The sequence below is a fragment of the Phyllopteryx taeniolatus genome, chromosome 15, assembly GCF_024500385.1.
Source record: "Phyllopteryx taeniolatus isolate TA_2022b chromosome 15, UOR_Ptae_1.2, whole genome shotgun sequence".
Lineage (NCBI taxonomy): Eukaryota > Metazoa > Chordata > Actinopteri > Syngnathiformes > Syngnathidae > Phyllopteryx > Phyllopteryx taeniolatus.
Genome location: NC_084516.1, coordinates 15,473,236 through 15,545,135, shown reverse-complemented (window position 1 = coordinate 15,545,135; position 71,900 = coordinate 15,473,236). Strand labels below are relative to the sequence as shown.

General features: G+C 42.0%; 3 protein-coding genes and 1 long non-coding RNA gene across 9 annotated transcripts in view; 2 read left to right on the top strand and 2 right to left on the bottom strand.

Annotated features, from left to right (window-relative positions):
• shc3 (SHC (Src homology 2 domain containing) transforming protein 3) overlaps nt 1-12,601 on the top strand; it is a 25,428-nt gene extending 12,827 nt beyond the window's left edge. The window contains exons 6-15 of one of the 2 annotated variants that reach the window (XM_061800308.1): nt 300-363; nt 1,904-2,023; nt 3,865-3,918; nt 3,987-4,038; nt 4,118-4,247; nt 4,351-4,504; nt 4,582-4,675; nt 7,879-8,064; nt 8,487-8,818; nt 9,058-12,601. In XM_061800308.1, the coding sequence (XP_061656292.1) occupies nt 300-363; nt 1,904-2,023; nt 3,865-3,918; nt 3,987-4,038; nt 4,118-4,247; nt 4,351-4,504; nt 4,582-4,675; nt 7,879-8,064; nt 8,487-8,818; nt 9,058-9,186 (1,315 nt within the window). In that variant the 3' untranslated portion in view covers nt 9,187-12,601. The remainder of the gene's footprint in view (nt 1-299; nt 364-1,903; nt 2,024-3,864; nt 3,919-3,986; nt 4,039-4,117; nt 4,248-4,350; nt 4,505-4,581; nt 4,676-7,878; nt 8,065-8,486; nt 8,819-9,057) is intronic. The other variant, XM_061800307.1, reaches the window with a different exon arrangement.
• A 2,343-nt stretch (nt 12,602-14,944) lies between these two features.
• On the bottom strand, nt 14,945-16,918 carry LOC133490347 (sphingosine 1-phosphate receptor 3). 2 transcript variants are annotated; one of them, XM_061800310.1, is made up of 2 exons: nt 16,731-16,918; nt 14,945-16,578 (listed from the first exon to the last, which is right to left on the bottom strand). In XM_061800310.1, the coding sequence occupies exons 1-2, from the start codon at nt 16,786-16,788 to the stop codon at nt 15,386-15,388; spliced, it is 1,251 nt and encodes a 416-aa protein (XP_061656294.1). In that variant the 5' UTR covers nt 16,789-16,918; the 3' UTR covers nt 14,945-15,385. The 2 variants fall into 2 exon arrangements, with proteins under 2 accessions (XP_061656294.1, XP_061656293.1); XM_061800309.1 differs by having other exon boundaries at nt 14,945-16,580; nt 16,735-16,918.
• A 17,651-nt stretch (nt 16,919-34,569) lies between these two features.
• Nucleotides 34,570-60,487, bottom strand: LOC133464998 (zinc finger and BTB domain-containing protein 7C). Of its 4 annotated transcripts, XM_061747277.1 has the most exons (5): nt 60,347-60,477; nt 56,895-57,188; nt 39,798-40,458; nt 38,062-38,732; nt 34,570-36,069 (listed from the first exon to the last, which is right to left on the bottom strand). In XM_061747277.1, exons 2-5 carry the CDS (start codon nt 57,002-57,004, stop codon nt 35,568-35,570), a joined length of 1,944 nt encoding a protein of 647 aa, XP_061603261.1. In that variant the 5' UTR covers nt 57,005-57,188; nt 60,347-60,477; the 3' UTR covers nt 34,570-35,567. The 4 variants fall into 4 exon arrangements, with proteins under 4 accessions (XP_061603261.1, XP_061603263.1, XP_061603264.1 ...); XM_061747279.1 differs by lacking the exon at nt 56,895-57,188 and having other exon boundaries at nt 60,347-60,487; XM_061747280.1 differs by lacking the exons at nt 56,895-57,188; nt 60,347-60,477 and adding an exon at nt 55,137-55,225.
• A 1,350-nt stretch (nt 60,488-61,837) lies between these two features.
• LOC133489821 (uncharacterized) lies at nt 61,838-68,170 on the top strand. Its single transcript, XR_009792005.1, has 4 exons — nt 61,838-61,897; nt 62,028-62,149; nt 67,416-67,470; nt 67,608-68,170. It is a non-coding gene; the product is annotated as an uncharacterized LOC133489821 (long non-coding RNA).
• Nucleotides 68,171-71,900: the final 3,730 nt, after the last annotated feature.

Genomic DNA, 71,900 nt, shown 5'->3' with positions numbered 1-71,900 from the left:
TGAACGACGAGCTGACAGCAACTCGCTTTGTGTCGTGTTCACTGTTCTGCTTCACTTGCGTTGTCAGCCGGCAAGGCTGCACACTTGTCGTCTCTCTTGTTTCTAGAACGTTGTATCAACTGCTTGCAAACATTTAAATTATACTCTCTGTCCCTATAACCACTTAGTGGCTTTTAACAACATTGTTGCCATTGTTTTCCAGAGTCTACATTTTGATAATCATTATGATTATTATTAATAGTATTATTAGCGTTCACATATTGATACCATTGTCTTCTGTTGTCTGTCCATTTCTCCAGGGAGGCCATCAGCTTTGTTTGTGAGGCTGTTCCGGGGACCAAAGCAGCTCTGCGGAAGCGAAAGGTACGTAGGCGGGCGGAAGGACAGCAAGGGCGGGCTCAGCAGTGAGGAGGAGGCCTTGGGGGGGATGAGGAGAGCGATGAAGAACACTGTAGACAGCGGAAGGCAAGACATGTGACAGTGTGGAAGGCAAGAAGGGAGGCAGTGAAGAAGAGGCAGAAGGCAGGAACGAAATGGGGAGAGAGGCATGAAGTGAGTGTGGAAGGCAGAAAGCGAGACAGGCGAAAAGGGAGATTTGTGGAAGGCAAGAAGGGTGCCAGTGAGGAAGAGGAGAGGGGAAAGAAAGAAGTGAAACTGGAAGCTTACTGGAAGGCAGTAAGAAAGGCAAAGAGTAAGACCCCGTGGAAGGTAAGACTGGAGGCTGTGAGAATCGGAGGTAGTCCTCTGTGCATATAGATGTTGGCAAAAAAATACCATCATAAGATATTCATTTAGAGTCTATTTATAGCATCATGGCCCCCGCTCACCATCTTCCTCTTATCCTTCCTGGCTGGAGAACGACGGATAACACTTCCTGATAACGAGATCAGAGAAATGATGAGCGACACACAGCAGCGTGTCCGTGCGTGCGCCTGTGCGTGCGTGTGAGTGTGGGGGCATGGCACGCGTCATCCCACGCTGCATTCATTGCACACGGCTGCTCAGTGACTCATACAGCACACACTATCTGCGCCGGCTGTGAAGCGAAGCATCAGCCTGCACTCTGTAGTGATCATTCAAATGTCAGCGTGTACAAAAAATGCACACTGGTTGCTCTCTCTCATGTTATTTATCATGAGTTCATATTATTTGGGTTGTGGACGAGAAGAAAAACAAATGAGGTCATCCGCTATCAGAATTGTCTGGATTGCTTTTGGCTAATTGTATCTATTCATCCATATAAATAAACAACACTTCATAGTTGCCCATTTTTAGCCGCAGCGTGTGTGTCTGCCTTTGAAAGTGTTTTTTAGATGAGTGCTCTAATGGTTGCACTGATTCCCTAACCAGTGTGCTTTGGCACATTTGTGTTGAGAGATCATCGTTGTTCCGTGGCAAATTGTGCAATTGCACTTAATTAGTTTGAAATAGATTTCAATACTACTAATAATGTCTCTTTGTTCAACGGTCTATGCCAGCAGTGTGTTGAGACAGAACAATTAAATGCTATTCCACTTGATGACAGACAGTACATAATTAACCCGTGTATTCAGGTTTTCTGATATTTTTGTTTGGCGGTGCGCTGTGAGATTTTTGTTTTTCTTTTCCTTTTTTTTTGTGTGTTCTGTTCGGCTGTTAGGTCAAGCGGAAACGAGGATCTGTATCCCTCTTATGTCGGAACAGTTTTACTGTGCCACAGTGGAGTTTTTAAGCTGTCACTGTGGTTCTTTGTATTCTGATGGCTATTTATTGAAAATTTCCGTCTGACAGAACATGTGAGATTTTATTTATTTTTTTCTCATGTATAATGTGTGCATTGGTGCAATAAAGGTTGGGGAACACTGCTCTAGTGGCATTTAACACACTATGAATGTGCTCTAATTGAATCCTTATTGTATGTCAGCCACCATCCAAAGCTCTGTCCAACATCCTGGGGAAGAGCAATCTGCAGTTTGCCGGCATGTCCATCAACCTAAACATCTCCACCAGTAGCCTCAACCTTATGACGCCGGACTGCAAACAGGTAAGGTGGCAAACAACAACTGCATTGGATGACATGATTATGCCTCTTAAATCGCTTTTCCATTGACAAAAGCAGGTACTATTTCTACTTCTAGTACCTTGTCAATTGGGGTTCTAAGCGCACTGAGCCACATTACTGATGTCAACCATTGCTGGTCTCTCCTTGGTCAACCAGATTTGAGTATAATGTACTCAAAATAAGATTTTATTTTTTTAAATTAATTAAAGGGTTATGGCAATGCAGAGTAAAACAGCACACTATAGAGATTACACCAAAAAAAAAAAAAACAATACAATTAGTTAATGAATAAAATGACTTTAGTGAAATTACAAAAATGAACATGCATGCCAAAATTTACCTTAGCCTCTTAGCTCTGTGCACAGCAGTATTATACTCCAGAGTTTCCACTTTTCTGCAGCGCCCCATTTTCTTGCTGCCTTCATTCTTCTGATAGTATGAATCATCTTATCGTGGCGATGTAAATATGGGAGTTACTTGTTCCTGCGAGGTGTTCAATGCAGCTTGTTTTTCGCAGTTGCTTCCACCATCACCCAATTTGCTTGTTTGAACAGGAAAAAAATGAGAAAACTGAAAGGGTATTGGGCTTTTTAGTTAAGATGCTAAATGGTGCAGTCTTGTAGTGTGGAGACCTCTGCCAAGTTCTAACAGGCTTAACAACGACCTCGTGACTCATCTGATTGGAAATTGATGACATGCCGAACGACATGGTTCCACTGCGGTCCTGTAGGTGGCAGTAATGCACCTTGAAAAGTGGGTGAGCAACTGCCACACCGTGAGCTTTTTTTCAACACAGTGCCATCTGCTGGATCTGGTGGCAACACGTTCCCAAATACAAGCGGTAAACTGCAACAGTAAAAAGTGGACAGGAAAAAAAAATCCTCAATCTGCACCAAAATTCAATGGGTTCTTCTCCCAATGTTTCATAGAAAACAGTTTTTTAAAAACTAACAAAGCAACAGCATGCTTTTGTGCATTGCAGAGGTAGTAAAAGCGTCCCGGCGACCACCCAACTTTCGATACAGCACGACATTGTCTCTGGACGTTCCTCCTTTTGAAAATTATACTCTTGAGTCATAAAAGCTATTATGCGGCTTTGTCATCTCTAGACGTCTCAACCAGCTTCTTTCATCTTACTGCCAACAGATGGTGCCAAAGTGAAGAAGGAAAAAAAAAAAAACAAGAAACCTGGCTAGTCTTTTGACGGCCTTACCCTTACCAATATGGCCGGCTGCCTTGTATACATGTGACTTCATAGACCTTTTAAGTATGACGTCACACGTGCCTCCGGGGGGCAAAAGCTCAAGTATTGTCTTGGCCAAGGCAAAGTGGAAAAAACATTTTAAATGGCTGAAATGATGATTTTTAGCCTTCTTTTTTTTTTTTTTATTGTTGTAGTTTGTATGTATGAAGTGACAGTTGATGTTATGCGAGGTGAGTTCCTTCGAAAAGAGACTTAACGCCGGCCGTAATTTACATTTCAACCAGTATAGACATAGACAACATGATCATTAAGGGACCGCAACACCTTCAGGCTTGCGAGCTTCTCTGTAGAGCTATTTATGATATTCACCCGATTTACCTCCTCACCCACAGGTTCTGCTGGATTCTTTTTTTTTTTCCTGTTTTTTAAAGGCGGAAAAAAACCAAATCAAAATTCATCCAATCCTTTTGTGGAACCCCAAACACATGTTTTTGTCATCATTTTCAGTTCAGGTCAGCTGTAGTCCCTCGTGTTCTGCCCCCCCAGAAGTACCCTGGTGCCTTTTGTTTACAAACATTATCAAAAGCGTCTATATCAACTGTCTTGTTTTACTATGCAGATCATAGCCAACCATCACATGCAGTCCATCTCCTTCGCATCCGGTGGAGACCCTGTAAGTATTTCATACATTAATATGCATTATATTCTTACAATAGACCTCACAATTATTGCGTGTTTCAGGACACCACTGACTTTGTGGCCTATGTGGCAAAGGATCCTGTTAACAGAAGAGGTATTTTGACTTTTGAGGCTTTTAACACTTGCCGACAATGCTAAATTCATAACATTTTTGTTTGTATGTCTCTCGTCAGCCTGCCACATCCTGGAGTGCTCGGACGCGGTGGCCCAGGACGTCATCAGCACCATTGGCCAGGCCTTCGACCTTCGCTTCCAGCAGTACCTGCAGTGTCCTTCTAGCAAGCCTTCCTCCACGCACGACAGGTGAGTGCTTTAATTGTGTGTTCATGTGTGTACCACGCTTGAACTAAGAGATCATTTAATTGAGCACAATACGGATTGATACTAGTGTGCACTTGGCGTGCAGGGTGTTCAACGTGGAGGAGTTGCCGTGGACGGAGGAGGAGGAAGAGTCCACGGAGCATCCGTACTACAACAACATCCCTGGGAAGGTGCCGCCACCTGGAGGCTTCATCGACACGCGGCTGTCCAATCAGAATGCGCCCTCAGATGGAAGCCAGGTGCATTGTGTACCACGATACCACAGTTATGGGCCAACAGTTGCATGCATACTAAAATGCAGATGGTCTGTCTTTAGAGGAGCTCAAACTCTGTGGATCAGAACTATTACCAAGGGCGACATTGTGGAGAAAACTGGACAGAGGAGAGAAAGTCCATTTTCATACAACAAGGTAAGAAAATCTTATTTTTCCACATTTTATTTTTCTGCTCATTTTTACCCCACATGTTCTAACTCAAAAGAACTAAATGTGCAGCTTGTTCAGGATGAGTGTGCTTGTATCTTCGTCACTTTTTCACGTTTAATACAGAACATTCAGTATCCACGTAAGCTGAGTGATCCACTCGCGTTGTCACGGTTTGTTTGGGTCGGGCGGCGGTTGCTGTCTGGGCTACCTGCTTTCGGACAGTCGGGTTCAGTCAGCGTGGTATTCTCAAGAGTCAGTCTTGCATTTCTTTTTGTATTCACTTTATTTACAGCTCAGCACACAGAGTGAACATGGCATCCTTTTATCTACTTGTATAGAGTATTCCACGGATATGAATGGAATATTAGATACGCCAGCGCACTGAAGCAGCCCGGCTAAGTGATGTGCCTACGTGGCAGCCACATTGGTGGGGGCAACGCTCCCATCAAAGGCAATGCATGTACATTATAGATAAATCATAACTTACTAATTTCACCTGTTATCTATAAATAGAACATAATTTGATGTTGACAAACATCAAAGTATGCACTATACAGAACTTGGAAAAATGCCCAAAAATATTCTTACCTATGAAAGGTTATTTCAAATTCCCTTGTTGTGATCGTATGGCCTTGTGTGCAACCGTACGCGGCACAATGTGCAGGCATTTGTGTTATTTTGGTTTCATGCCATCCACAAACATGAAATGCGCTGACACTTTGCGCCTAGCGTAGCTCAAAGGGGTGTGTCTTAGCTATCTACATTCTTCTTCATCTCTTATTTCTTCTCCGTCTCTTTTCAACGTACTGCCCCTTAGTGTTCAGACACATAAGGTGCGGGTTAACCGGGGCCTTTAGAACAAGATGACGCACTTGTGTTCCTAAAACTCAGTTAATACGGTAGGTGACAACATGAATGTTACTTGCAGCACGGTGTTGTATTTATTTTAATTCTTTGCACTTTACTGCATTCCTTGATAAGTTGTTGTACTACCATATATTTTGAATAGTATTTCTTTGACCACATTTTATGTTTGATTAATCTTTTATTCATTTTAATGTGTTCTATACAAAATAGGGATTTAATGAAGAAATGGAAAAAAGACTGAAAGATTTCCAGTTTCATATTATTTAAAGGAGAAATACGGTATACTTTACAGTAAAACAAAAAATCAATTAAAACTACCCTCCCTTTCAGGATTGGAACAAGAACATGTTTACAGAGTGATACTCATCTATCATTTTATAGGTAGAGCTCAAAGTGTGTGTATGTATAATAAGTGTCTTTACATTAGCATCTGCTTGGTAAAACTTATTTGTGTAAGTATGTGTATTCATATTTTATTACTTGCTCATATTGTAGACACAGACTCTGTAAGTTTAATTTACGGTTCCATGGTTATGGTTGTATTTTTAATTTGTATATATTTTTTTTTGCATCCATTTTTGCGCTTTGCCATAACTGGTACTATTCTGTGGTGGCAACCCATGTTGTACCTGAATGAGTTCAATCAACCCGTTCACATTTTGGGCGAACGTGAATTGAACTTAGTTCGTTTCTGCTTAAGGAACATGATTGAGAAGGTGCTCATTCTGGTCTCTGTGAATGTTTTTCGAACGAAAGTTCATCTTCATTCCAAGTCCCAGGTTTTGGTGGGGACTTCCGGGACAAATCACGTCTGACCACACTATATACGAGCCTTCCTATGTCAAAGGATAAACGCCGTATTTGGCAACCGATTCAGTGCGGCCACGGCCGCCATTTACGGCAGGCACGTCACAGCTGCGTGAGAACGCAAGATGCGTTCAGGGACACTGTGTAAATTGGAGTGAATGTGTTCTTTGGTGGTTCTTTTGTAATACTACGGAGCCCCAGACATGACATGAGGGAGGGGGGGGGGGGCGACTATTTCGTGCGCACGAAGTACTACTTTTTGCGCACGAAACAGTTATTCTATACGTACGAAGTAGTTGTTTGTGCTCACGAAATAGTTACAGGGTGTGCACAATGTCCATACTGGACAGGAGGGTAAAGAAATTGAGCGCACCATATTTCGAAGTTGAAAGTCGAGGCAGGGTTGCAGTTCCGACAAACACACAAAGAGTAGTCTACTACTCGCTGGAACAAAGTAGCAAACGTAGGCCCAATCAAATAACTGCCCAACTGTAGAATAGTAAGATATTGACTAGACCGGAGACAAATTCCTTGTGTGTTTTTTGGACATACTTGGCAAATATAGATGATTGTGATTCTGATTCTGAAAATAAACGTACCGTGAAGTCATCGCATGTGTCTCACAGTTTCGGGTGCGTCGTTTGTAACAAGTCCGTAAAAGTGCGCTCAATTCGGTTACCCTCCAGTCCAGTACGGAGTCACGGCTTCTTCCTGCGCACGCAGTAACGAACAATTACTTCGTAGAAGTAGTTTTTGTACGCACAAATTAGTATTTTTTTTTGTATGTCTGGGGCTCCGTATAATACAGTACATAATTGTAAAAATGTATTACTAGGGAAATTATTATTTGTGTCAGAATGCTTTAGTTAAAACTCTGTACGATCACGCTGTGATAATATGGACTTTGTTTTGTAATATGAGAATAGATCAAATATTTCGTTATATAGTCAGCCAGAGCTGCAAGTAATGCAAAGTTAATGTCCTTTCACCATCGTTTCTGTCACACTGCGTTGCGTGTTTTTGTTCTACACATTAAGGACAAAAGCCCGGTTTTTGTTTTAATTCTTCAAGCAACAGTTTTTTCCTTATGTTTTTGAGATTGTAGGGTGAAAGCTGCAGCTGGCTACGAGTGTGGACTGAATGGGTGGCAACAAAGGGAAAACGAGTTGCCAGTATTTTGAGGGTAAAAGCCCGTCAGCTACAGATTGAGGGGGGGGGGGGGGGGGGGGGGGAACTAAAAAAATAACTATGCACTAGTTCATTTTTGAAATGGTGAATTTAGTTCACATTTTTGAATTATGAACTATAATCTGAAGTAGTTCATTTTTGGAACGGTGAACTAGTTTGCCTAGAAAATGAACTTTCTCAACACTGGTTGGCCGCTGGCAACATCAAAAGACAAAACACAAACTTCAAGTAGGAGGTTCCAATTGGAAGATGCCCAGTGGGCCACTTCGTGGTCATCTCAGCCATGCCTTTCTACACTTACCATTGCTATGGCTGTTTCTCTCCAGGGTCCTTGGATATAAGCAGTGAGAGCAAAGGTCCGGCGACAAAAGCAGGCGAGATGCCCACGTACATGAACACCCAGCAGATCGACGAGCAGGTGCTGGCGGCGCTGCAGGCTGAGGCGGAGCAAATGACTAAGGGCATGGCGGCCGCGGCCAGGGAAAACCCTCAGACAGATCTGTTTGACATGAGTAAGTCCTTCATGGTGCTTGAAAGGCTCGTGTTATGGGAAAGGGACTCTTGTATTGCTTTGTTTACACAATTACACAACCAAATATGTTTTTGTGAGGTGCTTATGTCATTGTCTGGAAGCATGCCACTGGCAGCCGGGCTGGGCGAAGATCCGCCATTTTGTTCATGTTCGAGTCACTCGAACGCCGACGTATGTGAAACTTGCTCATACCTCAAATTTTGGCAACACAAAGCAAAAAAATGGATGAAGCGACAGCTTGTAACAAAACAAACACATTTATAATTCTAACTAATCATAATTTGCGGCACTCGTAAGTCAAGGTACCACTGTGTTACTATTATTGCAAGTAGATTTTCCATAATATACACGCTTTAAGACACCTGAACATTGTTTTAATTGTTGGAAAAATGTATGAATGAGTGTCCTTTAATGAATATGGAGCAGAACCCTTCGAGGACGCCATCCAGTCGCAGCCACAAGCGCCTTCACAAATATCAGCCCTGCACAAGGCCACGTCAGTGGACAACTCCAGTCCGCTTCTGGCACGCTCCATCGCCTTCCGGGCACAGGAGGAGCTGGAAGGCCAGGCGTGGTACCGCGGCAAGATGAGCCGGCGCGATGCGGAAAAGCTGCTGAACGACGACGGTGACTTCCTGGTGCGCAAGAGCGCCACCAACCCGGGCTCGTACGTGCTGACCGGCATGCACAACGGGATGGCCAAGCACCTGTTGTTGGTGGACCCCGAGGGCACGGTAAGGCTCCCGCAACAACAACAACAACAAGACCCATCCACCCATTTTCGATAGCGCTTGTCTTCATTAGGTTTGCAGGTAAGCTGGTGCCTATACCAGCTGACTTTGGGCAAGAGGTGTTGGGTACACCCTGGACTGGTCACCAGCCAATCACAGGGCAGACATGCGAACCACTTGCTGCCGTGCAGCCTTCCCCCAAAAACTAAACTCTCTCTTTTTTTTTTTTTCCCCCCCCCAAGGTTCGGACGAAAGATCACGTGTTCGACAGCATTAGCCACATGATCGGCCACCACCGTGACAACAACCTGCCGATCGTGTCAGCCGGGAGTGAACTGTGTCTGCTGCAGCCGGTCGTATGGAAGCAGTGACCCGCCGCCCGCCCGCACGCCGCGCCCCACGAGGGAACTGGAAGCTCCGAACTTTCCTACCTGCCATCTCACAAACTTGAAGCGTGAGGGAAGCTGCTGGAAAAAAAACCAAGTCGATACCGCCTGGGGAAAAAAGTAACATTTATAATAGAACTGTTATTTTATCGTGATGACTGAAATGCTATATTTTTGTGAAGACTTGTAGGACACACATGATATCTTGATTTGATGTTTCAAACGATAATACGTTCTTGTAGTTTCGACAAATCAAGCCTCGACGAGGTGTGGACCAGAGTATTTTAGAGTATGAAAGCTACAAATATTCCTTTTTGTCTGTCAAGCACAATTTCTACATTTCTACTGCTATACAAAAAAATGCCAGAGCCCCAAACACAAAAGTTGTTTATGAAGGAGGAAAAATGTCGCTTTGTCGTAGTCGGAATGCTCGCGCGCATCCTTTATCGTGCTCTCCGTGGCTTAAAGATTGTTATTTTCAAATTGTTACCTTGCGACAAAGGAGGAATGGCCACGTTGAAAAGACAAACAGATGTTTTTAAAAAGAGAAAACAGTTGTAATATTACCAGCCTTTGTAAAATCATTCCATTTTCAGAAAAATAAGTCTGTGTTTTGACTATAAAAAAAGTTACATTACAAACTAAACGCTTATTCTTTTATTCTTTTTCTTGAATATTACAAAGTCAATGGTATGACTTTATTAATGCAATATTATGTATTTCAAAATATTCACCCCTTTCCTCATAAAAATCCTATTCTTGCTATATTATAATTACATTTTACAGTTTATTCTTCTTAAATGACAATTTGATTTGTAAGGAACTGTATTTTATTTAGGTAATATTACAATTTTGTTTTAAGCTAAAAAAAATTCTCCTAAAATTCGGACCTTATTTTTTTTAAAATTGTTCTTATTTCTACTGTATCCTGGCTCCGTGACTTTTGACTCAGAATATTGTTTTTTTTTCTTTTCAGTGAGTTTTAAAGGGGGAAAAAGTTGAAATGTTAGAAAAATGAAGGCTTAATACGGCCAGAAAAAAAAATCGAAATGTTATGACTATAAAGAGAAGTCCTAATGTTACAAAAATGAGCCCAGCAACTATTAGCTTTACATATTTATTCTTAAGACTTCTTTAAAATTATGAGAATGTAGACATAACATTATGACTTTATTCTTGCAATATTATGACTTAGAAATATTATTTGTGTGTGTGGGGTGGGGTGGGGGGGGGGGGGGGGGGGGGGGCAAAATTACATGATTTTCTCAATCTTATGACTATTCTTGAAAAATGTGTATTGTTTTTCACAGACTGCAAATTTATTCTCTTGACAACCATTTTTTTTGTGAAGTAATTACCGGTAACATAATTTTACACACTTAGTTTCTTTTACAAATGATTTTCGAGTAAGACTTTATTTCTTTAATATTAAACCAATATAGTCATGTTACTTTACGCTTGCAGTCATGACATAAAGTTATGTTGTTTCTTGTAAAATTGATTTATTGTTCCCGTAATATGATATAACATAAACATGTTAAAAAATTGAGAATATACTGTGTGTATGTATGTGTGTGTGTGTGTGTGTATATATATATATATATATATATATATATATATATATATATATTTACATGCACACAGTATGATGACTATTCTTGAAACATTCTCACTTATTTTTCCCCTCATAATATTATGCCTTTAGTCTCGTGAAATTACAACTTTATTCTAATAATATGGACAACTTTTTAGTGAGGGAATTAGTTATTTTTCTCGTAAAATTTCTCCTTAAGGCTAACAAAATTCCATTTTTGGGGGACTTTGTCACAATATTTCCACTTTATTCTCAGACTTCAGAAATCAATACGTCGATGCCCTTAATCCAGCGGCGAGTCTTGTGTGTGCTAACACTGTAAAATAATCCCACTTTGATTTGCACGATTTGAGTTCTTTAGTAGGTGTCAGTGATTGTTTCGGGGGGGGGGGGGGGGGGCTTTGATCACATTGTTTTGAACCCAACTTAGTTATTACGAGTACCACGTGTGAATAGCACAATCACAGCGATGAATGAGACGTCATTTGCTTTGTCACCAAAGAGACAGAAGAAGAAGAAGCAGGCCCTCCTCTAGGTGTCAGCACAGACTTTCTACTAGAATTTAGCCTCATTTCCTCACGATAGTAGCAAAAACATGATTATTTCTCACTCCGTTGTTGATAGCAAATGGACGGGGGTGCGTTCGAGTGCAGTTGAACCAAAATCGGCATGCCTTTCAATGGGTTTTGATGAGACTAATGCAATGTAATGCCTGTAGTTTTGCTGCAAGGGGGAGTGTACAGTACGGGTTTGCCACATAACACATCCATTCAACAGAATTGACTGATGTTGGAAAACCTTCAGGATACAATCTGCAGCAAGTTTAGCGGAGGAATTTTGGGTTGGGGTAGAGTTAAAGTTGGGCACTTTGCTTTTTTCATAATTGTTTTAATATGTTGTCATTTTTAATTTGAATTTGTCAGTAGTATGCTAAACAAGTTGGTTTAATTGAAAAAGAAAAGACAAACATACTGGTAGATCTCCATAAATTAGTATATGGTCAGTAATAACAAATATACACTGGATATAAAATGTTAACACACTCCTGTTCAAACGCTAGGTTTTTGTGATATAAAAAACGAGACCAAGATAATTTAAAAACTTCCACCATTAACGTGACCTAAAATATATTTTCGTGAGGGGAGGTAAAAATACACAAATGCAGTAAATATGAATAAACAACTGGTGTAATGTGGCGTCAGAAGTGTGCGCACCCTCTTATAACTGGGATGCGGCTGTGTTCAGAAATTCTCCCAAACGTGGGAAAATATGTTATGGTCTGGTAAAAACCAGGGTTGAATATTTGTTACCACAATTTTAAAACGCATGTTTGGCACAAACACGAACCTGCTGATCACCAAAAGAACACCATAGCTGCAGTGAAGCATGTTGGACGAAGCACCATGCTTAGGGGAGTTTTTATTGTTTTATTTTTTAAAGATGAACCTGCGGCCTTCGTCAAGGTGGAGGGAATGATTTACAGTTCCAAATACCAGTCAGTGTTAGCACACTGTCGTGAAAAGCCTACTAGAACAGCAGACATTTCTTTGGGCTTAATCGGAGGCACTTGAAATGGTGGCAGGTATGTGCTGAGTCCATTTTAACATGAGTTTGAATGCGGTTCATTCTGAACCCAGCCATGTTGGAGTAATAAGAGGGTCTGCAACCACATGAATTATTTGCCCTTTCCCTCTCAAAAAAGACACGTTATAGGCCACATGAAGAGTGGAAAAAGTTTGGAAATACTTCTTGGTCTCTTTAAAAAAAAACAAAAAAACCTGTCATTTGAACAGGGGTGTGTTGACTTTTCTTGTTGTTATTATTATTATTATTATTATTGTCATTATTATATACAAGTAGTGTGAATTCAATTTATTTTGCCCCACACTATACGACTTGAATCACACAAGTGGTCGCTATTTTTGGTACAGTAAATGGAGAAAGTGAGAGAAACATGGTCATAAAAACAAAAAGTCTAGATGTTTACAGATTTAATCTTTTGGTTGTACTGGTTTGACATTATTCTGTATGACTGTTGGCAATAAAACCGTGAATGTGTAGAACCTCTGCTTTCTACTCCAGTATATGTAAAAAAGAAAAAGAATACTCAAGCTAGCCATCCAGATTGTGTTCAGTTTGAAAATATGTATTTCCTTTTCATTAATTATTTTTTTAACAGATTTTTGTTTCTATTTTTATTTTTTTAAGAATTCCTGTGCCATTTAATTTACCCTTTTATTATATTTAAAATTATGCTATTCACAGTTTTCGTATACAATAAGTGTAATCTCTCCTGTATTTTCATTTACTTTAAATTTTAGATTTTCACATACTTTCTATTTTTTTATTTTATTTTCTTCACATTTGGATTTTCATCCATTCTCATTTCATTTCGATTTTTTCTTTTATTTATCCTATTTAAATGAATTATTTTGAATTTGGTGATTCCGTTTTATTTGAAACATTGTTTTGTTCTACACTAATTGTTTTATTCATTTTATTGTCCCATTTTAATGTCGTTGCACGTTTATTAACGCGTAAATATTGCATTGTACTTTCTTAAAGTTGTGATATTTTATTTTCATTGTGTCTGTTTTTGTTTTTGTTTTGCTAAGTGCATTAAAACTCTAAATCGGGAATTTTATTTATTTTTTTTGACAGAAAAAGTCTGCATGAGCACATTGTAAGTGAGGTGAAGTTGATTTTTGTTTTTTAACATGTTTTGTTCCTCAGAGAAGATTTGGGCGGGCCATCATCACAGGGACGATTTGTGGCCTCTGCTGGCCACATGCACGTTAAAAAAAATAAATCACATGCCCCTAACAAAGTGTAGCTTTATGCTTTTTGAGTTATTACTCAAAAAGTTTTTTTATTTAAAATTGTAATTAAAAAAAACATTTTGTGTGCTTTATTATTATTATTTTTTAAAAGTTCTCACCAGAAATGTGCAGTATTGAAGACTATTTAGTTACTTTAACAACCAGCAGGTGGGACCCTCGCACCAATAGTCATGGTTTCCCAAAGTGCATTCAAGCATGAGCCTGTTGAGATGTACAAAATCTTCATTAGTGCATAACGAGTATAATAAATAAACTGTGATTGCCTCAAACAATCAGGACAATAACGCTACATCAGGACTACGATTAGGAAACCCTACTGACAGTGGTTCGGTTCTTTTAGTTCTTTAGCATCTACACTGTACTACTTAACGCTCGGTTGCCATTTAGTACCAGGATCCGTTTTTTGTCTTCTTCTACTTTTAAATGACCCATCCACGGGACACTAATCTTCGCCGCAGTCCCGAAACAACCTGTGAAACGGAAATGTCGAGACAGAGCCAAAGACGACATCATCCGGCAACAAGTTCATCTGTCGGTGGACACTGCAGTTTGCCCAATTCAGTCCACATACAGTTGAAGCGTGATTGGGATGCGAGAAGATCTGATTCCGTGCATTAACCCCTTCATTCGTTGACTCGACACGACAGGGTACATTTCGTCTTTGCCTTTGCACTTCAGTCGCTTATAATAAATGATACTCATATCTTTCGTTTGAAATCATTCAGATCTGAGGCCTGATTCTGATCCTCAGTTATCCAATTTTGGCAATGATACGCTTTATCAATGACACACAACATCAGGTATGAACTTGATTGTGTGCCGGGGGATTTCATGTTTGTTCTTTCTCCTCCTGCTCAAACTGCAGCTGATTCCCAATCAAAGTCTGTATCCGATGTGTACGTTTACGCTACAGTCACTCCCGACTCGTGTCTGATTTTTATATTAACATTATACTGTATGTTCCGGCCCTGATTTGGATCTGACCGTCATCAGATTCTATGGGTTTTATTCTTCCCACGTTTTAATGATTTGCAATGACAAAGTGCAGTCGATGTTTTTACACTTAAGTCACACCAGATTCATGTCCGGGTGATCCAGACCTGCTTCTTATCTGAGGTTATCTGATTGTTTTTTTTTTTTCTTTTTCTTTCCACTCTTTGATGACTTGCAATAATAGGCTATATCTGATATCTTTACACTGCAGTCACTTTCAATTCATAACTGATTTTTATCTTCCGCCCCCTCCGAGTATGATTCGGAAAGGTTTCACGGTGATTGGGTTCCAAATGCTTTACGTGCGCTTTTCCCCTTACTTTTCCAAGACTCGCAATGACCCGCAATTGATCGCTATACCTGATCAATCCCCTTTCCGCTGCAGTCATATTGACGTTTCATACCTGGTTTTAGCCACAAAGACTAAGGCCAGATTTGGATCCTATGTTATCCGATGTTCTTTCTGATCTGATTGCATGCATACCCCCCCCACCTACTTTTTGATGACTTGCAATGACAGGTTAGATCTATATCAGTCCATTTACACAGCAGCCACTTTTCTGGAACTCAATCTGAATGCGCCAGAACCAGTTCTGGACTTAGAAAAGGGCCAGTTCCCAATGGTCCCAGTTCTTATCTCAATTTGGACAGGTTGTGACTCACAGTAGTGTCGTCTTTGAAGGAATTGTATGTTGTAGTCGCTTGATGTGAGTCAAATCTGGGCCCGGCGCTGCGAGGACCGCCCTGGTCTTGCCTCTCATTCGGTCCCGTCGCTCTGTAGGAAGTTCTCAGCATCGGCACCGCTCCGCCCCGCAACCACTGACACCTTCCCGAGTCCAGAGTCGGCCTCGACATCGGGCCCCGCCTGCCTGCTGCCCTGCTGGTTGTGGTTGTTCTGGCTGCTCCAAGACTTGCTCCGGCTGCGACTGGCCTCCAGACACTGCCTGTTGCCGCTGCCCGCTGCCGACGCTTTGCCCCGGTAGCAAAGACAGCAAGCCAAGCCCAGGAAGGCGCGCCTCATCTCGCGGCTGGCCAGCGTGTATATGACAGGGTTCATGGCCGAGTTGAGCACGGCCAACCCGATGAACCAGTCGGCCTTGTAAAGGACGGGGCAGCAGCGGCGCTGCTCGCACGCCACGTCCACCAGGAGCAGCACGAAGATGGGCGTCCAGCAGGCGATGAAGATGCCCACCACGATGATGACGGTGCGCAGCAGTGACATGGCGTGCTCCGAGTTGCTGTTCTTGCTCACCTTGCGGCTGCTGGACTTGACCAGGACGTAGATGCGGGCGTACAGCACCGACATGGCCAGGAGCAGCGCCATGAAGACTGTGATGCAGAAGGCCACGTACTTCTTGGAGTACAACGGCAGCACGGTGGAGCAGTCGGAGAGGTCGCCCAGGCAGTTCCATCCCAGGATGGGAAGTGCCCCGAAGGAGATGGCGACTAACCAGCACATGCCGATGAGGAGGAAGACCCTGTAGTTCTTGTTGGCGTCGTATGGCCTCATTTTGATCATGGTCAGGTGGCGCTCGATGGCGATGGCCAGGAGGCTGAAGATGGAAGCGCCCAGTGCAACAAACATGCTGCCTTCGCGCATGAACCAAAGAGCGGGCGACAGGTGCAGGGTCCTGTCGCCGGATAGGAGCAGGTTGACCAGGTAGGCCACGCCGGCCAGCATGTCGCACACCGCCAGGTTGCCGATGAAGAAGTACATGCGGTTGTGGAAGCGGTGGTTCCGCCAGATGGCCACTAGCACCGTCAGGTTCTCCAGCACGATGAAGCCGCACACCGCCAGGAACACGAGGGTCTTGGTGTCTGGGGTGCCCGTTCCGGCACCGGCGCCCACGCCGGGCCGGTGGTCCAGCTTGCCCGTGTAGTTATAGTGCAGGTAGATGTGAGGATCGATCATTTTTGAGTCAGAGGAGTTCCGCGGTCTGCTGCTGGTTCCTCTGTGGGGAGGACACGGCAGGAGAAGTGATGCTTCAACTCAAATGCATTTGTCCACTTCCTGTTTGCTCAATGCATACAGAAAGCTTTGAAGGTTTGGCATACGGCCGCAGAGGAGTGTCAATGAAAAACACAGAAGTAGTCGAGTGGACTTACCAGAAGGACTTTTGAGGCTTCAGTCGATCCAGCTACGAAGTGCAAACATGTCATTTAGTTTTAGTTCCGCTTGGATTCCTGCAAGTCAAAAGTCCTCGTAGACAAACTTTCCTGAGCCCTTCTCGCTCCGCACGGCGCACACCATCATCAGCCTTGTTTTTTTTCCCTCCTCCAAACTCGAGAGTTGACGTCGGCGGGCTGGAAGTCACAGCCCTTCTTCCCTCGGCCCTCCCTTCCTCATCCCCCCGCTTCTCTCCACCCTCCTCCTTTTAAGCCAGCAGTGCATACATATTCAGGTTTTGTTTTCATTCATCTTGTATATACAACTAATTCTCACACTAGCTACCGTCTATTGCATGTTCTTTTATGCGATATATAACAGTTTAGATTTTGATTTTGAGAATCCCACCCTTCTGTTAATGCACGGATCATCCATCCAACTACGGAGTCAACGCATCTACCCATCCATCTATTCAGGTGTCACATATCCATCGCTCATCCCTCATTCATTATTCATCCATTCATTCATCCATATGACCCCCAAGTGCCCATTAGTCATTATCCCCTTAATCCATTCACTGCTCCGTCAGTATTTTTAGTTAGCATCATCCATTAACTACCACGTATCTTCCAATCACATCTCTGTGCATCCATCCATCATTTTGGATCATCCATCCATTACATATTATCATCCAACTGCAGATCTCTGTGTCCATCAATTCTATATTCCACCATACATGCATCATTACCGATTCATAATCAATTCATCGTGACCTATTTTTACCTATGCATGTATCATCCATCCATTGCCAGTTTTTCATCCTTCAATCATTACCTATTCATCATCGAACCATCCATCCATCATTACCTACCCACAATCCATCCATCCTTACTAATTCTTCATCATTCATCCATTATTGCTGATTTGTCATCATCCATTCATGAATCATTTTACTCCTCTGTTTACTCATAATTTTTGAATCACCCATCATTACCACTTACTCATCATCTATTGTTCCACTTAATTACCTATCATGAATCATCCATTCAGCAATAAATTATCCATGCATTACCTGTTGTTTCTTCGCCATCAAACATTCATCATACCCCAAGCCATCCGTCCATCACCCATTCATGACTTATCATTTATCGTCCGTCATTACCTACTATTTATCATAAATCCAACCAGCCACCATCCATCCATCTATCATCATTGAACTACACAGTCGTCCATCCATCTCTTTCAATCCGTCCATCCTGTGGCGGGTCGAGAGGCAGTCGGGACAAACAAACAAAAAGGAGCTCATACACAAGTTGAAGTAAGATGAGTGACCATCAAACATCAATTAGCAATGGAAGGTTACAATGGAAGCTGTCCACCCATGAGCCTTAATGTGTGTGACAATACTCCAATGATGGTTGATTAACTGTATTTTAAGATCACGTGACACTTTCTTTTTGTTCTGTCGCCACAGTTGTTTCTTCACGATTGGATGGACGGTCCTCTGGCCAACAAGAAGAGGTACCAACATCTTTCTCTGTGCTCCACAATGTTATTTTGGTTTATTTTTTGCTTGGGATGATCCGTAACAAAGATGACCTCCTAGTCACACGCCTACTGCCATCATAGCGTCCTTCAAGGGGAGACATTTTGAGAAAAGGGAGTGTAGGGATGAGCTCGTCCTTTGTTTCCGGTCCTCCTGTTCTGACCTCATGTCCAGGAAGGATGGGAAGGACCACAGTTGATGATGATAAATATGATTAGGATTATGTGATGTAGAGAGAAGCAACAATTGAAAATAGTCATTCTTTTTAAATCAAATCCAGAAATTTAAAACAAACATCTAAAGGACTTTAAAAAAAAAAAAAAAAAAAAATGGCACACACGCACACACACACACACACACACACACAGTTTTTAAAATAACCCTACAGGAAAGAAATAATTCTAATTATACATACATAACAATATAGAAAAAAAATATATTTTTAAAAGAATAGATTTGGTCCCTTTTGCTAAATTTTTAATCAGCCAAATCCCAGCGTACACAAAAACCTAAATGTATAAATATATAAATGAAAAAAATATTTATTTGCTTTGGCAAATTTCCAAATAATTGCAGGAAATTAAAAAAAAAATACATGAATGCAAGAAAATTATTGAAAAAAAGACTTTGCCTAAGTAACATTTTGCAATTTTTAACCAACCAAGTCCAGAAACAAACAAACAAAAAAGCATACTGTACAGTAATTATATATGAATGCAGGAAAATGCTGAAAAGTGTTTTGCTAATTTTAGTAACTTAAAAAAAAAAAATGTCTTCTTCCTATTAGCATTATATTTACGCCATCCCTCGAATAAATTCCAATACAGTGTGACCCACACCACCATGTGTCACATGGACTGCAGAGCAGACGTGGCATCTGTAAAGCTGCTACTTAACAAAAACATTAGCAAACCTCCATTTTGACGTTTGGCCTTGGTGGAGGTCTGCTGACTTTTCTCGTTCAGCGTCATGTTCTAGCAGTGTGAAAGTTTACCAAAACAAAGCCCAGTTTTTCCTCATGTGGGAGCCAATCATGGAATACTTGAATGTGGTTATGAACCCAGAGGAATGTTTGTGTGCTGCATTAGAATCGTTGCGCAGTCACTGGGAATGAGCAAGCCAGCAGCTTTCGGAGAGCAAATCTGGGAGCCATCATGGAGCGACATTAACAGACACGATTGGGAAAAAAATCTAGTCTTTTTCAGAAAAAAAAAAAAAAAAAAAGCCATGTAGCGCGTGCATCTGCATTTACATCAACGACGGTCCAAGAATGAAACCATCATCTAGAAGGAAGCCATAATATGTGGTTGTGTGTATTCATAGACTACCACAGAAAAAGAAGACGGGTGGAGGGCTCTTTTTGTACCCCCCCCGATGGGACCACCCTCACGAAAGTGCTGGCATCTTGTGTTTGGCCTTGTCATCGTCGTCAGCAATTAGACCGTCGCAGCTTGGACTGTCGCTGTCTGTCTCGCACGTTTAATTCCCAGCTAACGCTAACGCCATTTGATGTCGCCCTGCGAGCCGCAACCCCCTCATTATGAGAGGAGCGCGGCCTGGCTCGGCCTCGGTTTGCCGCGACCTCACAGCTGGGAAAACCATTCCCGGACTTTTCCACTGCTCAGCTGCAGCCAGAACTTGATATTGTGTGTGTTGGAGTTTATTTGAGTTGCACGACCACACTGCACAGCCGACGCTGTTTACGGAACTGCGCTGCAAAACGGTGCTTAACAACATGCAAGAGGCAACTCAATTGTTTTTCTGACGCTCCTGAAGTTGTACAATTCAACTTCGGTAAAAAAAAAATCTTTCACGTCAAACTATAAGCAAATCTCACAAGGTTTGTTGTCTTGATCTAAAACACGGGTGGTCCAAACTACCATCCAGGGGCCATTTGTGGCCCGTCGTCCATTTTTAGCAGCCTGCAGGAAATACAAAAAATAACCTTTGTCACGGCCCGCAACGCTATTGTAAAAAGGATGGGGGTGGGCGGGGTGAAACGTGTGGGTGACATTTACTACAACTACCACTACTACTCATAAATTACTCTTATATTGAGCTTTTCCATATTTGCAAAGACACAAATAAACAATTTACGACTAAAATACATTTCAAAATCAAATGAAATCAATTCATATAGCACTTTTCATACATTAAAATGCAACACAAAGTGCTTTACAGAAATGAAAACCGACAAAAAAAAGTATATCATACAAAAAGTATACTCACCCCTCACACCCCCACGCAAAACACAAACACACAGAAGAACATGCAAACCCGCACGTACACACGCACACACGCACACAGCGCATATTGATTAGAAGTAATAAATAAACTCAATAAATAATTAAGAAATCAGTTAAAAGCTAAACCAAAGAGGTGAGTCTTGAGCCTCCTTGTAAAAACACCAACGGGCTCAGCGCTCCTGATGTCCTATGGCAGGCTGTTCCAAAGGCACGGGTCATAGTGGCTGAATGCAGCCTCGCCGGAAGTTTTCGTCGTAGCCATTGGAATAATTACAAGGTGCCGGAGGACCAGGGCGCCCGTGAGGGTTGATATGATAAAAGCATATTGGATAGATACGATGGCCCAAGACCGTTAAGGCATTTAAAAAGTAGTAAAAGAACCTTCAAATTGATCCTAGAACACACAGGGAGCCTATGTAGTGATCTTAAAACCGGTGTAATATGTCCTTTCTTTCTGGTCTTCATCTGGACACGAGCAGCTGAGTTCTGCAGGAGCTGTAGATTAGAGATGAGTGAGCAGGGCATTGCAATAGTCGAAACGACAGGAGATAAAAGCATGCATCAGCATCTCTGTATTAGCCTGAGAAACTTTGAATCATAAATAATAAATGGGAATAAAAGTTAATTCTGTTTTAGAAGCAAAAAACCATTTCCTCCACTTTCTGCTCTGTGTCAAGGTTTGAATTGTCACCGTATCACTTCAATGATCCTCAAGTAACTGCTTTAAAAATGGTCATCTTACTATAGCAGTGGTTCTTAACCTTGTCGGAGGTACTGAACCCTGCAAGTTTCATGCAGTACATGCACTCACCAAACCGGAAAAATGAAATGTGACTTTTTTTTTTTTTTCAAAATTCAAAGCATAGATAGATAGAGAGAGTGAGAGAGAGAGAGAGAGAGAGAGAGAGAGAGAGAGAGTGAGAGAGAGATTCATTGATGAATCCCTTGGGAGGGTTCCCTCCGGGAAATGAATGTTCTGTTCCAACAGCATCACAGCACCGACAGTACAAGAAAAAACAGTAAAAGTAAGCAAATAAAAGAAAAAGGTCAAAGTAGATTTTAAAAAAATTAAAAGGGACATATGTGTTGGAAAATCTGTTTATTATCTCAAATATGACTTCTGTTAATTTTAGACAACCTTCACGTGCTTTATTGTTATGTTATGTTATGAGTACTAGCTCTGTGTTTGTACGACTTGTTGCAGCTGGACATAGACATTTGTTTTGTTTTCTTTCTCTGTCTCTCTCACTTCGATATAAGAGAGGGAATTTTAGTCTGGGCTTCAGTAAGGGGTGACAACTCGTAAGACTTGTACCTTTTCCTCTCTTTGCAAAGGCTTTTCTTTCTTTTTTTGTAATAAAACCCCACAAAGACAAGTTGGCTTCCTCACTTATTCTGTCAGAAAACAGTTGGTCCCGATCCAGGGGACCCCGGGAGTGAGTCGTGCACAATAAGGAGTTGGTGTGAGTGACTGTGCGGTCTGCCGATTACTGATGCGTTGGTGCGCGTATGTTTATGTCTGTGTGTGATGTTTGAGAGACAAATGATGGCATCTTGGCCAAGTGTTCGGTGAAAGTGCGTGTTTGACTGACTACAGGAAGATCTGTTGTCCGTTGTGGCTACTGTATGTATCTGTGTGCGTGTTACTACTTAAGCAATGCGTTGTGAGCTGTTGCTGCAGGGGAAAATAAGTGGTGGAAAACTTAACTCGTGTAACGCTGGGATATTGTAGAGCAAGAGTTTTGTTTTGTTTTTATGAAGTAGTGAGAATGAGGCCTAGAGACCTGCACGGGAAAAGCTACTGATAACAAAATAGATTCCATTGGGGAAAAAAAGAAGAAAAGGAGGCTGCTCAAAATCGTAGAATTGTCCAACTCAACGTTCAGACAAAATAATAATATTGATTGGATTACGTTATTAGATTGGGATAATTATCAGTGTGCATTCAAAGATAAATATAGTACAATTTTATTTCAGCATCAAACAGATATAGGATTGTTATAAGCTGCAACCTGCAGACATGACTGTCTGTGTGTTTATGCACAGCTGTGTGTCTTATGGATCAGTTGCACACAAAATCACTGTGTTCAAAGAACAAATCATAAATTTCACTTAAAAACCTAACTGCAAAAACCTTTACAGCAAATCATTGTAACCTTTGCTGTTTCCTTACCGAGATACTGTAAGACTTACAAATTCTTGGTACGTCAAGGGTGTGTGCTCATGACACGGTAAGGCAACAGCAAAAGCTGCTGAAGTTCCTGAACTTACAGTGTAAGCTCCAGCAGATACCACGAACAACATCTGACATCTCCGTCCAGAAGAGCACAATACTAGGAACAGCTCCCAGGCCCACAGGCCTCTGGTAGAAGACCCGAGCTTGAAGGAGATACCACATGTGTGTGACAGGCCCAGACAGGGTGTCCCCCTCTTGTTTGTAAGTCTGCACAGACCAGTTTGCTCCAGTTTTCACACAGATTTCCAATAGATCTTTGGAACTGTGTGAAGTCCCATCTTGCCTCAAACGCTCCACCATCATTCCAGTCCCCAAAAAACCTGCAATCTCGGGTCTGAATGACTGCAGGCCTGTCGCCCTGACATGTGTGGTCATGAAGTCCTTTGAACACCTCATGCTGGACCACCTCAAGAACGTCACAAGTCCCCTGCTGGAGCCCCTGCAGTTTGTCTATCGAGCAAAGAGGTCTGTGAATAACGCAATCAACATGTGACTGCACTTCATTCTGGAACACCTTGAGGGCGTGGGACCTACGTGAGGATCCTGTTCGTGGACTTCAGCTCTGCGTTCAACAGCATCATCACCGAACTCCTCTCCTCCAAGCTTCTCCAGCTCAGCGTGTCGTAGGCATCTGCCAATGCATTTACAGCTTCCTGACAGGCAGGACACATAAGGTGAGGCTGGGGTACACCACCTCATTCACACGCACCATCAGCTCCGGGACCCCCCCAAGAATGAGTCCTCTCTCTGCTTCTCTTCTCTCTCTACACGAACGACTGCACCTCAACACTCCCAGCTGTCAAACTCTGAAGTTTGCACCACAGTCATCGGCCTCATTAAAGACGGTGATGAGTCTGCGTATCGGCAGACCTTCATGACCTGAAGTGGGAGACCAACATCAACTCCATCCTCAAAAAGATCCAGCAGAGGAGGTACTTCCTGGGGGTTATGAGGAAGCGTGACCTTCCACAGGAGCTGTTGAGGCAGTTCTAAACAGTAGGCATTGAATGGGTTTTGTGTTCACCCATCGTGAAGGCTCTTACCTAAGAACCCACTTGGATGTTTGCCCTGACAGGGATTTGAACCGGAGTACCATGTGTCCAAAACCATTGGCGTTACCCACTGAGCCAAGAAGCAGGAGCCAGGTGAACTGTCATGGAAAGACAATCCTGGCACGTACCACCAGCAACATCGACAAAGCATACCGGTGGCTGGGAAAGGCTGTACTAAAAGGCAGCAAAAGAACCGTCCCTAAAAACAAGATCAATACTGACAGGGGTCTACCACATGAGTCACGACCCCAGGTGCAGGCTGTGCAAAGAAGTCCCAGACCCAGTGCAGCACATCACAGCAGGGTGGAAGATGCTCGCAGGCAAGGCATACATGGAGGTCCCAGAATCAAGAGGCAGACATCACCAAACGTGGTTGAGAACAACCAGGCCAGGATCTTGTGGGACTTCCAGATCCAGACTGGCAAACTGGTGATGGCCAACCAGCCTGAAAAAATGGTAATGGATAAACATCAGAAACAGCGGTCGTGATAGATGTAGCAATCCCGAGTGATAGCAACATCTGGAAAAAGGAACAAGAAAAACTGGAGAAATACCAAGGACTTAAGAAAGAACTAGAGAAAATGAGGTTGGTGAAGGCAATAGTGGTACCTGTAGTGATCGGGGCACTGGGGGCAGTAACCCCCGGGTTGGGGCATGGCTCCAGGGGATACCAGGAACAACATCCGACATCTCCGTCCTGAAGAGCGCAATTCTGGCAACAGCTAAGAACCTGCACAGAACTGTTATGCTCCCAGGCCCCTGGTAGAGGGTGGGCGATTTTTATACTGTGTATATATATATAATTTTTTTCTGATGAGGAAATAGAATATAGGAACAAATGGGGGCTGAACTAGATTGCTTGCACTTTATAGCTTCCTCTTCATGTGGCTGTGTGAAATAATATAATATTTTCACATGGAAATTTATTGCCATCAATACTTACTTGCAAAGGACGGGACGAGGCAGCGGGTATGAATTATTAAAATGCCATATAAAAGCACATGCCCACATGCAATATATACTATGTGTGTGTGTGTGTGTGTATATGTATATATATATATATATATATATATATATATATAAAGAGAGAGAGAAAAAGAGAGAGAGAGAGAGAGAGAGAGAGAGAGAGAGAGAGAGATGTGTAATAAGTATTATGAAGACATCCATAATTGATTCTAATGCAGCAGTGCAACGTGACCATGACCGGGCAAGAAGGAGCTAAGGTCCTGCGTCTTTAGTGCAGTAAGCGCTTCCTATATTGCGTTTGTCCAGAAGTAGTTTAAGGGGGTAAGTTAGGGGAGGTTGGCCTGGTTTAACCCGTCATTAGAGTGAAAGCGTGACATCTAAGGGGGCAGTGGGCACCTTCATGTGCAATTACTCCCCGAGAGCATGCCTTTAATTTCACCCTCTACATTTTTTTTGTGCGGCAGTCCCCCAATGAGTGAGTGAGGCGGGCAGTCCCCTCCTTTGCTCTTTGGCTTTGCGGTTATTGTATTTTGGGCTATGGCAGCGGCGGCCCCTCGTATGCAGAGAAGGCATACGAGTTCTTCAGCTGCTATTTCATGTTAGTGCGCTCAGTGTGTGTGTAAAGCCCCTTTCACACTGCCTGTAAAAGCTGGCTGGCAATTTCTTCCTCCGTTCCATGTTATTCTTCCTTATAAGCAGTATCGGTGTGAAATGGGAGAACAAAGGCGACTCAGCAATTTTTTTTAGTAGTGTCTGTTTTTTACGTTTCACACGTGCAGTAAAAGCTGGTATTTTTCATTGTCACTGTCATATATAAACAATACATGGAACGGGGGGAAGTTGGCCTGTTACGTTCCGGCTTCTAAGGTAGTATCAAAGCCGTGATAGACGCAGGATGTTGCTTATGTGTAAAACCCCTTTCACATCGTTTGCAAAAGCTGGGATTTTTCCAGCGTGGCTGTTTTATATATACAGCACCCATACAGAATAAGGGGCGTCAACCCAACACTTTCTGGTATCTGAGGTAGTATCAGAGCCTTGACAGAGGCAGGATACAGCCTATGCGTAAAGCCTCTTTCACACTGCCTGTAAAAGATGGGTTTTATTATTATTATTATTATTTTGCTTTTTCTCCATCCAACTGTACTGCGTCAACGGCACATAGATGAAAAGGACGAAGTCGACCCGACACTTTCCGGCTTCTGAGGTATAGTATCGAAGTCATAACAGAGGCAGGATGGTGCTTGCGTGTAAAGCCCCTTTCACACTGCCTGAAAACCCTTCATTCTCTTTTGCTACTTAGTGTGTCAAAAAACTTGCAGAGGACTTTGTATGAAAGTAAGATGAAACCAGTGCAGAGGAAAGTTTTTCATCAGAAGATTAATGTAATTACACAAGAGTCTTGACTTGATGCAGCTGGCGTGTATGTTTTTTTTTTATGTTTAATGCGGTTATGGCGTCTTTCAAATGATTCACGGCATTTGTGTTTTGGCAAAAGTTTTCTAACAAAACAGTCCTTTGAAAAGGCAATTTGTCATTCAGATGAAATATTGAGATTCAATGCCTGATGATGCACACTTGGAAAACAATGAAATAGTCGTCAGTATAAACAGTTTAATTTTGTATTCGTATACACAGTGTTGGGAAAATTCCTTTTCTATGCGAACGAGTTCAAAGTTCAGTTCACCGTTCCACAAATGAAGTCGGTCAGTTCATAGTTCACACTTCAAAATTGTGAACTAAGTTCATCTTTCCAAAATTGAACGATTTTATAGTTCTTCTTTTTTTTCCAATATGTTGGTGATGGCTATTACCCTAAAAATATTGGCATTTCATTTCCTCACCGTTGCCACCCATTCAGTCCACACGAGTAGCCAGCTGCAGCTTTAACACTACAATCTCAAATACGAGAAAAAACCTGTAGCTTGAAGTCTTTTTGTTTTTATTTTTAAATTTTTTTAAAAAAAAGGAGGTATTAAAACAAAAACAGGACTTTTACCCTTAATGTGCAAACAAAAACACAGTATGACAGGAACAATGGTGAAAAAACATTGATAACTTTGCATTCCTTGCTGCTCTGACATTGACAAAATGTTTTATCTCATCTATTCTTATATTCCATCCATTTTCTGAGCCGCTTCTCCTCACTAGGGTCGCGGGCGTGCTGGAGCCTATCACAGCTGACATCGGGCAGGAGGCAGGGTACACCCTGAACTGGTTGCCAGCCAATCGCAGGGCACATACAAACAAACAACCATTCGCACTCACAGTCACGCCTACGGGCAATTTAGAGTCTCCAATTAATGCATGTTTTTAGGATGTGGGAGGAAACCGGAGTGCCCGGAGAAAACCCACGCAGGCACGGGGAGAACATGCAAACTCCACACAGGCGGGGACAGGGATTGAACCCCGCACCTCAGAACTGTGAGGCTGACGCTCTAACCGGTCGTCCACCGTGCCGCCCTATTCTTATATTAAGAAATCAAATAAATTCCATATTATGACAGTGTGATCTCAGTGTTGTGACTAAAGCATTCTGATACAAATAATAATTTTCCTAGTTATCAGTTTTTACAATGACATTGCAAAACAACCAAAGAACACGTGCTCCCATTTATGCAGTGTCCCTGAACGCACCTCGCGCACACAGGCTGCCGTGATGTAAATGCTGCTGCTGAATGTAAACATGAATGGCGGTTGCCAAATATGGCGTTCATCCACAACATATGAAGGCTCGTATATAGTGTGTTCAGACAGGTTCTGTCCTGTAAGTCCCGAGCAAAACCTGGCACTTATTTTCATGCAAAAAAAAAACGTTTTGTTTTATTTACGCCAGAATGAACACGTTCTCAAAAACGTTCATCAGGCAGAAATGAACTAAGCTCAGTTCGCGATCGCCCAAAATATGAACTAGTCCTTGACGTACAACACTGCATATACAGACAGTATACTGTATGTTTGTGTACAGTATGTATATAATTGCACTACAACAAAGTGATTTCACGGGAAGTCTTGAGCTGATCAATCGCATTAGCTCAGACTAGTTTGCTTTTCTTTTGCTTGAGTGCAACTGCAGATGCCCCGCGCGTGTGTGTGAGCGCACTTATTTCCATGCCTCAATGCATTTCTCCTTTACACCATTAGTGCTGGTCGTATTGACGTAAAGTCGTCGCCGCCACTCGTCTTTAACATGGAGGCAGACGCAGGCCCAAGGACAGGTCAAAGGTTACGCACAGCTCGTTGACACGATGGCGGCTTCTTAACTTCCACTTGAACGGTTTATTTATTCTACTACAACCACACAATATGATAATAAGCGGCCCTAGCGTCAATGCTATTCAGAGCTAAAATAATCAGACAATGTTTGTTTCATAGACACAACAAATCATTTCTGTTAGCGTTTGGGATGAGCATTTATTAGCTTAGCACCTTCAGCATCTGAACATGTTTTACCACCATTCCGCGTTAATTTATTTTTACCATAGTAACGTCCATTATGTTTATTTAAAAGAAAAGATGTTGGAGGACGAATATGTTCTGTTAGTAAGCTAAGCTGAGCCTCATTAGCTTATTTGTCTTTAATGCTTAGAAAATCCAAATTGAATGAAATTGACTACGATCAATTTGTATTTAACATCGCGGCATCCGAGTTAATTACTTGGGTTGTGCACTTCTCTTTTATACTCTAAAATGATCAGATAATGTTTATTTCAAAGACAAGACACAAACAAGTTCTTTTAATATTTAGCATGAACGCTCAGGTTAGCTTCTTGAGCTTTTGACCATGTTTTTAATGCTAATAAACTGCGCGTTTACTACTGTCCACTGTACGACTGTTTTCAACATAGAGGTTTAAACTCAATTAGTTTTCAACTGTGAACCACTATCGTGTTGTGTTAGCAGTGCTAGTATTGATGCTAGTGTTAAAACTAGCATATTCTAGCGTGTGGCTTCATATTTTGTTTCTGACCATGTAGCTAGTGCTAAAAATTCTGGTTTACCATAGTTAATTTGTAACACAGTAGCGAAGAGTTAATTTAAAATGCTCAGCAACTCTAGTGGCGTGTTAGCAGTGCTAGCATTGACGCTGATGTCACTATTCAGAATTGTGTGCAGTGATGTTTACTTAAAAGAAATGATTTTATGGGTTGAATAAGTCCTGTTAGCCCTTAGCATGATCGCTCATTAGCTTAGTATCTTTAGCTTCTGACATTGTCTTTAATGCTTAGAAAATGCATGTATACCACTCTCCATTACTAGGTTAACGCAGTGGTGTCCACATAATGGTCAATTCGGATATTATTTAGTGTTTCAACTCTTGTGTTAGCGCAAGGTTCAATGCTAATGTTGCTATTCAAAGTTGTGCGCTGTGCTTGTACAGCCAAACTAAAAGGGTCAGAGATTGTTTACTTCAAACATATGTTATAATGCAGGGGAATTCCGTTCGTGTTCATAGCTTAACTTGGCTTCCGTTGTTAGAAAAAAAAAAAATGCACGTCTACAACTGGCCATTACTATTTAACACAGCAGTGTCATTAATTGCACTTCTCAACAGAGGTGGAACTTGGCAGATAAATAAATAAAAAAAATACAAATAAAAACAACAACAAAAACTATTCCTTGATGGTGCTTTAATCTCATATTATTACATATGACGATTTCAATGGGCTCTGTTTAAATTTGAGGGCGTATCTGTGCACTTTAGCGAGCTAGTTGATTAAAAAAAAAACTAAAATTAAATTCTATTCAATGTATTTTTTTAGTGTTGTCATGGCTCAGAGCTGACTGACTGAAACACAATCCGTTCACTTCCTGTTTGCTTTGTAATCAATAAATGTGCTCGTCAGTTAGCCAGGAAATTACTCAGATGCAGTTTAAGTGAGCTGGAAACCATTGTAACATGATTAAAACACAAGGAGGAGGACGATGATGAGCTGGAAATGATCGAGCATAAAAGGTTTTATGGACGTGCATGCGGTCTATTGACGGCTGTTCCTCATATTTTGTCCCCCCCTAAAAAAAAAAAAAAAAAAAAAAAAAAAGAAAAAAAAAAAAAGCAAGACTTTTTAACCTTTAGCAGCCAAGAAGTGTACATGCCCTTCTCCCAAACAATATACATACATACTTCATGACTGTGACTGTATACACACACACGCAAGCATGCACGTACACAAACGATAGACAGACTTATAGCTCAGTGATTGTCTGGTGCCACTGAATGACGTCAACCAGCTTGATGACGTCTTATTGCACATGTTACATCGTCTTATTTAATGTTATTGGTCTCTCTCATAACTCATATACAGCAGTGTTAATTCTGACAACAAATTTTGACCAGGGTCTGACATTAAGCCTATTGAGTGGCCGTCGGGTTCTCAATTGCAAAGCCGACCTACAAAGCGAAATACAAACATATACAAATAAATACAATAAAAACTAATAAATACATATACAGCAAACTGTAAAATGGGATATAGTTACATATTTACATAATACACATATTTTACATTACACCATATGATGAATAAAAGGTTCATAAAAGACCAAAAAAAGAGGTGCAGCAATCACATACAATATCCCTCACAAGCCAAGTTGATTGCAATACTTGTCTCAAGTGTCTCAGTAAGCTGCAAAAAACAACAACTTTCCTCCTCAAGTATGTATGTGTGTAATTTAAAATTATTTTTTCAAGATTAATTGATTCACACGAGGTGGCACGGTGTGTGCGCGAATGGTTGTTTTCCTATGTGTGCCCGGCGATTGGTTGGCGACCAGTTCAGGGTGTACACCACCTCTCGCTCGAAGATAGCTGGGATAGACTCCAGCACGGACGCAACGCGCGTGAGGGAAAGCGGTATGGAAAATGAAGGGATGGATGGATGATTCACATGAGACTAGCATTATCAGACAGATTATTTTAAAGTAGTTTCAAGTGATACTTTTTCCCGTGATAAATATTGAGAAAATTATGAATATTTAAAACCGGTGAAAATGCATCAATTTCTGGCTAACTTCTTATTACTAAGTCAAAAGGGGTTAAGAGTTTAGGTGTGACCATTTTGTGGAATCTGAGTTTCAAACTTTCTTAATCTTTATCCTATTTTCAAAAGTTTGGTACAATTGCAAAACTTGTGAAACAGAAACTGACAACATATTAAAATGATGTTAAATATTTTGAATTCATTCCAAAGTTAAATTCAAAAATGTGGCACTCAAAACATGAATAGAAAAAAAACTAATTAAGAGCTGCGAATGAACAAACACTCCAAACTGTTAAAATACTTGGGTAGGAATATCGAGCACAGTTAAGAGGCATTTGTAGTTTTATGGCAGCAGTATTGCTGCATAACGCTAAGGAAAATAACCCAGAAAACAGCTGTGTGATAGCTATTTAGGTTGTGCGATCAAGTGCGTAGCTCGTTGAATGACCACTACTGACAGCCAGCCCCCATGACCCGCCGTCACTGGAGTGCTGCCGCTAACGGCTGAGCTCAACTGAACTAAGAAACGAATCAGTGCATGAAGTGATTCCATTCAGTAGGTTCACTCAAAAGGTTTGTTTGTGAACGACAACACTACTCGAGTCCCGTCTACTACTCTGCTCCTCCACAAAAAAAAAAGCATAATGTTTGGCATACAAATACGGCAATACACTTGAATCTGGTGCGCTTTTATTATTTTCAGTGCAAATGCGCACTTGCACGCCACCTATGTGCACCCCCGTTATATTGTCTCTCGACATCTGTTGCTGTACAGTTTGCATTCAAGTATTTGTTGCTTAAAGCATTATGAAACAACTGGTCCGCCACATCCATGCTGTCCGTTAGCCCGTCTTTGGCGTTTTGCATTGTGTGTTAGCATTACGCTAGGTGACTATCCGAGGCGGTTGCTGTATGACGTTGATTTTTAGATGGATTGTAAACCAACTGAGGGAGGCAATAAACAGCTTGAAGCCTCTTTTTTGACGGATTGTTGACAACTGCCAAACGCAGCTTGTTATGAAGGGACTTGAGTTGAGTTCGCTGCCATGATCGAGCACTTGTATCTCAAGTTTTTGCTCACAAGTCAAAGCAAAAGTATCGCAACAAAAAACTCGTAAGTCGGGTCACTTGTAAATAAGGCTACACCTGTATATGCAATTATATAGTGTGTATAAATACGCTGGATGCTGAACCCTCCTGCAGCACTGATTATTTACTCAACTGCAGAGCGTAACAGGCGTCACTTAAAGGGGCAAAACGCTTATACATGATATGAACAACTGCATTTTTATAATGTATGATTTTGTATGGAATGATTTTCTTATTATTTTCTCGAATTTGTATTTATTTAGTCAAACTTTATTTGGATTTAATGACATTTTGTATTCACTAATGACGATTTAATAGCCTTTCATTTATTTCATGCCATTTTATAGGTATTTTATTTTTAATAAAACCTCTTTTCCCTCTTCCTAAGGTAGAAAACTCATCTATGTATCGTCGCGACCCAATGTAACATAAAGAAAACAATTCTACGAAATGTCATTTGAATCCTATCCACATTACGTAGTATATACATAACATTTCTTCATCAGTGATTTCATTTCCTGGCCTGAAAGGGTGTGTGGAGTTTGTCTTGGGTAGTTGCTAAGCGACGCAATGCCAGAGGATACCACATTAATTGAGCAGTCTACCTTTTTATTGTGCACTATTTTTAACAATGTGCTTTAGTTTTACTGGGAGCGATTATGGTTCATGCCAGTGTTTGTGTTTATGAAAGAAAAAGTACACTTTCAGGAAGAAAGGACCCTATAGTATTCTGGTTGTTACTTTATTAACAATAATTGTGGGCCATTAGTGTAAGGAACTTAATAATGGCCTCCTTTTGTAGCTAGACATATATATCATACAAAGTATGTTTACAAATACAGTATTTAGTGTGCACATGTCCATGTAAGGCAGAACTAAATGGGTCATTCAAATATAAAGGAAGTCACTAAAATAATTTGTTTTAATGCCCATCCTTTCATTGCATTGTGGAATACAATATTTCATAATTAAATTGAACTTGACCAATCCATTACTTCACTACTATTATTTATCACTCTATTAACGATTGTATTTCATGATGTAATTAATTATGGGCTTTATATTTCATTTTGGTACCAAAAAACTCCATCGGTGACATCTTTGCTGTATTGGAAATGAATGCGTCCATGAAATTGTGTTGCCTGTTATGTTGATGCACAATGGCACATCCGTGTAGGAAATGGAAGAGAACAATGTGCTTCAAGTTTGACACACTCCAAGGGTCTCCAGCCCACCGGAAACAAATTCTAAACAAAAGGCCTCCCTAGAAAAACAGTAACAACAGTACAACCGCAAGTTTCGAACATAATCAAACACTCGAGCATAAAGTCAGCAAAGGGGGCATTGAAACTCTCTAGCACCACCCAAAGGCCAAAGTACTCCTTAAATGGGAAGGGTCTGCAAAAGGGTTCCATCCATCCATCCATTCGTGTACCGCGTCCTATGGTCGGATTTGAACCCACGACCTTTGAACTGTGAGGCAGATGTGCTAACCAGTCGTTCACCGTGCCCCATAATACATAAACAATATGAAAACACGTCTGTGATGAGATTTATCGATTCATTTTCAAATTATTTTATTTGTTTTATGGCTGGCGTCTGCCTCACAGTTCTGAGGACCCGGGTTCAATCCCCGGCCCCGCCTGTGTGGAGTTTGCATGTTCTCCCCGTGCCTGCGTGGGTTTTCTCCGGGCACTCCGGTTTCCTCCCACATCCCAAAAACATGCATGCTAGGTTGATTGACAATGTGAGTAGGAATGGTTGTTTGTTTGTTTCTATGTGCCCTGCGATTGGCTGGCAACCATTTCAGGGCGTACCCCGCCTCCTGCCCGATGATAGCTGGGATAGGCTCCAGCACGCCCGCGACCCGCGTGAGGAGAAGCAGCTCAGAAAATGGATGGCTGGATGGATGTTTTATGGCTGGCTTCGTTGCAGTTTCACATTTCTTCCGCTAGATGGGAGAAGGACCACACATGAGCGGGAGTCGAGAATTTGTCAAACAATCACGTGTGATAAGACCAAATACATGATATAAGTCAACTAATAGATCAGTAATGTATCAGTGAAACTTGGATCAAATATTTAAATTAGTTCTTAGGTAAAACTGAATAATAATCATATTATTTTTATAATTTAAAATGTTCCAGATTTATTATTATTATTGTGTTATTGTTAGTCTAAGTACTATTGTTGTTATTATTATTATTATTATTATTATTATTAATAGTAGTAGTGTAGAAATATACCAATAAAAGAATGATGTATTATTTGAATGCTTTATAACGCAAATGGTTAAATCTGTTTTTGTAATTACGTAGGAGCGTAATTTGAGTTTCATGGATGCCAGAAAAAAATTGCACAATAGCGGTAGATATTAATAGTCCAAACATCGGTAAAATCTATCAATATTTCACAAAATATGATTTAATGATGATGTTTTTTTTAAACATTTAATTCTACTAACTTGAAGCCAAGTTAAACAAATGCTGAGTGCAATGATGGACTGTATTGACGTGAGAGATGTGCCTTCTCTCCATTCAGTTCTGCACGTCAAAATGAGCAAAATTGAGTTAGCCCACTCATATAATATATGAAGGATGTGGATCATAATCAGCATTTAAGTCCTCCATTTAAAAAAGTAGGGAATCAAATTTCGTATTGTATGTATAATATTCATTGTGTAAAATTTCTATCTTGAAATAAAGCTCTCACACCAGGTTCAACATGTCATGTCTTTATAAAACATTTTGCAAAATATAGCCAAGGCTCATTCATTTAAATACACATAAATAGCACAAAAAAGGTATTTTTTTTTTCTTTCTTTTTTTTTTTTTCCAGTCCCCATTTCAAGTCAAATAAATGTGATTGAGAAGAGTCCTTCTGGAGACACATGACGTTTTATTTACAAAGCATTGACTTACAGTATGTCTCATTTATTGAGCATCAAAGTCTTTGGAACCTTTCCTAGCCTGTTAGAATGTGCTATATACAATAGTGCAGCGGAAGGAGGGTTGTGCTCATTCAGTCAACTTCAATTGTTTATTGTGTGTGTCATTTTGCCGTTAGTCCTGATTCGTACACAGTAATAAATTATGTTACATTCATCTTTGTCACAAATAACTTTTTCTTTCCTGAACATGAACACGGCGCTGCCCTTTAAGGGCGTCTTTAATGCTAAGAAACTGTCCGTTAGTTTTAAAACATCCATCTTTCTGTTTTCAATACAGGGTCGCGGGCGCACTGGAGCCCATCCCGACTGACTTCGGGCGAGGGGGTGGGGTACACCCAAGACTGGTCGCCAGCCAATCGCCGGGCACCTAGAGACATAGCCAAACAACCATCTACACGCACATTCACATTCACACCTAAGCGCAATTTAGAGTCTTCAATAACCTAACATGCATGTTTTTAGATTGTACGAGGAATCTGCAGTACTGGTGGCAAAAAACACAGCAATCATGGGAAGAACATGCAGACTCCACACAGGAAGGCCGAAGCCAAGTTTCAAAGCCCGAACCTAAGGCAGACATGCTAACCGCGCATACACTGTGCAATTCTCAACTTCTTCCTAAGTGCGTGTACACATTCACAATGCTTCTCAAATGTGACATGAATGGATATGATGTGGGTTTATTGATATTTTGCCATACAAATGGGAAAAAAAAATGTTAGGAAGTTCACTGATTTCTTTTTGTGTCTCTAGGTGCACTTGATGTTCATGTGGCCGTCTCCGGGATGGGCGGGGCCCGCTCCAGTCTGACGGTCCAGGGGTCTGAAGCGGCCGAGTAAAAGGGGGAACGGGCCAGCACGTCGTCCCCCGCCAAGGAGAAGGCGAACACCCCTCGCTGCCGCTCCGCCCCGTCCTTCTCCTCCCCGTCCTGGTATGACTTGAACCCGTTCCCCTCCAAAACCCCTGCGGCGGTGGCGGTGTTTGGCGGGCACATGTAGCTGGCGGTGGGCACAGACCGCCAGGCGGCCGGCTTGCGGCCCCGACGTGGGCGGGAGACCCGGCAGCTCTGCCTCTTGAGGTGGCGGTGCAGGTGGTCGGAGCGTGTGAAACTCTTGTAGCAGTGCTCGCACTGGTAGGGCCGCACGCCCGTGTGGATGCGCAGGTGGTTCTTCAGGTCATAGTTGTGCACAAACTTGGAATTGCAGTGCAGGCAGATGTACGGCCGCTCGCCTGTGTGCTTCCTCATGTGGATCTTCAGCTTGTCCTGTCTTCAAGGAAACACACAGTGTTTTTTTTTTTTTTTTTAAATCAGCCTAAGAAATGGCAGTATGCTTGAGACACAGATATAGTTTAGTATGCTTTGGAAGGGTAAACTCATTCTGTGTGAAAGGTAGCAACATGGAATGAGGGCACAAGGGCAACCTGGAAATTTCCTGGCATCTGAGGTAGTATCAGAAGTCTCTTTTACACTACTCGTCAAAAAGTATCTTCCCCCCCATGCCATTCAGTGCAAAAGGTCCCAACCCTGCATTTTCCCGGCATCTGATGTATCAGAAAGCCAAAGTCTAAGCTGGTGTTTTCCGCATTCTTTGTTCCGTGTGGAGGTAGTCTAAGAAGCCCCTTTCACACTGTCCGTCAAAGCTGGCTAAAAAAAAAAAAAGAAGCATGGCTTTTTTCCATCTCATTCTGTGTGAATGGCGTCAACATTTCACCCAGCAATTTTTTCGTAGGTAATCTAAGTAGTTTCAAGAGGTAATGTCAGATGCCCCCTTCACACTGTCCATCAAAACTGACTGGAAAAAGCAAAGAAGAATATATCTCCATGGAATGGGGGGTATGAAGGCAACCCAGAAAGTTTGAGCCATTTGTTTTCCACTTTGTGTGTGTGTGTGTGTCAAAGTTAAATGCAGGCATCCCAGCAAATGCCCATCATCTCAGGCAGTATCAGAACACTATCATCGAAGACAAAAGGTACCAACGCCGATGAGGGGTGACCCAGCAGGTGTCTCAGTAAACCCCTTTCACATGGGCTGTCAAAAGTGGCGCAAAAAAGACATTTTTTCCCGTGTTGTTCTTATGAAAGATACCAACACGGAATGGTGTGACCAAGCTTTGGAGGTAGTCTCAGAATCTCCTTTCACACTGCCTTCAAAGCTGGTGTGAAAAAAAACATGGCACTTTCCGTGCGTCATTGTTATGTGTGAATGTTCCAATAAATAATGGGATTGACCCGAGTTGTCACACAGAATTTACTATTCTCTGTTGTCTTTAGACTGCTATTTTTGGTACCCCCCCCCCCCCCCCCCAAAAATGGTATGATGAAGATTTTTATGATTATTTTGATACCATTCGTGCTAATTTTCGAGTCAAGGGTAGAGAAGCAGTACTTTTAACGTAGATATGCAATGTACAATAATGATGAGAGTGTAGAATGTCAAATTGGGTTTTGCTGGTGGAAAGTGTGCCTCAGCTGTGGGTGGGTGCCACATCACCGCAGATAAATTAACAGAGGGGGTTTTCCGCACTTTTCTTCTTGATCCTTAGAAGGGTGGGTTAGATGAAAAGTGAGTGCTTCATTTTCCATTAACCCTTTGACAAAACAAAGCAGTGGGGTTCGATTGTGTTTGATATGGTACACAATTTATCGTGAATCGTTGAAAAGGGTACCAACATTTTTTGGGCACACTGTTGTCAGGCACCCAGCCTAACCCATATAAAAACGCTATGGTACTTTCCATTGATTGGGCGACTGCGAATTGTCCAGTTCATGTTCAAGGAGGGACTCCCTGGTAGTGTAGTGGCACCAGATGAGGTTTTCCATCCATCCATGGCAAAGCAAAGGACACGTTTTTCACTGAGCCGGTGCTGGTAATCGGTAAACCCAGCAATTTCCCAGTATCTGAGGTAGTGTAGCCCCTATCACACTGTTCGTCAGAGCTGACTGAAAAAAAAATAGCTTTTTCCTAACTACCGGAGACAAATTCCTTGTGTGTTTTTTTTGGACATACTTGGCAAATAAAGATGATTCTGATTCTGTTTGAAAGGTACCAACAGGGAAAGGGGAACGACCAGGCAATTTCCCGCCATCCGAGGTAGTATCAGAAGCCTCTTTCACGCTGTCCATCAAAGCTGGCACAAAAAAGCTTGGCTGTTTCTCGTATCTCGTTTTGTGTGAAAGATACCCACCTGTAATGGGGCCAGCCTGTATCACACACTGCCCTACAAAGCCTAAAATGTGGAAGGAGTAGTGCTCCACTCACCTGGTGAAGCGCACCTCACAGATGGTGCACATGTAGGGTTTCTCCCCCGTGTGGGTCCTCATGTGTCGCGGTAGTTTCCCAGCTCCCTGGATGATCTTGTTACAGATGGGGCACTGCTGCGAAGACTTGGGCTTCATCTTCCTCTCCTCCTCCAGCTGCCAGGGAGGGAAGAGAGCCCCTAGGTGAGACGTAGAGTTCAGGAAGCTCAGGTATGAGCGGAAGTCGGCCTCGTCTTTGACCGCACCCAGGGCGTGGCCTGAGGGTGGCACAGGCCCGGTGGAGCCCATGGCACTGCAGAGCCCAGAGTTGACGAACTCCTTCAGGAAGTTGCCGTGGAGCAAACCAGGCAGGACTTCCTCTTTCATTTCCTCTTTGATGATCTCCCGCTTCACTACCAGATCGAGGGGCCCGGGCGGGGGGGCGTCCGGCGTCGGGTAGTTGGTGGGGACCCGTGGGGAGCCGGCGCCTGTGCGAGGGTGCTGATGGAGGCCGGGTTCCAGGAAGCGTTGGGGAAATGCCGGGAAGTCGGCAGCCCACATGGAGGGGTAGAAGCTCGGCAGCAGGGGGGAGAAGCTTGCCCTCCTGTCCAGAGCAGACATGCGGGGGTACAAGCCGTCCTGGAGAAGAGACTCGATGGAGAAGTCCTTCAGGGCGCGGTTCTCCAGACTCTCCTGCAACAAAACTAACCGCTATCATAGCATTCAACACAGAGGGAATGTAATTCAAACACTCAGGTTGCTAGCAATATGTCAGCATGTGAGCATTTCATTCAAACCTCATTGAAATAGTGCGCTAATTTAGCGAGATGTAAATCTAACTGTATCAATTGGCCTTAGTGCTTTCTCTTGTCATGCTACGAAATGTTAGCGTACCAAACTGTTGGCAAATCAGCATTTGATCAATTCTCTTTGGAAAGAGGATCTAACTGCAGCGCAAGATGTAAAACATATGAATCGTCCTAAGCATTTTGTCTTCTTAGGTCGCAATGTTGCTATGGTTTAATGTACAAACTGCTAGTATGTTAGCATTTTATCAATTCCTATTGATCAGCCTCATCACATTCTCTTGTCATGTTGCTATCTTGCTTTATGTTAGCATACCAAACTGTTATGTTTGCATAATGTTAGCATTTGATCAAGTCTCATTAGAATTAGGACCTGACGACAGCGCAAGATGTAAAACTCATCAGTCGACCTTAGGCTGCAATCTTGCAATATGTTATCCTACCAACTTCTAGGATGTTAGCATTTTATAATTTATCATTTGAGATAGTACCTTTTTCAAATTTTAGTGCTTTGTCTACCCATGTTTCTATCTGATTATATGTTAGCATGCCAGCTGCTAGCATGTTAGCATCTTCCATCCATCCATCCATCCATTTTCTGAATCTACTTCTCCTCAGTAGGGTCGCGGGTGTGCTGGAGCCTATCCCAGCTATCATCGGGCAGGAGGCGGGGTACACCCTGAACTGGTTGCCAGCCAATCGCAGGGCTCATACAAACAAACAATCATTCGCACTCACAGTCACACCGACGGGCAATTTAGAGTCTCCAATTAATGCATGTTTTTGTCATTTCTCATTAGAAATAAAATAGTCCCAGAATACAAGGCAAGATGTAAAACACTTCTCTAATGGCCTTAGTGCGTTCTCTGCTCAGTTTTTTATTATTAACAAACTGTAAGCTTAGCTTTCGACACAGGGGGAATTATCAATCGGAGCCTTGGTTGAGGTCTACCTGCTTTCCACGCATGCTGTCAGGCGACCGCTCCTGGTAGGTTGAGGTGCTGGGCGGCGGTGACTCGTCCATCCCCAGAGGCTCCCCCCTGCTCTCCGACGACCGGTCGTCATCCTCCTCCTGATCGTCGTTCCTCGATCCGTCTTCATCTTCCTCTTCTTCTTCTTCCTCATCTTCCTCTACTTCCTCTTCCTCCCTCCCTTCAGACCCTCCCCCTCCTCCCTCACCGCTGTCCATGATCTCCAGGCACACGTTGATGATGCAGGGTATCTCCAGCATCTGCGCCGCGTTCAGGATCTCACTGACATTGGACGGCGTCACCGTCAGTGTGGAGGTGTAAGCAAACTCCAGGATGGCTGTGAGCGATTCCGGGGCCACAAAGTCAATTTCGTAGATGGCTGCGGAGGGCGTAGGGGCGGCAGCGTGGTGGTGGCCTCCATCCTCGCCGTTGGCCACGGTAAAGAGCTTCTTGAAGTAGTGGCTGCAGGCGGCCAGCACCGAGCGGTGGCTGCGGTATTCCTGATCTCGTACAACGAGGACCACGTCGCAGAGGAGGCCGTTGCGACGCTGCTCGTTAAGGCTGCACAGGACATCGCTGCTGTGATTGGGGAACGGGATCCCGATGCGGTCTTCCTCTCTGTGGTGGACCATCCTCCGCTCCCTGGGTAGGGACCAATAGAAAGCAACGTTAGCTTATTATCCATGTCGATCGATGTCAACATTTGATCCACTCTTATTCAAAAATGTATCTGAATGAAGGAAAGGCGTAGAACTATTTCTCTAGTCAGCATACAAAACACCAGCATGTGGGCATTTGATCATTTCCCAATAGAAATAGTTCAGCTACTATTACTACAAGGCAAGATGAAAAACTTAACATAATTCCTGGCTTGTTAGCATTTGCCATTAGAAAAAGTACCTGAATACAAGGCCAGATGAAAAGCTTATGCACATTACATTCTTGATATATATTCTGCTAGCATGATGGAATTTTAGTATTTCTCATTAGAAATACAGTAGTACGTAACTGCAGTACTCTGTACTTTCTTGCAATGTTACCATTTTAGCATTCCTCATTAGAAATTAGAAATTGTACCTGAATGTAATGCAATACTTTCTTACCATAGTTTGACATACCAACTGCTTGCGTGTTAGCATTTTAGCATTTCTCATAAATTTAGCAGTATCTGGACTACAAAGCAAGATGTAAAACTCTTATTATTCGACATCGTGTTTTCTTGCTATATGTTGTATAGTAATTGCTAGTATGTTAACATTTTATAATTTCTCCTTAGAAATGGTACCTGAAAGCAAAGACAGATATAACACTCATTTCAATCGACCTTAGTGCTTTCTCTATTCAGGTTGTTGTCTTGCTGTACACCAACTGATAGCATGTTAGCTTTTTGTCTCTTGTCGTTAGAAATAGTACCTGAATACAAAGTGAGATTTTCCCATTTCTGCAGAAATTGCATTTAGTTTTTATTATTATACAATTGTACCATTTCTTTGGTGAGCTACGTCATGATATTTAATTATCATCATTATATGACTTTTCACACAACAAATCTTTGTATTATACATACTGTATGATAGAATATGGTTCCTTTCGCAAAAAGAGCTCATTCTTTTTTTTTTGTAAAAGTCCATTTAGCAGTTCAACTGAGATGAAAGAACGTATAAAAATGAGAGAAGAACAACTATATGGTCATTTTACAAGAACAACAACAAACATGGTCATTCAACAACCGCTATTTTGTAAAAATACACTTGAGGCTTTTTGATTACAGTATTTGACAGCGCATATTTGAGAACACGCTAAATGAAAGACACAGCGGTTAGTGTGCTAAAGACTCAACACGCTCTCACGTTTCCGTAGAAATACTTCTGAACTTGTACTACTACTTATCAACGTTCTCTTATTGACTCCTGCGCAATCCCATTCTGCCTTTTACATCAGAGTTTGCGTTTTGACTGACACCGTCAGAGTATACAAACATGTTTATCCGTGGCACATCATTACACACACTGTAGAACTGTAGAGAGAGTCAAGTTAGGAATAGCTCTTAATAAATATGTCACAACCTCTAATAATAAACATAACTTGTTAATAATTAAACATCATCATAATAACATTAATAATGCTGTAATGGGTCTTATTAGAATTTGTGTGGGTGGAGCTTATGTGTACATTTCTCTGTTGTTACTTTAATAAGCATTGTAACATTGTGAAATTACACTAGACAATACAATCCATAAATAAAAAGGTAAACAATTATAATTGTATTCTAAAATGTAGTTAATGGTACAATCAATATTTTTTTTCCCTCATTATATCGTCATTACTTTCTTCACTGATTTGTGCCCTGCAATTAGCTGTCGACCAGTTCAGGGTAAAAAAAAGGACAAATCATAACCATTAGCATAATCATTGATTGTTTTCATGACTTGAAAGAGTAAGATGACCCATTTAATTAGCATGCGGCAACAGGAGAGCCACAGAAGAGGTCAGATTGTTGTCAAGATATTAGCATCCTGTCTCGAAGCGCTTGCTCGGCACTTTTTCTGCAACTCGTAAGGTGTTTCCAAGTCCCGCTCCCAGCTTGTTGATTGGCAGTGGACTTAGAGTTTATGCAGAAAAATCCGGTAAAATGCGACCCAAGACTTCACAAAGATGTTCGCGTGCCTCGCGAGTGTTCAGATCAGTGAGCATCAAGGGATCAATTGTTTTGGTTTTCTTTAACTTTAACTTACCACGTGGTGTTAAGCGAAGAGTAGACTCACATTTAAAGCAGTTAGACTCCGGCATCACTTGTTGTCATGGTTTTTTTTTTTTTTTATAGTCGTTAACGGCTTTTAACACTTTTATGACAGGAGTCACAAATTACCTTCTCGTTTCGCCTTCATCATTAAAGTCAAGACTCTTATTTTTTCTGTCTTAATATGAATAAAAATGATATAATTTGTGCGCTGCAATTGGCTGGAAACCATTTCAGGGTGTACCCCACCTCTCGCCCGAAGATAGCTGGGATGGGCTCCAGCACGCCCGCGACCCTAGTGAGGATAAGCGGTTTGGAAAATGGATGGATGGATGGATTATATAATTTTTACATGTGCACTGACAGTTCAAATAAAACTCAAATTGCCTGCATAGTCATAAAGGTTTTAGGAGGCGACAGTTGCAGCCCATAACAGATTATTTGTATTGGAATCTATAATCTAATAAATCTATAAAGAAAATCGACTAAGTAAAAAATATATATTATGCATTTTTAAATAAAGATAAAGATAAAACAACTCTAAATTGTCCATAGGTGTGAATGTGAGTGTGAATGGTTTCTTATGTGCCCCCGTGATTGGCTGGCGACCAGTTCAGGGGGTGCCCCACCTCTCGCCCGAAGATAGATGGGATAGGCTCCAGCACGACCGCGACCCTTGTGAGGATAAGCGGTGTAGAAGATGGATGGATGGATAAAAGTAAAACATAAAAATGTTAATATCTGAGTAAATAAAAAATACCACAATAATAAAACTATAAAGTAAGATGTTGAAGTCAAACAAACAAACACAAACAAATGAATAAATAAATAAAAATACAACTGTCGCAGTCTGCCATGTCAGTCAATCACATTCTACTAGACAGCCAATGTGTCAGCCAATCACCTTCTATTAGACGCCAGTCAGCTACACCTCCCTATTTAAGGCCTTGTTAATGATGCAATTTGTGTCAGTGTCCGACAATCATGCATGTGGGACGCTACAACACGACACAGTGAGAGGTCTGCCTTATCACGTTTTCCTGTTCCTTTCCCCGTGGTTGTTGGGGATTCTGCTACAAGGTCAACAAGGTGTGGGTTTCCCCGTTTCTGATTTTTGTGACTCGTGGATTAAGATAACAGCGAAATCAGAGCGTTTCCTGACCTGCTATCAGTGGATTACGGAGCATTGCATCACTTTAGCCCAAGATAACAGCCCATCCATCCATCCATCCATCCATTTTCTACCGCTTATCCGGGTCGGGTCGCGGGGGCAGTAGCTTCAGCAGGGACAGCCCTATCTTCAAATAATAATAATAATAATAATAATAATAATTAAATAAGCATGTTAAATTGCTGTGGACTTCACATCAGTCCCGATTAAATAAATCAGAACATAGAACAGAGATGTTGATAACTCATCTCAACACTTGGATGACAGTTAAGAATTTTAAAAAGTCCAGTTCAAAAGGTTTTAGGACGTGGTGACAATTTGACCCTGAACCAGATTATTTCCATTATTTCCTATTGCGTGTAATCAAAGTAATTAAAGAATCCCCTAGTTCACCTGCAACCACACACCTCAGTCTTAGTTTATTGTCTGTCGCTAGGGAACGGTTGCTATGTTGACGCCATTGATCGAGTGATTTACAGGTCCATAGAGGATGTGGCTCAACCGGATACAAGCCCTCAGGCCTGTGCAAACACCCCGTGGGAAAAAGTGCGACTAAAGAGCAACTGTCCAGTGACGAGACACTTTGATCGATTTATTACGTCAACTGTTGACTCAGGTAACACACCTTGACTACGTGCACTTTGAGATTTGGAGCAAGGGACCACATTTGGTGAGAAAAACTCAAGGCGCGAGAAGGTAGTAGAACCATGTGATTTTTCCTCAGCCAATCAGTGCGGAAAGGTGACGATAATAATGGAAAAGTGGAAAATTATATAGTGCTGCTCATGAGGCATCATCATCATTCTTCATATAACAACTTAATATCATACTTTTTCCAGAAAGTTACCTTTAAAGGGTAAAAAGGATTTAATTCATTAATTGTCCCAAATGCAAATAAAATAAGGAAAATTATACATTAAAATAAATACAAGCTTCCTAATGAAATACATAAAATTGAACTAAAACACGTACATAAAATGAAATAAAATGAATAAAAAATAGCTCAAAAAAAATTAAGAAATGGTTAAAAATAACTAAAATAAGACTCCATACATAATAATACAATTAATAAATAATCTGTTAAAATAGATAATGAAATAGGTTAAAAAATGAGATCAGTGATTCTCAAACTTTTTACACCAAGCACCACCTCAAAAAATGTTTAGCTATCCAAGTACCACCATTATGACATGCATTCAAATACGGTAAAGTAGTAAGCCTATGTGTTCATTAAAAACAAGGCAGTAGTTTTATTTTGAAAAATGATTGTAAGCCACTGTAACATTATGCACAGAACAGTAACACTGCACTTAAACAGGAAAAAAGGAATTAATGATTCAATTAAAATGTATTTCACATAAAAGAAAAAGAAACAAGTAAATGTTTATAAATAGTTCTTGAAGATTACATGCTAATTTATTTACTGTTCTAAAAAGTTAAATACAACTGAACTGTACTTAAGTTATTTTACATAAAGTTACAAATGTACTGTACAAGAAAAGTAAAAAAGTACTTATATTGGAATTTTTAAAAAAACAACAGACTAGGCACAGCTACAACTAGGTTAATTTTAATATGTTTGACTGTATCGCATGTTTTAAAAGTTTTTTTTTAAATTTGTGTTTAATTCAGTGATTCTTTCACATATCAGTAGGGTGAGCCCGTGTACCACTAAATCACTGAATTAAACAATAAAAAAAACACAAATACAAATAAAATCCATCCATCCATCCATCCATTTTCCATTCCGCTTATCCTTACTAGGGTCGCGGGCGTGCTGGAGACTATCCCAGCTGACTCTGGGCGAGAGGGGGGGGGGGTACACCCTGAACTGGTCGACAGCTAATTGCAGGGCACATATAAACAAACAACCATTCACACTCATATTCACACCTACGGGTAATTTAGAGTCTTCAATTAACCTTCCGTGCATGTTTTTGGAATGTGGGAGGAAACCGGAGTGCCCGGAGAAAACCCACGCAGGCACGGGGAGAACATGCAAACTCCACATAGGCGAGGCCGGATTTGAACCCTGGTCCTCAGAAATGTGAGACAGGTGTGCTAACCAGTCGTCCACCGTGCCGCCCACAAATAAAAGACTGAGTAAGAAAAACTAAAATAATAAAATCAAAATAGTGTTTTAAAAATAAGTACAAAACAAATACATAAATAAATAAAACTATCACATAAAGTAAATCAACATTTTTAGTTAGAAAATATAAACAACTAATCTGAGTAATAAATAAATCAAATCTACTACTACCGACAAAAGAATCACACAAATATACTAATTTACTAAGACATAAATAGAATAAAAATGTAAATAAATAAAAAAAATAACTGTGCTGTGATGTAAGCACAAAAACAAACCTCATGTATTGATAATAAGCACATTATGGTGGCGTGTACATCAGAAATGATTGCCCCCCCACCCGCTCCCCCCAGAGGAGACAACACAACCGTTGACTTTGTTCAACAGTAGAGCACGTGCGTCAGCCCCCATTAATAGTGAAAGCGTGGGTGAAAGGTCCTGTGAAAAGTTCCCTAACAGGTTGCACAAACAGCAGAGGAGGGGCCCCTCCCTGCGAGGCCCCCGCCAAGGCAAACAATAAAAAGCCCAACTGGGAGGCGCAACCCTCTGTCATCTTGTGTGCTCTGAGTCCATCCTCAAAGTACCCCCGCCCGCTCAACGCCCCAGTCCTGGAATGACGGGACGCGTGCTTCCACTGTACGCCTGCTCTGGCTCGCAGTAGCCAGCCCCTAATTACAACGTGGAGAGGATCTAAGGAGGATGTGCCACATAGACATAGGGTGGGGAGGCTTGGCGTGGTGGCTGTGGCTTCCCCACCGTCAACGATATTTCTTCAGCCACACGCCCTTGTTATGCCTTCGGCCACCAGGGCGGCGACTCGCCTTATTTAGTCACCACTCCGGATTCAATATAAAATGCTTATTGGTATATAGATGAAGAGAATTTGCTCCGATTCCCTTTCCTGGCCACGTCTGAGCAGCCGCTTGTTGCTAGGCCGAATTCATAGGGCTCAATCCTAACTGCCCTGGAAGCCAATGAAAAAAAAAATAATAATCTAGTCTGCAAGCCACGCCCACCAAGCTGTTCAAATGACAGACGGCAGACAGAAAGTTACACAAAACGCTACTTTAAGGATGATGACACATACTGTGAACAACACACATTCGCAGTTCGGCATTTACCAATTTCCCTGTTCGCAGATTTTTTCGTGTTTCTCTTATTCACTGAAAAACTCATATATTCTCTGTTTTTGTAGTCATGTCTAATATTAAAGTATTGCTTTGGGACCATGTGGTATCTTGGGGCCAAGGAAGTATGTTGAAGTGAGCGGAGGTGCTTAGTTTAGTCAGGTCGTAGCCTTGTCGAAGAAAAAAGTGCTTTGCCACCATCCAGTGGCATCTACAGACAATTCCAAACCTTAACTGCCCAACTCACTTTTTTTTAATCGCTACTGTGTATTCCATATAGAATGCACATTATAGCGTAGGTGAACAACATTTGCTCGGATTCTTTTCCCCGGTGATGCCACAGGTGTTTGTGCGGCCTCGTGTCGCTAGGCAGAATTCATAGGGCTCCCCCCAAAATTGTTATGAACCCGTCACACACACCAGGCTGTTTGAATGCCAGATGGCGAGCAGGAAGTTACAAACTCAAGGACGTTCCTACAATATTAGACACATTTAATCACTTCTCCAGATTAAATATAACATGAATATTGTAACAAAGATTTCTTTTCCTGGTTAAGCCATGTTTGTGTGGCCTCTTGTTGCTTAATGCAGTGATTCCCAACCAGTGTGCCGTGAGCGCTTTTCATGTGCGCCGTGGGAAAGGATTACATTTTACTTAATTGCTCCCAAAAAATGTATTTACAAGAAATAACGTATCTTTGGTCATCTATTTATGCCAGTGGGGCATAGTCACAGAGAGAACAAATAAATGCTCTTCTATTAGATGGCGGGAAGTACATACAGTGATGAATGCATCCACTTTGTGACATATTTGTTTGCTGGTGTGCCGTGAGATTTTTCAACTGTAAAATATGTGCCTTGGCTCCGTAAAGGTTGGAAATCACTGGTTTAATGCGTACACATACTGTAACTTCATGATGTAATCCCAACTCTGTATTAAATCGAAAATACATAATGGAACGTAGTAATTTAAATGAATTGCTCTGATTGTTTGGCGTGGCCACATGTTGCTAGGCAGAATTCATGGGGCACAGTTCTTAGTGCCCCTATGCCCTTTTTTAAAATGTGTTTTTTTTTTTTTTTATTATTTGCCTAATTTTAAGAATGATTCATTAATAGATTATTATACCCCAGTCACACTTACTATGCCGTTTCCATGGCTACCTAAAAGGGCTCAAATGTGGGCTCCCCTGCCACACATAGAAGATAAAGGACTGGAAGAGTCGACAGGTAGTCAAACGTTATTATACATACGCTGTCCTAATTAAGCCAAGCGCAAGCTGAACTAATTTTGTTATTGAGAGTTTTTGACTCTGGAATGAGCTCGGTGACAGTCGATCAAATGTATTAAAGCGACCCCCTCACATGCACCTGTGTGTCACCTCCCCCTCTTCTTCTTTCACTCCCTCCTCGTCACCACCACGAGGTCCTAACACTGGGCAGCCGGGCCCCGCAAATCATCCGCACGCGTCCCAAGCGAAATGACGAAAACGCTTTCAGGCCAGCGCAGGAAATCATTCATTACGAGGCAAAACGTTGACGGCGAGAGGCCAAACAAAGCGGTCGTGAGCCCCCGTTCGTCGCCCCACCTTATTAAAAGAACATTTGAGCTGCTGTGGATGTCATCTGTGCACACATGACACTCCAATTATGTACAGATTGCTGTCAGTCACAGTCCAGTTCCGCTTAAAAGTGGAAGCTCACGCCTTAGTTTACTGTTTAATGGGAGTGGAGCTTCACTTGTATTTATTTTGGCACATTTGTCTACATCACCCAGGATAAAACACAATTTGAACACAAAATTGGATTAAACTCTACTTTTTTGGGGGGGTCTAAAATGCCTTTTCTGGCTTGAGAGAGAGTCACAATATTCTGGTGAAATTAGGGACAGGTGTAAAAAATAATAATAATTAAGTTACTTCAATCCAGGCAGGCATTTTTTTTCCGTCTTAAATCATAATGCTAATAATAACTGTGTGTCAAACAGAAGCAGCCCATAAACGGATACTAAAGTAACACCAGTCATTAGATGCTGTAAGTCCACTATGTAAGAACGTCAACAGTCACTTAACGTGTCACTTGAAATCCTTTTCAATATTTAACTTTGATTTAAATGATCATCAAGCGTAGTGCAGATATAATATAGAGCTGAAATGATGTCATTTCCAATGTAGTTTGGTGACAGAAAACTATGATTTTACAGCATAAGATAACAACAACAATAACCAATACCCAAATAATTGGAACCAAGTTTTGAAATGGATGTAATAATAGATGTGTGGAAGTAAACAAAGATTGAGGAAAATAAAAATAACAAGATTAAAGCCAACTCATGAACATCTTTGCCTCCTGTCGAGGCAGCATGGACTTACTGTAACTAAAAACATAATGCACATGCCACACGTGTGTTCTTTAACACACTATCACACAAACACACTGGGGAAAAAACACACATACACAAAGTTTTGCGCTCCATCACCTACCTCAGTTGTCTTTTGTCCAGTCCTTACTACTGTGAACCTCTGATGGTCCTCACCTGACCTCTCAGCATTTCCCCGCTTTTTGACTGTCAATCAATCAGTCTTTCAACCAATCATTCCCATTCATAAAAATGTCGAAAAAACAACAACATCAACAACAACAAAAAAGCCAGTGAGGAGAATCCAATGCGAAGCAGCCGAGTAGTGCAGGTTGTCGGGTCTGTGAGTGAGTATGTTAAGTGTGTGTGAAGGCGAGCGGGAGACTCAGGTTGTGTGTGTGTGTGTGTGTGTGTGTGTGTGTTTCTGAGAGTGTGTGAAAGGAGTGTCGGGGAGAGGAAAGGGAGGGGAGGGCCGAGCAGCAGCACTGCGCTGCGGAGATGTCGCACCGCTAGTTTTTATAGCAGGGTGGGTAGCTGCAAGATAATAATACCCCATCCTCCTCCACAACACAAGTGTATGTGCACCGTGTAATAAGCCCCATGGCGCAGACACCCTCTGATTTAGGTCAGACAAAAATGAATTTTTAGTCGTGTTCGAGGGGACCGGGGGCAAAGGAACTCCGAGGGGTTGTTTGGGGAAACGGAGGGAGGCGGCCGAAGAGAGAGAGAGGGGGGGGAAAAAAACAGGAAAAAAGGAGGAGAGAGTGATTCGGGAAAACTATTTCGCCTTTTCTACTGGGATGTCAGAGAGCACAGAGGGGGACTCACAATTGTAATTTAAGACTACTTTGTTAGACGTTTTATGACGATGTTACACATGCAAGAGCAATGGCATTTTTGTTGAGTGAAAATGTTATCATCATATTTTTTTATCTTTATTTTGGTCATTGACTGACGAGTGACCCGACACGATGAGCTGATAGATAGATATGATATGACATAGATATGAGCTGCTGTGATTTTATTCTAATTTTCTTTTTTATTTTGCTGGCTGTGAAGTTCACAGCCAGCAGCAGTTCAGCAGATGGTCAAAAACAATGTTGGGAAAGTTCATTTTCTATGCGAACTAATTTAAGGTTCAATTCACTGTCCCCAAAAAAAAAACTGAACCAGTTCAGTTCGTAGTTCATAATTCCAGATTTTGAACTAAAGTCACCGTTTCCTCACTAGTTCAGTTTTTGTTTTTGTTTTTTTTTAGTCTGTTGCTAACAAGCTATAACCCTAGGAGCCAGTGGGAGCTTTCACCCTACAATCTCAAAAGCATGAGAAAAAAACCTGTTGCTTGAAAAATGAAAATTGAAAACAAAAACAGGACTTTTGTTCTTAATGTGCAAACAAAAACACGCAAGACAGTACGACAGGGACGATGATTAAAAGGACATTGATAACTTTGCATTCCTTGCAGCTCTGGCTGACTATATTGACAAAATGTTTCATCTCATCGATTCTCATATTACAAACAAAATAAATGACATATTATGACAGTGTTTTAACTAAAATATTCTGATACAAATAAACATTTTCCAAGTAATCACTTTTTACAATGATGTACTGCATTACAAAACAAGCAAATAACACATTTGCAGTATCACCGAATGCACCGCGAGCACACAGGCTGCTGCGACGTGTCTGCCGAATGTAAAATGGCGGTTGCCAAATACGGCGTTCATCCCCGACATATGAAGGCTCTCATAATGTGACTGGACAGGTTTTGTTCTGGAAGTCCCAAGCAAAACCTGGCACTCTTGAATGAAAATGAACGTACGCTCCAAAAACATTCTTTGACGGCAGAATGAGCACATTCTCAATAACAAATGAACTCAATTCAGTTCACGTTCGCCCAAAATATGAAGTAGTTCATGAACTTTTGTCCATTGAACTCATTCAGGTGCAATCCTGGTGAACATTCATCCATCCATCCATCCTCTGTACCGCTTCGCATTCACATTCACACCTACGGGCAATTTAGAGTCTTCAATCAACCTACCATGCATGGTTTTGGGATGTGGGAGGAAACCGGACCGCCCGGAGAAAACCCACGCGGGCACGGGGAGAACATGCAAACTGCACACAGGCCGGACCGGGGATTGAACCCCGGTCCTCAGAACTGTGCTAACCAGTCGTCCACCGTGCCGCACCCCGGTGAACAATTCTTCAAAAAAGAGGTCAACTGCTTGCTTCACGCTGTTTATTGCAACTCCCGGTTGCATTTTAATGTTAAATTCAGCATAAAACCGAGAATTCCAGATTGTGTCTTTAAACAAATCAAATTAACTTTGTCTTACGAAAATCCACTGGCTTAATGCTAACATACGATTCAAATGGCCACAGACAGGTTAGATTGCTATTTTCCTCATTAAAAAAACCCCCAAACATTTCAGCTGGTGTTTTTTGTGGGTGCTGGAGCAGATTAATGGTATTTCCATTCATTTCAAAGGTAGATGATGATTTGAGACGCGAGTGTTTACGAGCGTGGTCACGCAATAAATGAAACTCATAAAACAAGCAAGGCACTACTGTATCTTCGTATTTGTTGCATCGTATTAGAGGTAGGAGTTTGGGTTTGGGGTTAGTGTTGGGTGTTAAGAGTTAGGATCCGTGGTTAGGGTTAAATCAGAGTAGGGTTTGGGGTTAGGACTGTTAGTGTTACAGTTATTAGTCGGGTTAAAATGATGCGTTAGTATTAGGAGTCGGGTTTCAATTAGAGTTAGGGATCATGGTCAAGAGTAGGATTAGGGTTGGGTTAGGTTTAGGGCAATAGGAGAAGGGCTAGAGATTAAAATTAGGGTGAAGGGTGGGCATCGAGGGTTAAGATTTGGGGTTAAAGGTTAGGGATTGGTTTGGGTTAGTTTTAGTAATTAATTAATTAGGGATAGTGGTTATGGTTAAGGGTTAAGTGTAAGAATAAGGTTAGGGTTAGACTTCGAGTGGGTGGTTCAGACGAGGTGTTGTCATAGGGTTCGGGGTTAGGTTTAGTCGTCTGGCAGATGGTGGCTCAGACATTTGATGAAACAAAGCACACCATCAAAAGAAGAGTCCGTTTTATCGGAATCAAAACTGCCAAGTGTGAACATGCCTGAGATATTGCTTTGTGTCCAACAGCACTGACATAGTGTGACCGTAGTCCAGCTGGCCTGCACAAAACAACACAAGACGACGAGCCCACTTCCCCTCCGCGGCGGAGCCCCACGCTCCCGCTGAGTGACACTGCTGCGGCCGACTCACACTGGCATCCGGTATATATAAACGCAGGGTTAGCCACTAACTGCTAGCAGGCCGGCCAGACGGCCAGAAAAACAACATAAGACGGCCCGGCTATTCTCGCGCCCTAAGTGGCACCTGCGCGGAGCGCCTTCTTATGAAGGTCGGCCCGTGACCGACACCCGCTCGGGGGTTTAATGGCGCCATCGACCTGTGCGTCGCTTTGACGGTGAACGCGTTCACTTCTCGCAAGACCAATCGGGACGAAACAAAAAAGCAGCCAGACTTGAATGACAGAACGCAGCCATTGTAATTATGAGGCGAGGAGCTCAGGACGGGCCAAGCGACAAAGTAGTGAACTGAATGCTGTGAGACTACACGGCTCATTTCCTGCTTTCGGCCTTGACCTCAAACACCTGGCTTTCACTGTACAGGTCACATGATGACTGAACGACAAAGCAAGAACAAATCGCCAAAATCATTCCTTTAAAACAAAATCAAAATAAAACATCTTGATGGAGTCACCAAACACTGTGTTGAGATCATATGCCGTTGCATACCAACATCAACACAACACCACACTCAAATTCTCTTCAATCGCTAATTTCATTTGCAAACCCACAAAAGAGTTGATTAGCGTGTCATTGATTTAAACGGTACGGAGACGCCCGTCCCCTTGGCCGATCACACCGCTCGCTCATGACTCGCTCAATGTGCCGCAAATGACGTGAATGGGTGTTCGGTGTGTATGAATACTATACTGTAGCTCCCGCGGGAAAACTCTCGCGACGGCGCGAGTCTGATCAAGGCATGGAAGGACGTGACATCGCTATGTGGGAAGATGCCGTGATATGCACCAGTCGGAGCTCAGCTGTTTTCCATATTTAAATTAGGGACAAAGAGCAATTCAATCAGAGCAAAGCTCATTTCTTCTTTTCCTTTGTGCTTGCCCCGTTTGTAGTCGCCACAGCGCGACGTCCTTTTCCATGTCTCCTGCATCTTCCTCTCGAACACCAACTGCCCTCATGTCTTCCCTCACGACATCCCCCAACCTTCTCTTTGGTCTTCGTCCAGCTCTCTTGCCTGGCAGCTCCATCCTCATCACCCTTCTACCAATACACTCACGCGCTCTCCTCTGGACGTGTCCAAACCATCGACGTCTGCTCTCTCTAACTTTGTCTCCAAAACATCCAACCTTGGCCGTCCCTCTGATGAGCTCATTTCTAATTTGATCCAACCTGGTCACTCCGAGAGAGAACTTCGACATCTTCATTTCCCCCACTTCCAGCTTCGCTTCCTGTCTCCTCTTCGGTCCCACTGTCTCTAATTCGTATATGATGGCTGGCCTCATCGCAGACTTCTGCTCAGTGAGCAAGTACGTGATTAACTCCAAAAGTGCGATTAACTTTTTCTTTGGCTCATTTTACTGGAATTACATATGTGTGTAGGTGTGTGTGCGTGTAGCGCGTGCGTGTATTGAGGGTCGAATCTAACGAGGAACGGAGCTTGCCGTCGTGGGATCGCCACCGTCTGCCTTCGGGTAGCGCGTGTGTGTGTTTGTGTGTGCATGTGGGCATGTGTGTGTCAGCAGGAGAGCCCTGAGGCACCATGGCACCTCCTAATTAAAAGCAGTCAGGCTGCAGGGCAGGCCAGACACATGCCTGTCACCACACACACACACACACACACACCAAAGACCACGCTGCTCACACACGCACAAGGTGCGAGGTACAGGTCAACTATTTTTGAGCATAAGTACGACCCCCCCGCCCCAACACACACACACACACACACACACACGCAGATACACGCACATGCAGACCACACAGGTTAATGGTCCCAAAAAGTGTCCGCCTGGTTGCAGTTGTTGTGCTGGAAGCTTGACCTGACATTTAATTAGACCACCAATTAGACCATTCCGTTTATTACCTTCACCAAGGAACTCTTAATTTGTAAGCGGGCTTAACATCAAGCGTCTGCTACCACATAACGACAAGATACACACAGCTAGTTGAGAGTGAGCACCCTTTCATTGAGAGCAAGTGCAATTCAACTATGTGTAAGCCACTAATTGCCTCTGTCAAAGTGTGAATGATCATGGTCATTGATTAATTAACTACTTAAGCCACAAAACCTGTGAAGTGAAGGGATATGTTGTCGCCCAAATGGAAGTTGATTTTTACCGATTAGCAGCACATTTTGGTTCCAATCGGACTAAATGTGCCATTAAAAGCATTGTCAGAAGCCTTTTAGGCTCTGTATGTGTTAGAGGGAACCCAATGAACTACTTTTAATTGTATACTATTTTTAAACTTCTGATGATGATAAATCAGGAAAATATAATTAGAATATATGTAGTAATGAAAAATCTTTTTGTTTTTGTCTTTATCTTACTTCAGCGAGTGGCTGGGAGAAATCACGTGATTCTAATAACTCATATTAAGGCATGTAAGCGCCCACTTTGACCAAAAATGGTCCCTTGCCCAATAAAATCCTGAGCACCGTTGGGCCTTGGCAGAAGTCTTGTTGGAACCTGAGCACCAGCTAGAATGTTGACACTGACGGCTTACCTGTCCACGTTGAAGCCGGTGGAGATACTAACAAGCTAACTGGTGCCGGCGGCGGCCAGGTGGGCGGACTAAGGCATGCGGCAATTGGGTGGGAGGCCATCCCACAGGCGCTCACACGCACACGCACGCACGCACGCACACACACTCTCTCTCGTTCTAAGGTGGGTGGACCCGCTTCTACAGAGCATTATGAAATCACTCGCTTTTATGCCTGACTCTTGTTCTTCTTCTACACAAGAACTAAGCTTGGCTCCCAGTTAAAAAAAGATTTCACTCAACATTTAACCATTAATAAAATACCTACAGTGAGTGTTTCAAATATTACAAAATTCAGGTAACTACATGTACATTTAAAAACAAACAGAAATAAAAAAAAAAGTACATGTAGTTTAAGAAATCCCTAACATAAAATATAATAAAATGAGATACAGACCAGTACATGTACCGTAGGTTAGGAAGCCCATGAAGTATGAAATAAAGTAAAATAAAAATAAATACAGATGAATGCTTGTCATCTCTGTAACTACTGTAATTGAATTGAATTGTACAAGATCTCAGATATCAGCTATATTAATTACCTTCTTAATAAAAACCCATCCATCCATTTTCTGAAACCGCTTCTCCTCACGCGGGTCGCGGGCGTGCCGGAGCCTATCCCAGCAATCTTCAGGCGAGAGGCGGGTACACCCTGAACTGGTCGCCAGCCAATCGCAGGGCACATGGAAACAAACAATCATTCGCGCTCACATTCACACCTACGGCCAATTTAGAGTCTTCAATCGACCAATCGTGCATGTTTTGGGAACCCACACAGGCACGGGGAGAACATGCAAACTCCACACAGGCGAGGCCGGGATTTGAACCCGGTCCTCAAAACTGTGAGACAGATCTGTTAACCAGTTGGCCACTGTGCCGGACTTAGTAGAAACCCCTCAAATCAATAAAATAGAGTACAATAAAATACAGACTCGTGAAATAAAGTAGAATTAAATTAACACAAATACCCATCTTTTAATCCAATTTATATTTTAACAAATTTAATAAAATAACTCCGAAAATTAAACTGAGACAGTAGTTAGAAATTGACAAAAGAAAATACAGACCAATACATGTACTTTAAGAAATCCATAAAATAACATGGAATGCATACGAGTACACAACACTTTAGGAAATCTAGAAAATAAATTGCAACAGAAATGGCGTATGAAATATTGGTTAAGCAGTGACAACTGCCTCCGACACAACAGGACGGGAGAAACGATTATCGGGGTTTTAAGCTTTACTCCCGATTCCCGGCAAGTGATGAGGAAGAGGCGACAGAAACGTCTCAAACGAGCCGACCGCCGGGAGCGTCAGGGTTCGCCTCCCAGTCAGCTGCTGTGTGTTTTGGTGAGGAATGCGAGTGTACACAAATCCAAGCTCTTTTTTTTTTTTTTTTTTTTTTTTGGCAGGCAGGCAGGCCGGGCCGGGCCGGGCCTCCCACCCACGGCAGCCTCTTCCAGCCTCCGCCCAAATATCCTCTATTCATCGTCTTAGTCAGTCCCACTCCACACAACCAATATGGACTTTACTCCTTTATACAGGAGGAGGACGACACGCAGGCACGTGCAGACATGAACATACAGTAGCTGTTGGAGGCGTGCTAAGACACACTCGCGGTGCTGCATGTACACACTTACACGCAAAAAAACATTTCCTGAAAAGTGATGATTTTGGAGATATGAGGATTCCGCCCGACACCGGCGATATGTACTGTACCTGTGGCTCAAAAGCGAAGTGTGGAGAGTTCCCTGAGATGCACGAATGCAGTCAATCAATGGAGCTATCATTGCCAATGCCAACAGCCTCTGAAATATCGACACGCTCATCTCGTCCGTTTCCTGTCTTTGTATTATTAGAATATTGATTCAGCGGCCAAGGAAATCCGCTTCTTCATTGACAATCGTGCCATGTTGTTCGGTTAAAAAAAGGAATACAGCACAGTATTGTGGAGCCGCAAAATTGTTTCCCTTGTTTGTGATTTTCCAGTTCAGTCGTGTTCGTCGCGACAGGCTGTGAGAAGACAAAAAAAAAACAAATAATAATAATCTGTTTTCTCAGCTGTAAAAGTCAATTTACTTGGAGTTGCCACTTGTTGCGAGGCAGTTATAACTGCCCCATTGGCTGATGAAAAAAATAATGCACAGGTCAAACCTACTCCGAAAACAGTACTATAAGAAATATCAGGCACGTTTATTAATATACATGAGTTGCACAATTTCATTGCTGCCCTCATTTTAATATGTACACTTCCAGCAGCGGACAATTGGAATAGTTGGTCTCGCAGGCAATATTAAGGACACACCTTCCACACAAAAAAATTGTCACTTGTTGCCAGGTAGAGTTCACAGAGGTTGCCCCATATGTCAATGAAGTTGCTACTGTATATGCCAGTCACTTAAATTATAAAACACACACTATAGGGATTGTAAGAATAAATGTATTATTAATGTATGTATTATTATGTATTGCGTAGTTGCAACAGAGTTGCCACTGGAATCAACCTCAGCCAAAATTTGGGGGAAAACACACCTCGAAAGTGCATCCATACTTGGAATCCTAAGTGATGTCGCACGAAACCTCAGCAAATCTCACGAGACTTCACCACATCCATCCATCCATTTTCTGAGCCGCTTCTCCTCACTAGGGTCGCGGGCGTGCTGGAGCCTATCCCAGCCGTCATCGGGCAGGAGGCGGGGCACACCCTGAACTGGTTGCCAGCCAATCGCAGGGCACATAGAAACAAACAACCATTCGCACTCACAGTCACGCCCACAGGCAATTTAGAGTCTCCAATTAATTAATGCATGTTTTTGGGATGTGGGAGGAAACCGGAGTGCCCGGAGAAAACCCACGCAGGCACGGGGAGAACACGCAAACTCCACACAGGCGGGGCCGGGGATTGAACCCGGGTCCTCAGAACTGTGAGGCTGACGCTCTAACCAGTCGTCCACCGTGCCGCTACTTCACCACATCGTGGGAGTAATCTTGTGAGACTGAGATGTTTTTTTTTTCCCCCTTGGCCATACCAGTGTTTTAATTTAAATGTTTTTTTTTTTTTTTTTTTTTTTTTTTTTTACATATGACTTTTAACATATGACAGTTAAAAGTTTCATTTGGTCACAATTTGACTCAGGTACTCAACAGACTAATCCTATTTCATTCTTTTCTTATGGGAAATAAATAGTTGCTCTTTCAAGGCTTCACTGTAAATAACAAGACATTTACACATCTCCAAGCACGCTCCAACTCCTATTTAGTGCAAAAACATGAATTATTCTTGCGCAGTCACACGTCACGCAGTGAGTGGATTACTTGTCGCAGACTCGTGCGAACACGGATTATGCGAACATGAATGCAACACGCCCTCGGTGATGTTTGCCCAAGACAAAAGGCCAGCGCGGATCAGCTCAATTTCCCATCAACCCACTGAGGTCCATCATAGTGTGTGCACAGTATGCGTGTACTGTATGTATGAGTGCAGAGAGGTGTGGCTGTGTCTATTGGAAAGTGTCCTCAGTTCAACTCAATGGAGACACACCTCCACTATTCTTCCTCTCCTGTGAGGCCCGCCACAATTACGCACACTTTATTAGATACCTGCACAATCTCGCGCGGTCCCACACAAGAGCCGTGTGACCCGAAAAACTTGCCAATGTTTATTATTGCGGTTGTTGTTCGCAACGGCGTACTTCCGCACTGCTTCCACCTGAGAGCTGATTCTAACAATCGAGTTGACAGTTACACGAGAGGGGCAAAACATGAGAAGCACCATATGGAAATCGGGCACGTAGTGAAAACTCAGTCAATATGCAATTGTTGAGTAGTAAAGAACAGCAAACAATCAATATGAACTACACCAGTGTTTTCACTTCTATGTGATCTTTCTACTCTTTCTTTATAGCTTTCTATATATTTGCACGAAAGATGTTGTATTTCAAACATCATGTTTTGTTATATTTGATGTACCTAAGTAGAGTTCAACTAACGCCAAGTAGAATAACGGCATGTAAAAAGTAAAGCCAAGTAAAATCAACTCAAGTAATGCAAAGAAAAGACAAGTTGCGCCAAATCGAGTGAAATACAGCAGGGTTAAGTCAAGCCAAGTAATGGCAAGTGAATTTAAATAAAATAAAGCTGTGTAAAGTCAAGTAATGTAACACCAAGTAATGTAAAGTCGAGTAAAGTAACCCCAAATAAAATAAAATAATGGGAAGTAACACCAGGTAAAAGTAAAGCCGAGTCAAAGAAAATCAAGTCAACAACTGCCAAATAGAGTCAAGTCACGGAAAGTAAATTAAAGCAAAGTCAGCTAGCTAACATCAAATAAAGTAATGGCAAGTAAAGTCAAATAAAGCAAAATCAAGTAACGGCAAATCAAGCTAATGCAAGTCAACTAATGCCAAGAAGCGTAAAGTCACACCAAGTAAGGTAAGGTCAAGTACTCTAACACCAAGTAAAGTAACACTAAGTACAATAAAAGCAAAGTGCTAATGGCAAGATAAGCAATTGGAAGACAAGCAAAATCAAGCCTAGTTGGGAAAATAACAGCAAAGTAACACTCAGTTAAATTTGGAAACACCAAGTAGGGTACAGTAACGACAAGTGAAGTCGAGTCGAGTATTGGCAAGTCAACCAAAACAAAGAAAAGTCACAGAAATACAAATAAGTCCAATAATGCAAAGTGAAGTAAAGTAAGGTACAGTCAAATTTTGGGATTGTACACATCCCATTGTTGTGTGTATTTTTTTTTTTTTAATACATCAGGTCACCATGGTGACGGGAAGAGAGTTTGAATGACAACTGGATGTGGCTCACATCATTTATGACAATAACTAAAGTGGGTTCTTGGAAATACAAAAAAAAACAAAAAAAAAAGGGAGGTTCAACTTGCCTTCCCGTAGGAGAGCTGTAACAAGGTTGCATAATGTATTACTGTCATATTAATAATAGACGTGACCGATGCGCACACACACACACACACACGCACGCATATACATATAAAGGGCTGCTTTTTGATGTCATATGCTGCATACTGTCAAGCCTTATATTAAGTCACTATGACACCTCACATACAGCATGGCGCCCCCTCACCTTCGCACTGATTGGACACTTTGCTCAATATAAGAAAGCATAATAGTACATATAAAAGCACATTTAAAAAGACTGACCTTTCCCCAAAAAGCGAACTTTTGATTTCACTTCCTCTGCTCAGTGCTCGTCAGGAGCTCTGACACTCGCTCAAGTCAAGAGTGAAAGAGGAGGCGATTTCAGGTGTGCGTGCGTGTGTGTGTGTGTGTGTGTGTGTACGCGTTTGTGTGAAAAGGTAGTGCTGAAGAAGAAAAAAAAACTGTTATCTTAGAAACATAACAAAAAAGAAGTACTACACCCTACCGGGCCCTCCCTCCTCCTCCTCCTCCTCCTTTTTCTAAACCAAAACTATTTGGCAGCATTCCACTATAAGTCCACCTGTGCTCAGGGCTAAGGGAGTGACACACACACACACACACACGCCAAGGCTTGAAAAACATTGCTAATGGGGGGGCTGGTTACAGCTAAGAAAAATGTACATGATGACACATGATTGCACACTGATAACTGCTTAATATGTTAATATTAACAATACAATATCAGTATTAGGGGCGCTTGAGTACTGATACCGGCCTTTTTTCAAGGTATTGGGTAATTCTGAAGGCTGCTGATAAAAGCCACCGATACTAAAGACAAAAAAATAAAATAAAAAATGACATCAAGTCCTCCTCGCCAGTAGTTGGCGCTACACTGCGGGAGGGAGCTTGAAAAATTGGCGAATCATGTTGTATGTCAAAAAAAAGAAGAAGAAAGATCTTTCTTCACAATTATAGGTCATCATTGTGTTAATTGAAAGTTTGTGTTTCAAAAGTACGAGTGGTATCACTAATCGGTATCGGTATCTGTGAGTACACTGGAGTGAATAGTTGGACTCGTATCGATCTGAAAAAAAGTATCGAACATCCCTAATGTTCTATGGTTATCGTCACACTTTAACATCTCTGGTACCCTTCTGCGGTGGCAACACATAAAAAAAATAAATGAGGTTTAATTTGAGAAGGGGGCCAGTACTTTTTCACAACACTGTAGGTGACATACAAGTACATTGTGGTTGTTGACCACTGAGGAGTCCGGCAGGAATCGTGCGGGTGAACCAAATGAAGTGTCTGGCGAGGGTATGTTGAGGGAGCACGTCTAACGTGTTTTTGCAGGTTACATTTGCGTGTCATAACTTTTTCTAACTGGGAAGAAAAAAAAAAAAAAAAAGGGATCCGCAGCATCGACAAGTGTGACTCACAGAAAGAGTCCGGAGCAGACATCCATGCCAAACTGGCAGCAGGGGAGCATGGAAAATGCTGTATGTGCAAAATTCCCATTAAGTGTCACAACAACAAATATAAGACAACACAAACAAGTGCTCGGACAAAAAAATAAGAATTTCACGTTTATGATTGTGTATTACCGAGAGCTGTTCCTTATATTTTGACAACAACAAATCAAGGCAACGCCCACATGCTGCTGTCGCTTTCACGTCGCCACCTGTGGAGTGGGAGTGGGAGTCACCAACTCGAGCCACCAAATGTGTCCATTTATGCATTTATTTTTTTCCACTCCATTTCTTTGTGTTGGCAGGTTGGCACCCATCTGACCGCCAACGCATGTTCTTCATATAAGCAACGAAGCCAGGAAAGGTGGGATATAACCGCAACTGCGTCCAGTAAAATACAGTCGCTGTCTGATGACGACCATTGCTTTCAACACAACACAACACGGTGTATCGGCATTGCAGACTTTCCTTACAAACAGGTCATGTTTACGCAGTACGGTGACGTGGGGAAAAGGCAGACTCAAATACTACCTCCAAAGGCGGAACATTGCCAGGTCAACTCGGTCCTTCCGTTCCATGTGATGCCATCCATCCAGAAGAGACACACAGAAAAAAGGTAGGAAAATGATGGCAGTACGAAAGGGGATTGACGCACAATTACCTCTAAAAAAACTTTGTCCCACCATTCTGTGTCTGTGCTGTTCATTCAGAGCAGCAGCACGGAAATAAGTGGAAAATGTTCATTTTGAAAGGCGGTGTAAAGGGGGCTTTCAACACAGGTGTCATCCCGCCTCTGAGGTGGAAAATTGATGAGTAGAGTTTGACCATCCATCCTGTGTCGGTGCAGTTTATTCAGAAAAGTGTCACACGGGGAAAAAGGTGGGGAAATGCCGGGCAGTGTGAAAGAGGCGTGACACGCAGATGCCGTCACGCCTCTGATACTACCTCCGAAGGTGGAAAATTGCTGGAGTGACTTTGTCCTCCATTATTTCCCCCCACCGCTCATCAGCCTCTTCACCACTCCCTCACCACGAAACCCCACCCACTTGAACACGATCTCCCAAAGATATTACCACCCCCATCTTCAACACACACACACACACAGACACACTCCTACTCTTCGCTTCGTCATACCCATGCGTCCGTTCCCCCCTATCCCACCCGTCCCTGCCGTCCTCCACTCCCTCCACGCTCCTGCCAGGCCGTGGTGTTTTTCTTAGCCTCTCCTACACACATTTCACACAGCTCCCCTCTGCCTAAACACACAGCGTCGTCCCACACAAGCCGGGCCCGGATGACCCACTGAGAGAGGAAAAGAAGAAGAGGGGGTGGGCGGGAGAGCTCGGGGTGGGCAACAACACCGGTAGGTGCTTTCAAGGGTGGGTGGTGGATTGGAGGTAGAGGACAGCCAACACATCATTTCAATTGTTTAAGTGGGATTATGGATCCTCCAGTGGTCCCCCTTTATCTGACTGTGGTGGACTATTGTGTCAGCGATCTTGGGTCGGGAGAAAAAACACGTGGATTTCTTACCTTGGTTAGCATTTTTCTCGAGCAATGGTTATCTTTACTTGAAATCAAAATGCTATTCTAGTAAAAGTATTGTTTGTGATTCAGTTTGAGGGGAGTGAACTTTGCCGGCATTCAACGTTTGAACTGCAAACCACGATTTTCAAATAACCCAATTTTAAAAATGCCCCTTAGATGAATGACATGGTCATTTCACTACACCCCCCTCCCCCTTCATGTCTTTTGGAACATTCTGAAAATCATGTAATAAAATAACACTTACACCGTGTCTTTAGCTGTAGCATTTTGGCGAGCATGGGCCGCTAAAATATGTGATATTCAGCTCATCACTTTCTCTTAATGTAAAACGAGGTGCAAAAGTTTCAATGTTCTTGCCATAATTCATTTTGCTAACATTACATTCACACACACGCACACACATTTTCTTAGATTGGGTAAAATTATTAAAGCATGTAATCTAAACTTTAGCCGCGGTTTGATCCTTCCACAGTCGCTAAAGCTAAGAATGATTAAATTATGTAATGTTAGTTTTAGCGGCGGGTTGATCTTTCCATCCCCTCCTTGAGCCGTCACCTTATCATGGTGGAGCGGTTTTTGTGTCCCAATGATCCTAGGAGCTAAGTTGTCCGGGGCTTTGTGCCCCTGACAGGGTCACCCATGGCAAACAGGTCCGAGGTGAGGGACCAGACAATGCACAGCTCCAAAAACCCCTATGATGTTAAAAAAATCAGGAAGATGTTTTCCCTTCCCTTGCCTGAACGCGGGTCACCGGGGCTCCCAGGTGGACCCAAGGGTGCACAGCCCGAAAGGGTAACGTGGGCCCCTCTTCCCAAGGGCTCGCCACCTGTGGGAGGGGCCAGACTGGGGTGGTGGTCCCCTTTTTTAAAAAAGGGGTCGGGTGCAGTGGGTTCTGTGATGCTATCATTTGATAATCGCAAGCAAACTCACCATATTTATCAGATTATTGACACGTCGAATCAAATTTCTTTCAGGGAATTTTTCCAAGGGCCACCCCTTATAATCCTATCTTTGAGGAAAATATTGTTATGGTAGGAAAAGAAAATCACCATATTTTTTTCAGAAAAAAAAAAATGGTTGTAATGTTTTAGAAACAGTCATATTTTGTCAAGAAAAAAAATGTTGTACTACAAGAATTCAAATGTATTTTTTCAGGATGAACAGTTGTAATCTCATGAAAATAAAGTATTTTTCCCAAGATAATGTCACAATTTAATAATATTAAAGACAAACTTCAACAAGGGAAGAAAACCACAATCACACAAGCACATTTCAAAATTGCAGCTTTATTATTGTCTATGGCGCCTTTTTCTCTTGTTAAATACCCCTTTGATCTCCTGGTTGTGTTTTTTTTTTTTTTTTTTTTTTGTCCTGTTTGGCTGTTAGGTCAAGCAGAAAGGAGGATCTTGATCCCTTTTATGCCGGAACAGTTTTACTGTGTCACAGTAGAGTTACCCCTTTATTCTCTTAAAAATTATATTCTCGAAAAAATACGCCTTTTGTTCTTGGAAAAAAACAACATTCTTATTAAAATTCTATTTTGTTCTCAAAAAATAGAATGCACCTTTTCCTCTCAAATGAAAAAAAAACAAGAACTTTATTGAGCAGGGACGTTAGATTTTCTTTGCTATGTCACAATCATATCACAGCTTTTAATTTGCCCAAAGCTCTGGGACGGAGGAGGAATTGTTTTAGTATGTTTGTTTTATCGGCACACTGGTTCCCGTGTTGCAAGTATGCACTTTTTTAAAATGTTTATGATACGACCTAAACGTTTATTTTAAATTATTTCGCAAATCCCCAAGCAACAGCTCATGGTCCCCCGTGGGTCTCTGGACCGCAGTTTGAGGCCCTGCTAATAAAAATATGAACAAAATTGGACTACAAGAGGTGGTATCGTCAATAAAAGTATTCCATCAGAGCAAACAGAAGAGTTCCTTTGACTTGTTTATTCCCCTCGGGATGAGGCCAGTCCATGCGGGACAATATAAAACTATATTTAGTAGATGATAATAATCACCGTGCTCTATCAATATCCACATGATGATTATGGCGAGAGGAGAGGGCGCTGGTCACTTGTGGCTCAGAGTGGCTAAAATAGCCACGCCGCTGGTGACGGTGAAGACTAGCGAGGCGATGGTAGCGCGCTGGCGGCAGCGTGCAAACCGCGCGCTGACACAAACGACACAAATGACTGGCCTCGCCTGGCTTTCATCTCAACGGGGAAGCCGAGGCGCTGCTCAGACACGAGGAACGGCTCGCCAAAAACATACAGCGCCGAAAGGCCAGGAAGCGTTTTATGTCAACATCCCGGCTTTACGGAAGAACACTTTTGTCTTTTATATGACACGCTGCCTTCATAAACTGTTTTCACAAGCCTGAGTTTATTTACTGTGTGTAGCTGAGCACCAAAATTGACATAAATGCAACTTGTTATGAAATATATTAAGTGGTGATGATTTTTGTTACCTTATAAAAGATCCTGACTGTCACGCTAAGTAGCAATAACATTAAATGTGATCAAATACCAAGAGCTGTATCTAAGATTCCGCCTCTTCAAAGTTTTGTCTGATACTTTTATGGAAGGTATACTATACATTGAACGACGTACACGGACCGAGCCCCGCCGCCAAATCAGCAAAAGGTTTATAGTTACCTACAGATGCCACAAGATGGCGGAAAAACACTGCTTTTCTATTAGACAGGCAACGGCCTGTCTAAATGAAGTTCTACCCTCAGTTCAATATAGTTCATTTGCACCAAAATGGCATCAAAGTAATGTATTTATATTAGACAGGGCTTTGGCCTAAGCACAAAACAACAAATAGGTGAGTTTTTCAGGAAGCAACAGAGGATAGGTTACAAACAAATCTTTGAATAGGTTAATTCCCCAGTAGCGTATCACGAATATGCGACGGAACATGGTATATTACGAGTGTTATAGACCCTTGGGAATCAAACACTCTCAACTTCAAATTAACTGAAGATGTGAAAAAATGATGGAAATGTCTTCCATTGTGTTTGTATCTCCAGATTTAGTTTTGTTTTGTTGTTGTTTTTTTGCAACAAAAAAAAAATCAAAAATCAAAAATGGCGTAGGGATTATGTGGATACTGGTGACTGGGGTTTATCTAGATAAACACTCATCAACGTTTTAGGTATTGGACAGAGAAAACAGTAATTTGCACCAGTTTGGGACCTTACTGTATGTTATTCTGCAGCAGCACAGTGGACTAACTAGTGGTTAGCACATCTGCCTCACCGCCAAGAGGTCCTGAGTTTGAATCTCGGCTCCGTTTGCATGTTGTGCCAGTGCTTGCGTGGGTTTTCTCCTGGTTTCCTTCCACATTCCAAAAAACATGCATCTTCGGTTCGAATTTGTCCATAGGTGTGAATGTTAATGTGAATGGTTGTTTGCCTATATACTATGTGCTCTGCTATTGGCCAGCAAGCATTGCAGGGTGCTCCCCGCCTCTCACCAAAGTCAGCTGGGATAGGCTCCAGGTTGCTCCTGCAACCCTAATGAGGACAAGCTGGATGGATGGATGGATGGATGCTCCAATTTGGGTCCTCATATTATTCTGCTACATTTTTTTTGCAGAAACATACATTTTAAATACGGGTAATTGTATTTACAGAATTGAGTCATTTTTGTCATGTCAGTAATCTTCATTAATTTTTCCAATCGCACATTTTTTTTTTCCATTTATGCTTTTTGTTCTTTATTTTTGTAAGTGCAAAAAACTCCCAACTTTTAAATACAGGTCAACATTACTTTCCATTGACAAACATGTTTCCCCTGATTTTGTGAGTTTTCCCCTTTTTATTCAAAATATATATATCACTTTTGTTTTTGTTGTTATTTACGGATGAATACCAGTCCTTGTTTTTCACGGGATTGTGATATGTTTTCAGTAACTTGTTTACATTTCAGACCATATTTTCCGATAAGACAGAATAAAAATGTCCCGTAATCATTTTGCTTTTTGGATCATATTTTTGTTAACATAAAACTTCCACTTTCCAATCAAAAACACAATGAAAAATCTTTTTTTGTTTTGTTTTTTGGGGTGGGGGGCAGAGGGATAATATCAGAATTTGTAACTATGGATTTTTCACTGGATGAGCATTAAACCTTTAAATACAAGTTGTCACAATCTGAAGAAAACCCTTTTTTAATGTAAAAAAAAAACAAAACAACAACAACAAAACCAGAAGATCTTTCAGTTTTCTATGACAGATTAAAACACTAGACACTGAAAACAGCCTGCACCAAGTATGCATTTTTGAAATAGTTTGTTTTAGATGACTTTTCATTTTTTGTTCCATCATAGGATTACTTGAATGTCTTTAGGTGCTGAACAACCAACAACATGAACAATTGATAGGGTGCGTACAACATGACACGTCTGAAGATGTCTTAAAAACAGGTCCATTTTGGATCATTATTATTTGATATAGCTGTCTGTAGCTATTTCTCATAAGCTCTCGTCATAATCTAATGTGTTTTTTTTTTGTGTTGCCAGGTCAGCGTGCCCACTCAGCAGGGATGAGCAGGAGAGGAGGTGGGAAGAGGAGCGAGGACAAAGGAGGATGAGCACGATAATATCAGATTGGCAGTACTGTATATGACGATTATGATAGTATCACGATGCAGCTAGTAGCTTATAATCGACAGACTGTCCTCGTGTCTCTCTGTCCAAGTATATTTGCGACCATTTGCGTGTACGTGACTCACTTTCTTCACATACTAGCGTACTTGTGTCCTAGTTGACGTGTCCTAGTTTACCTGTATTCCAGAGTGTACAGTATGTAGCCTGGCGTATTTGTGTTCTTGTCTCGGTTGTTGGCACAAGGATTGACCCTTGTCTTGCGTACCAATTAACAGTTAAAAACACAACATAACAAAGCATTGTTTTATTTGTAGTATTTCGAAATGCAGCTTTAAAAAGAAGACTTGCACAGAGCCCAAAATAAGCGTTAAAGTCTGCTTGTTTCAAGCTGTTTAGTTTTTACTCCCTGTTGAAGTTAACTGTAAACCGCACACATAAAACAAGAGTATCGAACATTGTGTATTGAAACACCAAAAGGTTCAACCCATCCATATTACTTCGTCTAAAGGAAGTCTGCTAGCTTAATGGTAACGTATAATGCAAAACGCCATAGACGGGCCAACGAAAATTGGCATAGATTTTACGGTAATTATAAAAACCTTCAAACCACTACTACTTTAACACACGGAGCACCGATACATAGAGCGTACAACAATACTCGGGAATATATTCTCTCTTCACTGTGGGAACAGCAAATATGAAAAAGGCAGAACGTCATACTGTATTACACTGAAGGCGGATTCTCTTCTCCTTGCTGTTGATTATGCTGCATCTCTTCAAGTGTATATACATTTTTTCATTTATTATTTATTTAACCTTTATTTATCCAGGTAAGGCAATTGAGAACAGACTCGCATTTGCAATGCCGACCTGGCTGCAGACAGAAGAGTAAAACAAAGCAAAATGAAAGCGAATACAAATAAATATAATCAAAACAAATAAATACATATACAAAAAAAACTGTATAATGGGATATACTGTAGTTAAAATTTTACATAATCCATTACATTATAGCATATGATGACTAAAAGGTTCATAACAGGCTAAAAAGAAGTGCAGCGATCATGTACAGCACAAACTCGTGGCCCAGGGGCCAGATCCGGCTTGCCACATAATTTTATGTGGCCCGCAAAGGAAAATCATGTGTGTCGGCTTCATGTTTCTTGCTAAAATACCAATATTGTACATTGTCTTCACTTTTAATATAATGCTCAGATATTGCAAGCATTTTTTCCCACAATCCTCCTTTTACAATCAATTGGAAAATAGTTGAACAAATTTATTTTTACTGGCTTCTGATTTCAAAACTAGTTCGCCATTATTTTTTGGTGTGTAATTTATGTAATAATATGAGGTGATCATACATTTATATGGGTTCAAAGAAATAACAGCTCCTACCGGAGAAACCATAACTACGATGTGGCCTGTGAAAAAAAATTAGTTTGACACCCCTGAATTGTACAATATCGATCATATTGGGATGAAAATCGTTTGGGGTAGAACATTGAAAATACAGAGAAAAAGTAGTCCAGACTTTGGGAACGAAGAGGTTAATAAAACTGCAGTAACGGAGAGTGAGGGTGGTGGTATGCATGGTGAGCAGAGAGCGAACCTCAAATTGAACATAAATGTTGCGCCACAAAGTGGGACCTCACTGAAGGCGCACAACTACAGTATATATCTGGACTTGCCTGTATACTGTAAAAACCCATAAAAACGAAAGCGTGGGTACACTCTATTGATCTTTGTTGCTGCTGTATCAGTACTGTATTCTAAGAAATAGGATAGCTTACAATTTTGATATATTGTCGGACCCCAAGTGTGCACGCGCATGTGTTTGTGTGTGTATGTTAGCACGGCCCCTGTCTACCAGCTGCCCGTGTGTAGCGCTTAATCCAGCGGAGGCTCAGGCTTAATTACAGGCGCAAGGCTACAAATTTAGCCACCATGCTAACCATAACAGAGGAGGCAGCAGGGAGGGGATGGCTCGGAAAAGTCACAGGCCGGACGGGAGCTTCATGAGAGCGGACCACAGGGACAAGAAGGGAAGGGGGGGGGGGGGGGGGGGGGGGTTTGGCGGTGGTGCTACTCTATTTCAGGATGCACCGCTCTCATTATTTATCATCGTCTGAAACCTACAATTGACCAGCACGTAAACCCCCACCTCAGACAAGCGCTCCCGCCCCGGCTTTTATGTCAGGCCAAACTTTTAAGAATAGCCAATTAAAAAAAGAAAGGGGGAAAAAAAAACACCAACATGATTTTACTTGATGAATCTTTGTAGCACACGTCTCAAACGATGCTCACACCCCGAGTCAAATGCTTACATATACGTGTGTGTGTGTGCGCGCGCGCGCTTATGCGTGTGTGGACAGTTTAGCGAGCGCACGTGTTGGCAGTTCAACTCAAAGCTCACCCACGACTCTACCACTTCCACCCACAGTGTCCTCTATACAGCTGCTCTCGCTGAGCCAAACTCACACCTCAGCCTCATCCCTCACTCCTCTCCTCGACATGCCACCCTCCCTCCATCGGGCCCACCGTCCGTCCGGCCATTTGTCTGTCCGTCCAGATATTCCTCAGACCGTCGGCTACGCTTCAATCTCATCTATCCTTAAATTCACAAGGTCATCAGATAATCTCATCACCTCCCACCTTGTAAGCAACTGTACTAGCATTAGCTTAGTGAACTTGTGTCTGAGTGTCCTATTGCAGGGGTGTCAAACTCATTTTTGTCGCGGGCCACATTGTAGATACGGTTTTCCTCAGAGGGCCATGATGATTGTAAAACCATATCAATGTTTAATCGCCTCATCATACTATTACACATAGACAGCAAATTGATGGATAACTAGTTTTGAAATCAGAAGTCAAGGATAATGGTTTGTTCAACTATTGTTCAAGTAACTGTAAAAGGGGTTTGGAGGAAAAACATGCTTACAATAGTTCATTACTATTTATTACATATGAATATTACACAAAAATTTGGAGCAGATTTTTAGCAAGAATCATGGAAGTTGACACACATGATTTGCTTTCGCGGGCCACATAAAATGATGTGGCGGGCCGGATCTGGCCCCCGGGCCTTGAGTTTGACACCCGTGTCCTAGTGTAATGTTTCCTAGTGTACTTGGACGTAGGTTTACACCTGTCCTAGTTTCCTATTGTTCTCGTCTGCTTGTGTTTTAGCGTGTTTGTGTCCCAGCATCCTGTCTTCTTATGTCCATTGGTCCCTTTATTCCTAATCCTGAAGGTCTTCGCACCTTGAGTTGGATCATGTTTTTGTGCGAGTACACGAGAGAACACTGAAGATCAGGCTACTCACTACCTTCACAGTTAGCGTCCGTGACACTTTGAGACTCACCGTGCATTTATACCATTATAAATAATCCCCCCGGCACCATTCGAAAGAAGCGATGACTCGGCAACAAAGAAGTCATCGACAAGAACAGAGGAGTTGACTCACACGACGACAGCTCGTGGTTGAGGCTCCGCTCACTGTTTGTCTGCTCTTTAGCCCTCCTTTGACTCGTTGCTGACCACATGAGTGTCAGATCTTAGCAGTCTGCCATTTCCTTACACACGGCCTCTAATTAAATCCAATTCAATCCAATTTGACAAATTGGTTGCCAATTTCATTTCAATTTTTCGTTTTCCTTCTGCCAAATAGCAGCGAGCACTCCACATGTACATTAGCTTTGCGTGCCCTGGAGAGCGTTGCCATGCTAACCAAAGTGCAGAGAGGCCTAACACTTGTGAAGTAAACAAGCAAAAGTGCATTTCGCGCGCTTCAATTGAGAACGCTGAGATGCAAGAATTTGTTCTGGGTTCTCTCTCACACATGCTAGACGCACAACGGATGCCATTCAGAAAAGAGGTACTTTTCATTCCCCCCGAAAAATACTACTTCATTTCCGTCAATGGCATCATTTTTTTCTTTTTGTAAAAAGGTAGTTTCTTATAAAATGGTGACTTTGGTCTGTGTTACAACCCCCCCAAATGTAACACTATACTAAAAAAAAACCTTTCGGACTTAAATCAATATATGACTTTATTCTCATGCTTTACCCCAGAGTATGACTTTAACAAAATAACTTCCAACTTTCTTCCTCAAAAAATACAACTTTATTATTGTGAATTATGTATTTATATTCCTGAAAAAACATCTAAAAAAAGAAAGAAAAAAAGGAAAAAGTAGCTTAAGTT

Coding starts and splice junctions, on each gene's coding strand:
- LOC133490347 (XM_061800310.1), bottom strand. CDS start 16,788: ATGACATGTTTGCACTTCGTAGCTGGATCGACTGAAGCCTCAAAAGTC. Junction 16,579..16,730: donor CTCAAAAGTCCTTCTGGTAA/GTCCACTCGACT, acceptor CTCCCCACAGAG/GAACCAGCAGCAGACCGCGG.
- LOC133464998 (XM_061747277.1), bottom strand. CDS start 57,004: ATGAGCGTGTCGATATTTCAGAGGCTGTTGGCATTGGCAATGATAGCT. Junction 40,459..56,894: donor ACTTCGCTTTTGAGCCACAG/GTACAGTACATA, acceptor GTCCCTACCCAG/GGAGCGGAGGATGGTCCACC. Junction 38,733..39,797: donor ACAGCATGCGTGGAAAGCAG/GTAGACCTCAAC, acceptor GTTTTGTTGCAG/GAGAGTCTGGAGAACCGCGC.